The sequence below is a fragment of the Macaca mulatta genome, chromosome 6 (genome assembly GCF_049350105.2).
Source record: "Macaca mulatta isolate MMU2019108-1 chromosome 6, T2T-MMU8v2.0, whole genome shotgun sequence".
Taxonomy (NCBI): Eukaryota; Metazoa; Chordata; class Mammalia; order Primates; family Cercopithecidae; genus Macaca; species Macaca mulatta.
The window spans coordinates 153,962,833-154,034,921 of record NC_133411.1 but is presented as its reverse complement, the minus strand read 5'-3'; positions in this window follow the sequence as shown (position 1 = coordinate 154,034,921).

Genomic DNA, 72,089 nt, shown 5'->3' with positions numbered 1-72,089 from the left:
ACAAACAAGGTGATAAGATGTGAATAAATGAGTGTTTCCATTTAAGTGTGATGATTAGAAAGGCTTTCTTAAGGAGGTAAAGCACTGAAACCTAAAGCATGAGAGGAGCTAGACAGTGTGGGTGAAACACACTCCAGCCTGAGGTCAAAGAATATGCAGAAATGTTACCTGAAAAATAACGGTGTTTTTGTAGAACCAGAAAGGACAAGGCCCTGGCATCATGAGTCTATCAGTCCACCTTTCTCAAAAGGTGGTGAGTACTTTAAAGGCCAGGCTTGTACCTGTGTGCACCATCTTTCCTTCTGCAGCTAGGGCAAGTGTCGATGAGCAATGAGACGTCTATTACTTTAGTTGAAAAACTGAAGAATTGAAAGAATGCCAATCTGGATCTTTATAAACTTCACACATATGGTGGCATTACTTAAAAGCATTGATACACTACTTTCCTGTTAGCACTGACATCTCCAAGGGATTTCAGTGGGCCATGTGAAATGATCGTTTATCTAGTTTAGGGAAATGATTCCTTTCACCCTCCCTGGAATCTTTCAAATGTGTTCTTGTCTCTATGAGTTTGGGGAAAAGTTCTCTTTCTAGGAATGCCCAAAGTTCTATGCTCCTATATTTTACAAGCTTCATCCATGCACATTCGTCTTTCTTAGTTATGCCATATCTGGATTGTACCTATATTGCTATTTAACATATGTCTACTTATATGTTAGACTATTTACCTCACTTAAATAAAACTTAAATGCCTACTAGATCCATATGCTATGCAGTAACATTTATAAGATAATATTGTATTCAGTATTTCACATATATTTTTAATATACATTAAAATAAACATGTAACTTTTTCTTTTATACTGAGCATCTGTGTCTTAACCTAAAATTATATCGTCTACCACCAAGGTTACCTATGAAAGCAATATCCTAAGGACATGGGGATTTTCAGAGTGTTGCAGATTGTTTTCTTGTTATTTGTGTTAGTCTGGGGGCAGAGAGAATGCTTAAAGGGATAGGCATAATGGCAGGAGGAAGCATTTAATGCCAAGAATCAGTAATAGGCCAATTCTGGCTTCATTGTATTGGCCCCAGTGCTCAAACTGGTTAGATGAGACCTTTGAAATTGATGCCTTATAAGAGTACTTCTTTACCATTATTGGAGTCCCAGATGTCTTTTACTTTGAGCTTCTTTTAGGAAGCTCTTGAAAACTGTACTTTCTCAGTACATGTAGCACATCTATTAGCACATACTTACAAGGGGGCTTACACAAAACAACAACAAAAATTTTTTAAAAATCCTGCTAATAATTGGCATTTATTAAGGGCTTACTGTGTTCTGGATCCTTTGCCTGATAACTCATGTGCATTATGTCTTTTAATTCTTTTCACAATCTCATGTGGTATGTGCTATTGTTAACACTATTTTATAGAAAGGGAAAAAGAAGAGATAAAGCAGTAATTTGCTGAAGTTCAAACTACTAGAAAGTTACAGAGACTGATTTTGGGCTCTAGCACTTTGACCAACTCTGTTAACCATACTACTATAGTCTCCTTTTTCAGTATTCCTCATATCTAATCCTGATAAGGAGAGAATAGCACATCCATTTGGTGAAGGAATGTGTTACCAGAAACTTGGATGATTGACAATAGCACCAGATGTTAATGCTATGGATTCTTCCTCCAAGAATGGAAACTGTCTATTCTGAGATACACAGGGAATAAAGATAGATGTGAAGAGTCCAGGTGGTAATTAACACTCTCCCCACTACTTCTTTATGCTCAGTTTCTGTTTTCTTAGATGAGGTTAAAAAAATTAGAATAAATTCTCCTTCATTCCAGTTGCAACATATTCTAATTTTAAGGGATCACAGGTTAATTAAATTGATTTAAAAACAACTTTTGAGTACTACCTTAATTAACCTTCCAGGTTTCTTCTCATTCTGCTCCCATTCAGCACTGTCAGTCTTCCAGGGCAAGGGGTTAGCACTCCTCACCTCCTCAGGTAGGAGGGGAGGGTGGGAAATAGCATTTGTTCCTCAGTTTGATTAGTGGAGCTCATTAGCTGTCAGATATAAGGCACTAGCAGTCCATCAGATGAGAGCAGCAACACCAGTGACATTTATTACATGGCCATCGTTCACAGGCTGCTTAGAAACCAATTTCCATTCTTATAGATTCTGTCCCCAAAATGGGAGTTCTCCAGGATTCATAAGCAAGCCTGATCAAAATTCTGAGCAAAGAAAAGAGAGAGAGAAAATAAAAGGCCTTAAGATAACCAAAGCACAAAACTAGCCCTGAACACTTAAAGCAGAAATAAAGGAGTCAAGTCGTCAGTTGCTTTTCTTTTTGTTAGCTGAGCCTGGGTGTTATTTACACAGTTTCAGGAGACTTGCTGTTCTTGTGTTTTCCTGCGATTTCACAAAGTGAATGGGCATCAAAGCTGTTTGGTTGATGGTCCTAACACAGTGGAAACCGACATTGGTTTTCTGAATTGATCACCATATGCTTATCTGTCTGTTTACCTTGCCTGTCCTAAAATGCTTCCGGACAACTGACTTGAAAGAGGACTTGGCCAGACCACACAGTGGGCAGATGTTTCATTTGCAAAAAGATCTCAGTGCAATGAGCCAGGAAATCCTCTGAAAGCATTTCTGCCTTTTAGCAGTGTGGGAAGGCACTTATTTTTTAGAACTTATAAATAAATATCAGCAAATGGTCCTTTTTCTAAATCATATATGGTTTATACAAAGAAATGGATGCTGAATGAATTCAAATTTTTTTTTTTTTATAGAGAAAACTATAGTGGTGGAATCCTTTAAACATTGCATTGATTTCTCATTTGCCCTCAGTATAGCTGACTTAGTTTCCTTATGTACAATATGAGTGTATTGCATGGTATTTGTAGTCTTTTCTGGCTTGAAATTATTTACCTTTACGATTATGGGTAGTTTTGGAGCCCCTTTTTTCTATTATTTTGAGTAACCCTCACTCCAACCCTATGAGCTAGATATTATGATTTCTCGCATTTACAGAGGCATCCACTGAGGTACACTGATGTGAAGTCACTTACTTACCTAAGGGTACATGGTTAAATGCTGAAGGCAAGGGGTGAACTCCAGTGGGAGATGTCAGATCCTGCTGGTTTATCCATTCTGCTGCTTCCCGGATCCTCTTTACCTCTAACAATCTATGATTCAAACCTGCAAATCTTTGAGGCAGTAAATTGCCATTTTTCTTTGAGTTACTTTAACTTTTGTTTTGCCTGAGGGGTTTTTAACTAAAAACAACATTCGCAAATTACTCCCTGGTCTCCTCCACTCACTTCTGTCCACGTAGGCGGTGGCAGTGGCACAAATCCTTAGCATCTCAGGACTACCCAGTACACCTGGTTTCTTCTTATATTTCTAAAGAGCAGAGAACTGAACCAAGAAATATAGGCATTGCTGTATTACTTGTAAAGATTTCAAGGAAGTATTTTTAGCTTGGAGGAAAGGTGAGTCAAGAAGTAAAATTTCCTGATAAATATACCTTACACTAGAGGTTTTCAAACTTGGAAAGGTGTTAGACTCGCATGAGGAGTTGTTAAGTGCATGTTTACGGACCCTCTCATGGAGACTGATTCAATGTGGGGCTCAGTCACGTGAATTTTTATTATGCTTTGCAGGTGATTCTGATGCAACTAGATAAGGTTAAAGAACAGCTGACTCAGAGACTCTCTGGAAGGTTACAGCAGAAGAGACAGTTGTTCTGAAAGCATTTCCATGGTGTCAAAGTCCTCCCATAAATTCTTACATTCTTAAGTTTAAATTCAAGGCTGATGTACCCATATTCCTTCTTACCTTCTTTCTCTTCTTGGCTATCTCCTATTTATCTTATATTTAACAGCCAAATATAGAACTTTTTATTTTTTCCCCTGAATGTTGTCCTCCTTCATATGTTCCCCATTCCAATAAATAGCATTACCAACCACCTGGTTATTAAAATAGTAAATCTAGGCATCATTCTTGTCTACTCTCTTCCTGCTCATACTTTTACTTTCCATCCCTTCCTCTAACTTCTAATCTATTAGCAAAACCCTTTGTTATACCTCCAAAATATCTTTTCTTTTTCTTTTTTCTTTATTTTCTCCATTGCCACTACCATCATCTTAGTTCAAGCCAACATCAAATCTCACTTGAATTTCTGAAGTAGTCTTCTCACTGCTTCTGATTTGACCCCGCCAACTGATCTTCCACAGAGCCACCAATGATTTTTAAAATATATTCATCATGCCTCACTTGAAACACTCTAATGGCCTTTTATTGCAAATGGAATAAAATTCACACTTCTTATGCTCTGCAAGTGCACACCTGGCTACATCCTGCCTAGCTGCACACACATCAGCTTCCTGGGAGTTTGTAGGTTGAGCTTTCCCCCTGCCCAGGGCTGTTGTGCTCACAGTCATCTGCCTACAAGATTTTCCTTCTGAATCACTCCTTCTGTTCCTCTAGATCACAGTTAAATTGTTACTACATGAGAGAGGCGGCCCCTGACTTCTCTAGATACCTCCTACCTCATTTATCTCATCCACAAAGCTATTTGTATTTCCCTCATAGTATATATCACTATTAAAATTATTTATTTGTTAATTTCCTGCTTCTCGCAATGGAATGTAAGCTCCCTGGAGTCAGCAACTTCATCTGCCTTCGTTTTCTTTGTACCTCAATGCCCAGCTCCACACTTTGGCACTTAACAAAGACCTCATAAATATCTATTGCATTTAAATCAGATATTAATAAGTTGTTTGAACCTTTCCTTCTTTGCAAAATGGAATTATCGTGGATATAGGTATCATTCTTCTGGAAGGTATAATTGATCTGGAAAAAGAAAAGGGTCAATTTGTGTACGGTATATTGCCTTTGTTCCTGAAAATTCCACATAGAAGAATCTTTTAAACTAAGAGAGTCCACTCACATTGACACCATCCATGCTGATTATGTCTGATCGGAGAGTATTTCCTAACTCTCAGCTTTCTCTTCTCCAGACAAAAGACAGCTGCTTTCCTGGTTCATGGCCGAACCCACTGTGCTCATGGCAGCCCTCCCAGCATGGCTATGGAGGGTCCATTGAACATAATGAAAGACACTCAGCTCCAAACAATTACAAAAACAAATGACGATGAACTGCTTCATGCCCTCCTCTGCTGTGTAACTCCTCATCTGCTGTTAGCTTGAAAAGCATCCTGTGGTGGAAATGTGATTGCACTTTGAACAGTCAGAGAAAGAAAACACAAGTGGCTTCCTCCAAAGGCTACAAAGAGGGTAATTCTCTTTGTTTAAGTGTTAGACACAAATTAAGTTCAAATTCTCTCAAACAATAAAATACTACTATTTTTTTTCTAGAGTTCATATTTTAAGATTTTCTTAACTACAAATCTCTTTGAAGGTTTGTATTTAACCACTTTGCATTTTGAGAGACAGCTAAGTAAGCATGGTCTGCCTCTAAGCCAAAGAGGTTGAGTCAAAAAATAGCAATTAAGAATAGTCTTTATGTTTGGAATTACTTTTTGGTTGTTGTTTTCTTGACCCAATGCATTTTTTTCTTCATCTGCTAGAACATCTTGATTTTGCTTTGGCAAATAATTCTTCCAAAACTCTTAGTCCACGTGATTTAGCTGGGAAAAATCCACCCTGGGTATAAAAATGGAAACAATTCACAAGCTGCATCAATCAGATTGTCTCTCTCTGGAATTTTCATCTTGTTTGGAGTAACTCAAAGGCTGAAATAGTAATATGTGATGGTGAGTCCAAAAGAGATTGTCCATTTGTTTCTGTTACTAAAGCTCCTAGAGGCCCCAGTTTCACGTGCTTTCAGAGACCTGCTTCTTAAGCCTCTCTTTCAATTGTATGAGCTATTCTATGTTCTTAAAATTCTTTTAATTGTCTATTGCTGCATAACATACCACTTCTGAGTTTAGTGGCAATGATTTTATTAAACTTATGGTTCTCTAAGTCAGAAATTGGGACACAGCACAGAGGGGATGTCAGGTCTTACTGGATGACTTGATGAGTTTAAGTTCTGGTTGTTAGCTGGATTCCTCACTTCCTCTCCACATCACATCTATTTGGTCTAGAATATATAAGATGGTTTTTTTTTTTTTTTTTTTTTTTTTTTTGTATTCACATAACTAGGCATCTTGGCAGGGTTGGCTGGAATAGCTGGGGCTGTCTGGCCATCTATTCTGCTCCATATGCCCCCTCACATGATGAGTTTGCCTTCCCCACAGCGCATCAATTCACAGAATAGTCCAGCTTCTTACACAGTGGTTGACTTTCATTCAAGCAGGTGTACCAAGAGTCCAAGGTGCAAAATCTCTTCTAAGTATGCCTCAGCAGTCAAATAGCATTTATTTGTTGAATTGCATTAGTTACTAGTGAGTCACAGAATGAATCCAGGTTAAAGGAGAGAGAACTTCACAAGAACATGAGTAGTTGGCAGTGTGGTTCTTTCAGGTGTCTTTGGAGACTAACACATCAGCAAATTTCTTTGGAACTTGAGTTTTGGTTCTTACAACTACATAACCCCAGTTTTGCCAATCCATACCATGTATTGGGGAATCTGTGATAGTGTTCCTCAGAATTTAAATTTCACATAGCAAAACTAAAAATATTGCATCCTTACATTGGGTTATCGCTTTTGAATTTTGCAAGTAAAAATATTAAAATATATATAATCTACTATCATTTAGTAAACAAAAGGAGATTTAATACCAAAATGTAGGGGGAGACCTAAACTCATAATGAGGAATAATCTGTTCATTTCTTTCTTTTAGGAACAATGAACAATAATCACTTCATTTATTTCTTTTAGAAATAATTCATTTATTTTATTTTATTTTATTTTTTGAGACAAGGTCTTGTTCTATCACCCAGGCTGGAGTGTAGTGGTGAGATGTTAACTCTCTGTAACCTTCGCCTTGGGGATTCAAGCAATTCTTGTGCCTCAGTCACCCAAGTAGCCGGAATTACAGGCATGTGCCACTCTGCTCAGCTAATTTTTGCATTTTTAATAGAGACAGGGTTTTGTGATGTAATTCATGTATTTTAAATGTAAAAAACAAGCTTTCCGAAAAAACTCACCTTTTCTTTCTTATTTTGTTTAGAACAGTGGAAACTTTCTCCCTGATTGGCAAAGTCTGCTAAAGGACTTTGGAGAACTACTGTTCTATAAACGTGAAATGCCAAAGTGCATGATCCTTACAGCTTGCCACAAAATAAAGATACAGATAAAGGCACAAGGATGCAGATAAAGGCATTAGATACAGATAAAGACACAAGGAGAATGGTGGTGTGGGAAAGCCATAATGGAGAAGGTAGGGAGGCGGAGGAGGCAGGAACTCATTAAGGGTGGGAGAACAAAGAAGATGACGGAAAGGAAAAAGGACAGATGTTTGTTGAAATTTGCTAATTCCAGAAGTTTTAGATGTGTTTAATTTAATCTTAATCACAGTACTCTGATGTAAGAATACATGCCCCATTTAAAGATAAGGACGTAAGATCAGAAAGCTTGGGCAAAGTCCTCAAGCTTTTAAGTTGCTGAATTAGGACTTGGATCAGGTTTGGTCTGAGGCCAAGGATTATTCCACTGCATTGAAGGACCTTAGAAATGAGTTAAGCATCCAGACATACAATGAATATGTAAGATACGTGAACTGAACATCTATTGTGTTATAGGGACAGAGGCTACTATAATGAAAGAGACAGACATGTTTACCTCCAGGAAATTTATAGTTTAGCACTGGGTGATAGACAGTATAGTATTAGTTACATGGCATTGTGATGAGTGCCATTGGGGAATGTTTAATTGGAATTTAAGAAGCTTCTAGAGCTAATGAGTGGTCTCCAGTCTAATCAGGAGAGTCAAGAAAGGCTTCCCAGAGGAAAAAATCTATATAGAGGTTAGCTAAGTGAAGAAAGAGTGTGTTTGGTGGGGCTTCAGGAGTCATAGGAAGGGGTTTTTCTGGAAAAATGGAGAAATCTGGAGCTAAGAAGTGGCAAGATAACTTTGAGGAGCTCCATGCAATTCAATATGGCGAGAGTTAAGTGCCTGAGAGCCTGGGCTAGTGGAAATGGAGAGTTAGGCAGGCACTAGCTCAAGACAGGCTAGGGAACCATGATTGTTTTCCATTCTGTCTGATGCTGAAAGTGGGAGGTGTGCTGTTGTTTTGCTTTTGCTGCAAGGACTTCTTTTGACAGCCCATAAAGCAATGATGGATGTCAAAAATAATACTTCTCGGCTTTTGTCACCTTGCTATATATTTCCCATACATTCTTAAGGGAAAATTTGAATCACCAGCCATTAATAAACTTATAAGTATACTTGAGTGGTTCTGAGAAGAGCAGGTCGTCTCTATTTCTTTGTCTCAGAGAGATTTTTGATGAAATATTTTAATGTTTGCATGACCTTTAATCAAACATACTGCACATTTTTAGATCTCAGTAAATTACTGTCTTCCTGTAAGTACTGTGGGCAGTGGAAGGGGGGGAGGGGAGGAACATAAAAGTACCATTAAAAAAAAAAAAGTCATCTTTTTATTTTTTTTCTCCATGCAGTTTTTATTCCTGCCAGTGAAGAGATTTTTTTTTCCCTGTTGTGCCCATGTAAATTAGGCAGGCTTTTATTAGCAATAAAAATTTACCAAGTTATCTTCCTTCTGGGTCTAATGTATTTCCTACAACTCTTCTCAGGCTATAAAAGGATTAAGTTCCTTGAAATCTCTAATTCTTAATCATTACTAGCTCGTTAATATCACCCTTATCTGATGGGCAGTGACACTGACTCAAAAACCAGGGTATATCTTCAAGTAAGTTTCTAAGTGAAGAAAACTAAACATTTTTTACTAGATGCTGGTCAATCCAACTTTAAAGAAGAATAATTGCATTCCTCTGTTAGCCAGGACTCTTTTGGTTTCAAGTGGTAGGAATCAACTCAATCTGGCTTAAGTAAAAAATATAAATTAAAAAAAAAATAAGGACGTTCATTGGTTTTGACAATGAGAGAGTCCAGGACTGTTCTGGCTTCAGGTCTGATTGGGTCCAGGCCCTCAAATTATAACACTGGAACTTCTATCCCTATCTTCTGGATCTGCTTTGCTCTCTGTTTGGTTCAATTTTAGCATGTTCTAACCATGTGATGGCTGTATTGTGGTCTATGAACACAATATTCTTACTTGCTGCCATAGAGCTTGTGAAGGTAGAATTTGCATCCCTTGTCTTAGAAATTACATAGACTAAGAAGTACATAGTAGGAGTATCTTGGAAAATCCAGATTTTATTACCAGAGTAAAGGGGAATAGACAACAGAGAGATGGAAATGACAGATTTCCCTATACAATTACTTTTTAAAAGTAGTTTTAGGATTTATGATACATAAAATACAATAAAACCATCATTTCATCTTGCAGGCAAGACAAGGCCTCATAATTCAGCCATTGTATTTTTGAGGTCCCAGGATTACAGAATCTGTGATAGATTCATGTGCAGAGTTCTACAGGTTTCACAGGAGAATTTTCTCTACATAGAGCAAGTTTATTAAATAATGCAGTAATTACTTAGTCTCATTTTTCTCAGCCACATTGCTAATATTTTCATAAGGATGATGTAGTTCTGATTTGGGAAGGACAAAAGCCCGATAAATCCCAACTTTCCAGCCCAATTTCATTTCCTTTAGCAGCTTTTCTGTGCCTAAAAGGAATCCATTATCATTTGCCTCATTAAGCATGTCTACATATAACACAAGAGCATTTTCTGGTAAGTGTACCTAAAACTCCGCAGGATGTCCATCAGTACCCGAGGTTCTACCTGTAGAGGGATCCATAATGGTTCATTTTAGCTTTCCTGGAGTGACAGGCACTTTATTGTCGTCATCACTCATTGAAAGACTGAACACTAAAAATACTGCCATTTCTGCAGATTAAGCAATACCAAAGGGAAGTTGGATTCTTCTTATTAAAAACAACATAACGCCTTCATTATAGTCTTTGACTTAAATCCCTATCTGTATCCTATGGCATAACACAATTGATGCTTTGAGGTCTTCATTTACAGGAAGCAAATAGCTTCTCCCTATATTTCTCTAAATTTAGGATGATTTAAAATCATTTGCCTTGGCCCATTTTCTACCTTAACATTTACTTGAGTTCTTGCATCTTTGCAGCAAGCCCTTGAATGCTTGTCTCACTTTCTCCTTAATCAAACATGTTTTTGAAGATGTGATTTTAGTTTCCTGACTGAATGCCTTTGGTCCTGTTCTTTTTAGGTAAAGTGAAAATAGCTAATTAGCATCTCTTTTCTTCATAATCTTAGAGTTTTCCATATGGGTTATGGAGAGGATTCAGAATTATTATTATTTTTGAGGTAATTATCCAAGTTGATTAGAGAAGTCCTTTTTTATTTTTAATAATCTCTCCCTGTTTATTACCAATGAGTGTTCAGATGCCATCTGGAGCTGTTGAGAGAGATAAATTGAGCATGATTCGGTGCTATGATTAGGTCATATAATTGGCCACCAGGACTGATAGTCACATCATTAACAGCACATGAACAGAGGAAATTACCTGCAGTAAGAGGAGTGAATGATGAATATAGAGTATGACCCTGTTCCACTCTGACCTTTGGCATGCAACGTCTCAAGCACAAAGTGAGAAAGTACAGATGCAAAAAGAAGACCTTAGCGTTATGTCACACACTATAAATGGATTCATAGCTCCAGGGTTGACTTCTCACTGTGGCTAAACAAATACACATAATACCTTAACCATGGGGGAAAGTATAGGAACAACTACCATCTGCTGTGAATTTACTGGATCAAAGGTGTTATGCAGTATGTATGTATATTTCAAAAGTCTCACAACCACTGTTTCAGGCATTCCTATTCTGCCCATTGTATAGATGACAAACTGAGTCTAAAAGATGTTAAGTACCTTGAAATTCACACAACTGACGAGTGGCAGAACCAAGCTTCAAATCCAAGCCCACTCAATGTCCATCAGATCTGCTAATTCCAAGTTGCATCTGGTAGATGGAACCATGAGAAGGGCAGAGAGAAAGCTTGAAATTTGTAGGGTTTTGGTCTACTTATTTTTCCTTTATCAGAAACAGTGCTGGCTTTCTCAGGGGCTATCAACTGAGTAAACAAATAATAATAAAACTACCAAACTGAGTATTTATAGTTTACCTCCACATATAAGATGTCATCATTTGATCCTCCCACTTACCCTTTTAGGAAAAAAGGGTTTTATTAAGTAATTCAGGAAAGGCTACCTTTGGCCTAATACTGTCTTATCCATTGAGCATAAATCAGAATGGAAACAAGCTACAAATATGAATGGGACTGAGTCAGATGTCAATGGTGTAGCAATAATAATTAATTACTATAGCAGAAACAGTAAGGATAATATTCCTTTGATATTTCACTTGGAGCTAAGCTCAGAGCTCAGCACTTTACTTATTTTATTTTAAGTCAACTTGGCTGAAGTATAATTCACTTCAAATGTTTTGCATACATCTATAGTGTACGATTCAGTGAGTCATGACAGATATACACACCTGTGAAACCACTACCTTGATCAAAACACAACATTTCCATCACCCCCAAAGGATCCTCATACACACCTTTGCAGTCCACTCCATCCTGCATTCTTCTGCTCAGGCAACCATCAATCTGCTTTTTGTCACTGTAATTAGTTTGCATATTTAATAATTTTATGTAAATGGAATAATATACTACGTGCTCTTTTGTACATGATTTTTTTCACTCAGAATAATGATTTTGAGTTCACCCATTTCATTATGTGTATCGATAGATTTTTCTGTTTTTATACATGAGTAATATTTCATCTTATGGGTATGGCACATTTTGTCTAGCCATTTTTCACCTACTGATGAACATTTGAGGTGTTTCCAGTATTTGGCTATTCTGAATAAAGCTTCAGTGAACCTTCATGTGCATGTCCTTTTGTGCTTTTATTTTTCTTGGGATAGATACCTAGAAGTGGAATGGCTGAGACTTACAGTAGGATTATATTTAACTTTTTAAGAAACTGATAACTTTTTTTCAGGGCTGTTATATTTTATATTCCCATAAGCAGTTTATAAGAGTTTTGGTTGCTCCACATCCTCATCAACACTTTTTATTTTCTGTCTTTATTATAGACATTCTAGTGAGTGTAAAGTTGTATCTCATTGTGGTGTTAACTAGATGACTAGCGCAAACTAAAGTTTCAGACATCATGTTCACATGCGATTCTTTGATGACTAATGATGGTGAGCACTTTTTTAGGTGATTTTTGGCAATGCATATATTGTCTTTTGTGAAGTATACTCAAATCTTTTGCCAACATTTATTAGATTATTTTTATTATCATTGATCTGTAAGAGCACTTTGTATATTCTGAATAAAACTGTGTTGTTAGATCATGTATTTCAATTGTTTTTACCATTCCGTATCTTGTCTTTTCATTTTCTTTTTTTTTCATGGTTCACATTAGTGAGTAATATATTTTATTGCTACTACAATTAGCAATAAATGGTGATAACATTGGTTTTCTATACATAGTATCTCTTTAATATATCTATATATCTAGCAATTAATTATAACAAATGATAATATTTATATTATTATTTTTTCTTTTTTATTATACTTTAAGTTCTAGGGTACATGTGCACAACGTGCGGGTTTGTTACACATGTATACATGTGCCGTGTTGGTGTGCTGCACCCATTAACTAGTCATTTACATTAGGTTTATCTCCTAATGCTATCCCTCCCTGCCTGACCCTACCCCACAATAGGCCCCGGTGTGTGATGTTACCCTTCCTGTGTCCAAGTGTTCTCATTGTTCAATTCCCACCTATGAGTGAGAACATGGGGTGCTTGGTTTACTGTCCTTGTGATAGTTTGCTGAGAATGATGGTTTCCAGCTGCAACCATATCCCTACAAAGGACATGAACTCATCCTTTTTTATGGCTGCATAGTATTCCATGGTGTATATGTGCCACATTTTCTTAATCTAGTCTGTCATTTATGGACATTTGGGTTGGATCCAAGTCTTTGCTATTGTAAATAGTGCGGCAATAAACATACGTGTGCATGTGTCTTTATAGCAGCATGATTTATAATCCTTTGGATATATCCCCAGTAATGGGATGGCTGCGTCAAATGGTATTTCTAGTTCTAGATCCTTGAGGAATCGCCACCCTCTTTTCCACAATGGCTATACTAGTTTACAGTCCCACCAACAGTGTAAAAGTGTTCCTATTTCTCCACATCCTCTCCAGCACCTGTTGTTTCCTGACTTTTTAATGATCGCCATTCTAACTGGTGTGAGATGGTATCTCATTGTGGTTTTGATTTGCATTTCTCTGATGGTGAGTGATGATGAGCATTTTTTCATGTGTCTGTTGGCTGTATGAATGTTTTCTTTTGAGAAGTGTCTGTTCATATCCTTTGCCCACTTTTTGATGGGGTTGTTTTTTCTTGTAAATTTGTTTGAGTTCTTTGTAGGTTCTGGATATTAACCCTTTGTCAGATGAGTAGATTGCAAAAATTTTCTCCCATTCTGTAGGTTGTCATGAAGTCCTTGCCCATGCCTATGTCCTGAATGGTATTGCCTAGGTTTTCTTCTAGGGTTTTTATGGTTTTAGGCCTAACATTTAAGTCTTTAATCCACCTTGAATTATTTTTTGTATAAGGTATAAGGAAGGGATCCAGTTTCAGCTTTCCACTTATGGCTAGCCAGTTTTCCCGGCACCATTTATTAAACAGGGGATCCTTTCCCCATTTCTTGTATTTGTCAGGTTTGTCAGAGATCGGATGGTTGTAGATGTGTGGTTATTTCTGAGGACTCTGTTCTGTTCCATTGGTCTATATCTCTGTTTTTGTACCAGTACCATGCTGTTTTGGTTACTGTAGCCCTGTAATATAGTTTGAAGTCAGGTAGCGTGATGCCTCCCCTTTGTTCTTTTGGCTTAGGACTATCTTGGCAATGCGGGCTGTTTTTTGGTTCCATATGAACTTTAAAGTAGTTTTTTCCAATTCTGTGAAGAAAGTCATTGGTAGCTTAATGGGGATGGTATTGAATCTATAAATTACCTTGGGCAGTATGGCCATTTTCATGATACTGATTTTTCCTATCCATGAGCATGGAATGTTCTTCGATTTGTTTGTGTTCTCTTTTATGTCATTGAGCAGTGGTTTGTAGTTCTTCTTGAAGAGGTCCTTCATATCCCTTGTAAGTTGGATTCCTAGGTATTTTATTCTCTTTGAAGCAATTGTGAATGGGAGTTCACTCATGATTTGGCTCTCTGTTTGCCTGTTATTGGTATATAAGAATGCTTGTGATTTTTGCACATTAATTTTGTGTCCTGAGACTTTGCTGAAGTTGCTTATCAGCTTAAGGAGATTTTGGGCTGAGACGATGGGGTTTTCTAAGTATACAATCATGTCATCTGCAAACAGGGGCAATCTGACTTCCTCTTTTCCTAATTGAATATCCTTTATTTCTGTCTCCTGTCCGATTGCCCTGGCCAGAACTTCCAACACTATGTTGAATAGGAGTGGTGAGAGAGGGCATCCCTGTCTTGTGCTGGTTTTCAAGGCAAATGCTTCCAGTTTTTGCCCATTCAGTATGATATTGGCTGTGGGTTTGTCATAAATAGCCTTTATTATTTTGAGATATATTCCATCAATAATGAATTTATTGAGTGTTTTTATCATGAAGGGCTGTTGAATTTTGTCAAAGGCTCTTCTGCATCTATTGCAATAATCATGTGGTTTTTGTCTTTCGTTCTGTTTATATGCTGGATTATGTTTATTGATTTGCGTATGTTGAACCAGCCTTGCATCCCAGGGATGAAGCCCACTTGATCATGGTGGATAAGCGTTTTGATGTGCTGCTGGATTCGGTTTGCCAGTATTTTATTGAGGATTTTTGCATCAATGTTCATCAGGGATATTGGTCTAAAAGTCTCTTTTTTTGTTGTGTCTCTGCCTGGCTTTGGTATCAGGATGATGTTGGCCTCATAAAATGAGTTAGGGAGGATTCCCTCTTTTTCTATTGATTGGAATAGTTTCAGAAGGAATAGTACCAGCTCTTCCTTGTACCTCTGGTAGAATAGGGCTGTGAATCCATCTGGTCATGGACATTTTTTGGTTGGTAGGCTATTATTGCCTCAGTTTCAGAGCCTGTTATTGGTCTATTCAGGGATTCAACTTCTTCCTAGTTTAATCTTGGGAGAGTGTATGTGTCCAGGAATTTATCTGTTTCTTCTAGGTTTTCTAGTCTATTTGCGTAGAGGTGTTTATAGTGTTCTCTGATGGTAGTTTGTATTTCTGTGGGGTCGGTGGTGGTATCCCCTTTATCATTTTTTATTGCGTCTATTTGATTCTTCTTTCTCTTCTCATTAGTCTTGCTAGTGGTCTATCAATTTTGTTGATGTTTTCAAAAAACCAACTCCTCGATTCATTGATTTTTTGAAGGGTTTTTTGTGTCTCTATCTCCTTCAATTCTGCTCTGATCTTAGTTATTTCTTGCCTTCTGCTAGCTTTTGAATGTGTTTGCTCTTGCTTCTCTAGTTCTTTTAATTGTGATGTTAAGGTGTCAATTTTAGATCTTTCCTGCTTTCTCTTGTGGGCATTTAGTGCTATAAATTTCCCTCTACACACTGCTTTAAATGTGTCCCAGAGATTCTGGTGTGTTGTATCTTTGTTCTCATTGGTTTCAAAGAACATCTTTATTTCTGCCTTCATTTCGTCATGTACCCAGTAGTCATTCAGGAGCAGATTGTTCAGTTTTCATGTAGTTCAGCGATATTGAGTGAGTTTCTTAATCCTGAGTTCTAGTTTGATTGCACTGTGGTCTGAGAGACAGTTTTGTTATAATTTCTGTTCTTTTACATTTGCTGAGGAGTGCTTCCAACTATGTGGTCAATTTTGGAATAAGTGTGATGTGGTGCTGAGAAGAATGTATATTCTGTTGATTTGGGGTGGAGAGTTCTGTAGATGTCTATTAGGTCTGCTTTGTGCAGAGTTGAGTTCAATTCCTGGATATTCACGTTAACTTTCTGTCTCATTGATCTGTCTAATGTTGACAGTGGGGTGTTAAAGTCTCCCATTATTATTGTGTGGGAGTCTAAGTCTTTTTGTAAGTCTCTAAGGACTTGCTTTATGAACCTGGGTGCTCCTGTATTGGGTGCATATATATTTAGGATAGTTAGCTTTTCTTGTTGAATTGATCCCTTTATTATTATGTAATGGTCTTCTTTGTCTCTTTTGATCTTTGTTGGTTTAAAGTCTGTTTTATCAGAGACTAGGATTGCAATCCCTGCTATTTTTTGTTTTCCATTTGCTTGATAGATCTTCCTCCATTCCTTTATTTTCAGCCTATGTGTATCTCTGCATGTGAGATGTGTCTCCTGAATACAGCATACTGATGGGTTTTGACTCTTTATTCAATTTGGCAGTCTGTGTCTTTTAATTGGAGCATTTAGCCCATTTACATTTAAGGTTAATATTGTTATGTGTGAACTTGATCCTGTCATTATGTTGATAGCTGTTTATTTTGCTCATTAGTTGATGCAGTTTCTTCCTAGCATTGATGGTCTTTACATTTTGGCAATTTTTTTGCAGTGGCTGGTACCAGGTGTTCCTTTCCATGTTTAGTGCTTCCTTCAGGAGCTCTTGTAGGGCTGGCCTGGTGGTGACAAAATCTCTAAGGATCTGCTTGTCTTTAAAGGATTTTATTTCTCCTTCACTTATGAAACTTAGTTTGACTGGATATGAAATTCTGGGTTGAAAATTATTTTCTTTAAAAATGTTGAATATTGACCCCCACTCTCTTCTGGCTTGTAGAGTTTCTGCTGAGAGATCTGCTGTTAGTCTGATGGGCTTCCCTTTGTGGGTAACCAGACCTTTCTCTGTGGTTGTCCTTAACATTTTTTCCTTCATTTCACTCTTGGTGAATCTGACAATTATGTTTCTTGGAGTTGCTCTTCTTGAGGAGACTCTTTGTGGCATTCTCTCTATTTCCTGAATTTGAATGTTGGCCTGCCTTGCTAGGTTGTGGAATTTCTCCTCGATAATATCCTGTAGAGTGTTTTCCAACTTTCCATTCTCCCCGTCCCTTTCAGGTACACCAATCAGGTATAGATTTTGTTCTTTTCACATAATCCCATATTTCTTGGAGGCTTTTCTCATTTCTTTTTACTCTTTTTTTCTCTAAACTTCTCTTCTTGCTTCGTTTCATTCATTTGATCTTCAATCACTGATTCCCTTTCTTCCAGTTGATCGAGTTGGTTACTGAAGCTTGTGCATTTGTCATGTAGTTCTCATGCCATGGTTTTCATCTCTATCAGGTAGTTAAAGGGCTTCTCTGCCTTGGTTATTCTAGTTAGCTGTTCTTCAAATCTTTTTTCAAGGTTTTTAGTTTCTTTGCACTGGGTTTGTAATTCCTCCTTTAGCATAGAGAAATTTGATTGTTTGAAGTCTTATTCTCTCAACTCATCAAAGTCATTCTCCGTCCAGCTTTGTTCCCTTGCTGGTGAGGAGCTGCATTCCTTGGGAGGGGGAGAGGTGCTCTGATTTTTAGAATTTCCAGTTTTTCTGTACTGCTTTTTTCCCATCTTTGTGGTTTTATTTGCCTTTGATCTTTGATCATGGTGACATACAGATGGCATTTTGGTGTGGATGTCCTTTCTGTTTGTTAGTTTTCCTTCTAACAGTCAGGACCCTCAGCTACAGGTCTGTTGGAGTTTGCTGGAGGTCCACTCCAGACCCTGTTTGCCTGGGTATCAGCAGTGGAGGCTGCAGAAGAGTGAGTATTGCTGAACAGTTCCTGATCGTTCCTCTGGAAGCTTCATCTCAGAGGGGTACCTGGCCATGTGAGGTGTCAGTCTGCCCCTAGTGGGGGATGTCTCCCAGTTAGGCTACTCGGGGTGCAGGGACGCACTTGAGCAGACAGTCTGTCCATTCTCAGATCTCAGACTTCGTGCTGGGAAAACTACTACTCTCTTCAAAGCTGTCAGGGACATTTAAATGTGCAGAGGTTTCTGCTGCCATTTTTAGCTTTGCTCTTTTCCCAGAGGTGGAGTCTACAGAGGCAGGCAGGCCTCCTTGAGCTGTGGTGGGTGCCACCAAGTTTGAGCTTCCAGATTGCTTTGTTTACCTACTTAAGCCTCAGCAATGGAAGGCGACCCTCCCCCAGCCTCGCTGCCACCTTGCAGTTAGATGTCAGGCTGCTGTGCTAGCAATGAGGGAGGCTCCGTGAGCTTGGGTCCCTCCGAGCCTGGTGCGAGATACAATCTCCTGATGTGTTGTTTGCTGAGACCCTTGGTAAAGTGCAATATTAGGGTGGGAATGACCCAGTTTTCCAGGTGTTGTGTGTCATGGTTTCCCTTGGCTAGGAAAGGGAATTCCCTTCCCCCTTGTGCTCCCTGGTGAGTCGATGCCTCACCCTTCTTCAGCTCTCATTCGTTGGGCTGCACCAACTGTCCTGCACCCACTGTCTGACATGCCCCAGTAAGATGAACCTGGTACCTCAGTTGTAAATGCAGAAATCACCCATCTTCTGTGTCGCTCACACTGGCAGCTGGAGGCTGGAGCTGTTCCTATTTGGCCATCTTGGCGCAGATGCCCCCCGGGGCCATGACTTGGCATTCAATGCCTGGTATACCTTGGCTCCTGTTTACCTTCTCAGGCTCAACTTGTGTCCCCTTTGGAACCCCTCCTCCCAGCCTCATTTTCTTAATATTGTCTTTGAAAGAGAAAAATGTCAAATTTTGATAAAATCTAATTGTTTCATTTTTTTCTTTTATGGTTTGTATCATTTTATTTACTTTAGCATATTTAACTCTCATAACTTTATGTGGAACTATAATTGTCTGTATTCCTCAAAGGATTAGACCTAAATCTCCCAGCGACTATGTCCCAGGGACTAGGAATAGGAATTAGACCTATTCCTCCCAGAGGAATGCAGTCAGAGGTTAGAGCGGGGGAACTGAATTTAAGATCCATAAAAGTTTGTGTGGGCAAATGTAAAAGACAGAAAGTAGGACAATATTTTGGATTCTGTCACAGAGGTAATGATTCATTTTCTAAAAGGAGTTTTGATATTAAGATAAATTCAGCATCTTTTCTTGGGTAAAACTTTTCCAAGCTGAAGGAATCAGTGTTCTATGTCTGGTGCCTGATGCCCAATTTATAATCACAAAAACCAAGATAAAATCAGGATGATTTATTTTGAGTCCAGTGCTCTGTCTACCCCTCTGAGGCAAAATCCTTGTCACAGAAAGAAAAAGAAAAAGAAAAAACAGAATTAACATGTTTTTGAATTTTAAAACAATCTATAATTAGCTTATGTAGTAGGATAGAGGGACAAGTCTATATTCTCTTCTTAGAGAAAATACAAATAGGACACGATTTTTCTTTTGAAATATAAATGGCAAAATAGTTTTCCTGACTTCATAAGAATAAAAAAGGATTGAATAGTCACTGTTAAGCTTCATCCTCCCACAACTCTTCTCAGAGAAAAAAAAAATACAAAATCTTCTTTTCCTCTCCATTTCCTATTATGCAGGCAGGCACCATTAATTGCAATTGATTACTTCTTCAGTCTGCATCCTGCTATTTCTCCTGCCACATTTCTCTGGCCAACTCACTGCTCAGATCTATTTTGGCAGGTGTGAGTTTTATATTTCTCTTGCTCCTGGCTACCTTTGAATTACCACAGCTCTGCAGCATTGCAGGTCCATCACCTGAAGGTATGACAAAAGAATATTGTACAACTACCACTGATACCAACTTTAAATGGAAATTAGATTTCTTTCCTTCTTATTTTTATGTTCCACTTTAATTTGGGCAAACTGAAGTTCCAGACATCATGTTCACTGCAACCATCTTTCTTTTAGAGAGTGCAATAGTAGTCCTGCTTGCTTAAGTACTTTTCATTTTTTATGTGTCTCTCTCTTTCTCTCTCCTCTCTCTCTCTTTAGTAGTATACCTCTGCCATGGGGAAGGGCATAATGTGTCTACATGAATCTGGCTGTCCATTCAAGCAATAGGAAACAGGAGAGTCACTTACCAAGTGGATGAAATGTGCTGCAGTGGTCTAGGGCCCTTTAACTCTTGAGTTCTATTTCCAAAGCAAAATGCATTTTCAGGAGCAATGTCTGGGAGCCCAGGTGGATCTTTGGAAGGCTGAATTGCAATCCTTATAATATCATTTGAAAATTTGAGAGAGTAACAGTATATACAGGAACACCAAAAACGTAACCAGTAAACAACCAGTAAATCCCTTGAAATCAAGTAGCCAATTACCTTTTTGAATAAACCAAATTCTCAATTCCACTAAAATGGTACATATAACCCAGTGTAAACATCTCAGTCTGTCTTCATTTAACAGAACATTTTGTTGATTTATTGGGGGAACAAGATCTTTTGGTCAATCTAATTTTTGCAGAGCTTATAGACAAAAAGAATGGTTGGTGGCTTTGCAGGTTATTCTTGGTTTGCCTCTATCAAATATATCTTGCCCTTCCCTCCCCTGCTGTTTGGCCCAGGAAGGCTGACCTCTATGGACTGTGTGTCAAGCACTTTCTTTCTCAGATCTTTAGTTGAGTTGAACCAGTGGGAGATACTATTAGGGTCCTGGAGAGTGGGAGGAGAAAGAGGGTGGGATATTTCTTCTTCCCTGGCTAGCTTTTCTGCTTTGCTCTGCTACTGGCAGGAACTATGCTCATTGCAGCCCCTGCCTCCACGGTCAGTCACCACTCCGTGGCCCCCACTACTCCATGGCCCCAGCTCCTCTGGGCCTCATAACATTTTTTCCACTACCTTCCCTTTCTAGCTTAAGGGTGAACACATCATTGCATTGCCACTCTCAGAATGACTTACATCTCTATTTTTCTCAACCTACTCTATACTCACATAGAAGAGACGATTCATAAAATTATTTTAAATTAGACTTTTTTTTTGGCATCTGTTTCCTGAAATAATTTGACCTGATAGTTTTCTTATTAGGAATTTTTTTCTTTTTTAACAGGTTGGTTTTTATCTCATTGTGATTACTTAGCAAGCTACAAATGTTTATAGTTAATGGCATTTTAAGTATGTTTTGAGTAAATAAAAGTACATATATATTAATAATAGGCACAAATTGAATATTGAATAATCATATATATCTATATATGTATATTTTTTTCTTTTTTTTTTTGAGACTGAGTCTTGCTCTGTCGCCCAGGCTGGAGTGCAGTGGCGCCATCTCGGCTCACTGCAAGCTCTGCCTCCTGGGTTCACTCCATTCTCCTGCCTCAGCCTCCCGAGTAGCTGGGACTACAGGCACCCGCCACAACGCCCGGCTAATTTTTTTGTATTATTAGTAGAGACAAGGTTTCACTGTGTTAGCCAGGATGGTCTCAATCTCCTGACCTCGTGATCCGCCCGCCTTGGCCTCCCAAAGTGCTGGGATTACAGGCCTGAGCCACCACACCCAGCCATAAATTATTTTTATTTATACCAAACTGCTTATCTACCAAGTCTCTTTAAGTATTTGAGTTTGTAACCTGATGTGTTGCATCCCTGGCTTTGAAAGGTCCCAGAAAAGACACAGGTGAGGCAGTTAAAATGCTTGAAAGAAATTTCATTTCCCTTTAGGAAGTCTTGCGCTGCAGGTGAGCTAGTATTCAAAGAACCTCTTTCCGGTGCTTGGCAGGCATGATGCAAATTACTTCTTCCTGTCTCTCTTCCCAGAAAGTCATTCTAAGGCCTAGACAATTAAACCACCATAGAGATTGCCTCTAAAACTCACTTACTGTTTAGGGGCTAAATCTATACATTAACATATACTTTTTTCCATCCACAAGAATTAGGGCCAGCACTTCAGCCCATTGAAAAGTTTAAAAAGGCAGGCAGAGGAAGACCTTAAATTGTAATGCGCTTTTGGAAAACTGGCCCAATTTGCTGTTTTTACATTTTACTTTGTTTTAGGTAAAATAAAGCTAATCAGGTTTGCTTTTCCATTTTCCAATTCTGCTGTAACACATTTTTTCCCCAATAAATAAGATACTTGCTTGCAGTAAATTAAATACTTGGAAACTACACCAATTCCTTGAGGATAATTATTGATTGCTACCTTTGCTAATTTTTCTCTATTTTTTTTTCTTTTTTCTCTCTTGTTTCAAAGAAGTTCCCGATTCAGTGGAATCTTCTTTCCGAGTATATTTTGTATACTCTGGTAGACACACTCTCCAAACAAAAAATATCAACTACAAAAGGAGGTTTTAGAAATGCTAATACTTATAATTGCATATATATATATTATATATATATAATTATATATATAATTGCATATATATTATATATACATATATAATTGCACACATATATACACACACATATATATATAAAATTGCATGTATACATCTGAGACTGGCTTAAAGAGTAAGTTGGCTAGGATCACAGTTAAATTCATAGCACAGAGTGAGGTAAAGTAGGATGGCTGACTAGAGAAGCCTAAAGCCCATATCCTCCACAAAAAATGATCAAAACAATGAACAAACAACTATATTTAAACTGGGGTGTTTGAAAGAGAGCACTGGGGTACAGCAGGGAGAGAAGAAAAACCTGTGCAACTAAGATACCTTGAGAGGGTGACACATAGAAGAAAATAAAATAGCCTGCCTCTACCACAATGTGTTCTCAGATAAGATTAGCTCAGAACAAAAGGCACTTCACTCAGTGGGGAAAAAGTAAGCTGAAGGCCCCAGCAATTCTCATTAATGTTGTGGACATCTGCAGTCTTTGCTACTGGAGAATCCTGCAGTCCCCAGAATCCCTGAGCCCAGTTTAAAAAACTTTCCTGTGCCCACGCAACTGCACTGCCCCAGTGAAGGAAACCACATTGTCCTCCCTTTCCCCCATGACCCAAGCTGCAACTGTACAGCACTATCTTGAAACTAGAGCCACAGCTAGAATGCATCCTGCTCTGGGAGCCAGTAGCTACTGCATCTCATTCTAGATGCTATGCTGCCATTATAACATGTTCACACATGATAATGCACCGTTCTCCTGCTAAACTGCTACAGCTTCCTACACCCTCAGAGCAAACTGCCTACAAGGTCCTCTGCCTTACATATCCTAGTGAATGCATCACCCTGATTCTAGCCTCTCAGAGTCTAAGTCCAGCACCCCAGCACTGGAGCCCATAGGGCACCCTGTCCCCAAAGGAACAGATGATCCTGCTCCATAGAGAAGCTGAATCTGAACTAGCTGCAGACACAGTTGGTAGGTTCATCAGTGAAGTGCACTGCTCCCAAGGGAGCCCCAACCTGAGCCAGTGAATCAGCTGCTGTCACCACAGCATCATTCACCTGCTGGGTGAACCACTTCCAAGGAATCCCAAACTCTTTGTAGACCAGACCTAATGTACTTCCACACACTCATCAGCCAGGTATGCCAATTCCAGAGGTGCCCCATCCTGAGCCTGTGGACTGGCTCCCATGTGCCACCAGTACACCCACCAGCCAGGCATGCTGCTTCCAGGTGGTCCCTGCCCAAAGCAATGGGACCAGTCACACTAACTCTTGTAGTCTAGACCACTAAGGCACTCACAGGTCTCACTGAGTTGACTACAGCTGAAAAAACTGCATGGAAATTACACTATTACATCCAGCTGGACCCAAAGCCAACATACCCTACCAAACTGATACCTTAAGACACACTTGCAGGTAAAAGTCTTTTTTTTTTTTTGAAAGCCACTTTATATAATGAAAAAGTGACCAGTTAATCAGATGCAATGATATCAACACAGGGACACAAGAAACATTGAAAGGCAAAGAAATATGACACTGCCTAATAAGCAAAATAATTCTCCAGTAACTGATTTCAAATAAATAAAGATTGTGAATTTCCTGAAAAGGAATTCAAAAATAATTATAATTATTTTAAGAAAACTCAGAAAGATGCCAGAGAATACAGATAGACAATTCAAAAATGCCAGAAAAAGAATTAATGACCTAAAATAAATTTAAAAGTGAGATAGATCTAAAAAATTTGAATGGAAGAAATCAAATGAAATAAAATATAATAGCTTCAACAGCAGACTAGGTCAAACAGAAGAAATAATTTCTGAACCTGAAGACAGGTCTTTTAAAATAATTGACTCAAAGGAAAAGACAAAAAAATAAAGAATGAAAGAATAAATAAAGCTTAAGCAAACAAATGTTGGCAGTATAGGAGTTTCAGAGGGAGGAGACAGAAAAAGGAGAAAGGCACGGAAAGCTTATTTAACAAAGTAAGTTAAAAGCTCCCCAATTACTGAGAGAGATAGAGATATCTGAATCCACGAGTCTCAAAGGACACATTATAGATTCAACCCAAAGAGGTTCTCTTTAGGCATATTATAATAAAACTGTCAAAAGTGAGAGACAAAAAGAATTCTAAAAGTAGTAAGAGAAAAGCATCAAGTTTCGTGTAAGGGAATTCCCAGCAGACAATTAGCAGATCTCTCAGCAGAAACCTTGTAGGCTATGAGAGAGTATAATATATTCAGAGAACTGAAACAAGAAGAAGAAGAAAACTTTCAGCCAAGAATACTATGCCAAGGAAAGCCATCCTTCAGTAACTAAGGAGAAATTAAGTTTTTCCCCCAAACATAAGCTGAGGAAATTTATCACCACACAACTGCTTTTACAAGAAATGCGTAAGGGAGTATTTCAGTCTGCAGCAAAAGAATAGTAACTACTAACATGAAAACATATGACAGTATAATCCTCACTATTAGAGATAAACTCATAATCAAATTCACTAATTAATGAAATGGTGGCAAATAATCTTCTTAATCTTCAGTTTGAAGGTTAAAAGTCAAAATGATCAACAATGATTATATCTACAATAAGTTGTTAAGGGACTCACACAATATAAATCTAAATTAAGGCAACAAAATTATAAATCTGGGTAAAGGAAAAAATCTAACGTAACTGTATACAACCAAAGTTAAGTTGTTATTAGTTTAGGATACTCATTATAACTTTAAAATTTTTATGTAAGCCCCACTGTATCTGCAAAGAAAATAATCACAACACATACACAACGAAAAAAAGAAAAGAAAAATAAAATCTTATTACCATAGGAAACCACCAAACCAAAAAGAGAAATAATAAAAGAGGAAGAATGAAACAAATGATCTACAAAACCAGGAAACATATAGGAGTAAGTTGTTAATTACTAATAATAACCTTGAATGTTAATGAATTAAATTCTCCAATTAAAAGATATATAGAGAGTTGCCAAATGGATAAAAATCCAAGATCTATATACTACCTACAAAAACTCCCCTCACCTACAAAGACACACATACACTGAAAGTGAAGGAATGAAAAATAGCACTTTTTGCAACTGGAAACCAAAAGACAGCAGGAGCAGCTACACTTACATCAGCTAAGTTTTAAGTTAAAAACTATAAAAGGAGACAAAAAGTAATTCTATAAATATAAAGGGGTCAATTCAACAAGCAGTTATGATCATTGTAAACACATGCACTTAACATTGGAATACCCAAATGTATAAGCAATTATTAGATATAAAAGAGATACAATACAATACATTCTATTCTATCTAGTGATTTGCATATGTTTAACCATCCTTCATTCCTGGGATGGATCTCACTTGATCATAGTGGATGATATCGCCAATGTGCTGTTGAATTTCGTTTGCTACTATTTTGCTGAGTATTTTTGCATTTATGTTTATCAAGAATATTGGAAGGCTGGGTGCTGGGTGACTTCAATACTCCCCTCTCAGCAGTGGATGGATCATTTAGACAACAATTAAATAAACATCAGCTAATAACCACACAATAAACCAAATAAACGTGATAGACATTTACAGAACATTTAACCCAACAACTGCAGAATACACATTCTTCTCGTCACCACAAGAAACATTATCCAGGAGCGATCATAAGTAAGGCCACAAAACAAGCCTTAACAAATTTAAGAGAATCAAAATATTTTTAAGTCTGTTTCTTGACCACAATAATATAAAACTAGAAATCAACAAAAGGAGGAAATTTCAAAAGTTACAAATACATGGAAATTAAACAATGTGCTTCTGAATAATTGATAGGTCAATGACGAAATTTAAAGAGAAATTTAAAAATTTCTTGAGACAAATGAAGATAGAAATACAATGTACCAAAGCTTTTGGGATACATCAAAAGCAGTTTTAAAAAAAGGTTATAGCAATAAACACCTGCACCATAAAAGAATAAAGATCTCAAATAACCTGATATGTACCTCAAGAAACTAGAAAAATAAGAACAAACTAACCACAAGATTAAGAAAGGAGAGAAAATACTAAGGATATGAGCAAAAATGATGAGACAAAAAGAATCAATGAAACAAAGAATTGCTTTTTGAAAAAATAAAATTGACAACCCTTTAGCCAAGCCAACTAAGGAAAAAGAGAAAGACTAAAACATTCAGATGAAAAAAGAAATCACAGAACACAAAGGATTATGAGACCATTTTGAATCATCATATGCTAACAAAATGGATGACCTAGAAGAAATGGAAAATGGAAATGGAAAAAATCCTGAACATGTATAACCCTTCTAAATTGGAGAATGAATGAACAGAAAACTGAATAGACCAATAACAAGTAAGGACATTGAATCAGTAACAAAATGTCTTCTGCTGGTGGAAAGTTTAGTGCTTGATGGCTTTACTGCTGAATTCTATCGTACATTTAAGGAAGAACCCATACCAGTTCTTCTCAAACTGCTTAAGAAAATTAATGAGGAAGGAATACTTCCAGACTCATTCTAAGAGGCCCTCATTATCCTGATAACAACCCAGAAAAGGACAGAAAAACCGTTAAAAAAATAAGAAAACTGGCTGGGCTCGGTGTCTCATGCCTGTAATTCCAGCACTTTGGGAGGCCGAGGCGGGCAGATCACGAGGTCAGGAGATCGAGACCATCCTGGCTAACACGGTGAAACTCCGTCTCTACTAAAAATACAAAAATTAGCCGGGCGTGGTGGCGGGTGCCTGTAGTCCCAGTTATTCGGGAGGCTGAGGCAGGAGAATGGCATGAACCCGGGAGGTGGAGGTTGCAGTGAGCCGAGATCTCCCCACTGCACTCCAGCCTTTGAGACAGAGTGAGACTTTGTCTCAAAACAAAACAAAACAAAAAACTACATGCCAATACTATTTTTTGTTTGTTTTTTAATTTAATTTTATTTTTTGTAGAAGTAGGGGCCTTCCTATAAAATCATACTGGTCTTGAACTTCTGGGCTTAAGCAATCCTCATGCCTCAGCCTCCTGGAGTGCTGACATTACATGTGTGAGCCACAGCACCCCGCCGTTCAATATTCTTGACGCACATAGATGCAAAAATACTCAACAAAATAATAGCAAACTAAATTCAACAGCACACTGAAAAGATCATCTACTGTGATCAAGTAAGATTCATCTCAGGAATGCAGATGGTTAAACATATGCAAATCAGCAAACATGACACATCACATTAACAGAATGAAAGAAAAAATCATATGAACATTTCAATAAAGGCAGAAAATGCATCTGATAAAATGCAACTTCTTTTTATGATAAAGATTCTCAACAAGTATAGAAAGTATAGCTCAACACAATAAAGGCCCTATATGACAAACCTACATCTAATACTATACTAAACAGAAAAAAATTGAAAGCTTTTTTTTCTAAGGTCCAGAATAAGACAAAGAAGGTTCCTTTCACCACTTCTATTGAACACACTACTCGAAATCCAAGTCTGAGCAATCAGGCTAAAAATTGAAAGAAATCAAAGCCATCCAAATTGAAAGGAGAAAGTTAAACCATACTTGTTTGCAAATGGCATGATCATATATATATATATATAAAAAACCCTAAAGACTCTACAAAAACAAAACAACCAAAAAAAAAAAAAAAAAAAAAAAGCTTGTCAGAACTAATAAACTAAGTAAAGTTACAGGATAAAAACCAACACACAAATATTCATTGCATTTTTATATGCAAATAGTGAACTATCTGAAAAAGTAATTGAGAAAACAATTCCATCTATAATTGCTGCGAAGTAATAAGACATCTAATGAGAAATTTAACCAAGGATGTGAAAGATCTCTACAATAAAACCCATACAATAAGAAAAAAGCTGAGAACACAAATGGAAAGATCTCTGTTTTCATTAATTGGAAGAATTGATACTGTTAAAATGTCCTTAATATCCAAAGAATTCTTGAGATTCTATGCAATGTCCATCAAAATATCAAATATCAATGACATTCTTCACAGAAAGAAAAAAATCCTGAAATTGGTGAGGAACTACAAAAGATCCAGAATAGCTAAAGCAATCTTGAGCAAAACAAAACAAAACAAAAAACCAAAGCTGGAAGCATTGCGATACCTGACTTCTAAGTATACAACAAAGCAAGAATAAACAAAATAACATGGTATCGGCATAAAAACAGACTCATCGATGAATGGAACAGAATAGATATCCCAGAAATAAAGCTAGGTATTTACAGCCAACTGATTTTCTACGAAAGTGACAAGAACATGCATTGGCAAAAGAACAGTCTCTTCAATAAATGGTGCTGGAAAAATTCACATGTAGGAGAATAAAGCTGAACCCCTATCTTTCACCATATACAAAAATCAACTTGGAATGAATTTGAGACTTAAATGTAAGTCCACAATACTATAAAACTACTAGAAGAAAACACGGAGGAAAGGCTTCATGACATTGGACTGGGGAAAGATTTTTTTTTTTTTTTTTTTTGAGATGGAGTCTCGCTCTGTCGCCCAGGCTGGAGTGCAGTGGTGCGATCTCGGCTCACTGCAATCTCCGCCTCCCGGGTTCACTCCATTCTCCTTCCTCAGCCTCTGGAGTAGCTGGGACTACAGGTGCCTGCCACCACGTCTGGCTAATTTTTTGTATTTTTAGTAGAGACGGGGTTTCACCATGTTAGCCAGGATGGTCTCGATCTCCTGACCTCGTGATCTGCCCGCCTGAGCCTCCCAAAGTGCTGGAATTACAGGCATGAGTCACTGTGCCCGGCCGGGCAAAGATTTTTAAATTAACACTTTGAAAATGCAGGCAACAAAACTAAAAATAGACAAATGGGATTACATTAAACTAGAAAGCTTTTGCACAGCAAAAAGAAACAATAAAGTGAAGAGACAACCTAGCAAATAGAAGAAAATATCTGCAAATGATACATCTGACAAGGGGTTAATATGTAAAATATATAAGAAACTCAAGTCAATAGCCAAAAAAAGGAAAAGAAAAATAATACAATTACAAGATGTGCAAAGGAACTTAATGGACATTTCTCTAAGATATACAAATGGCCAACAGGTATATGAAAAAATGCTCAACATCACTTATCACTAGGGAAATGCAAATCAAAACCACAACGAGACATAATCTTACTCCAGTTAGAATGTCTGTTACCAAAAAGACAACAGATAACAAGTGTTGGCTAGGATGTGGAGAGAAGAGAACTCTTAAACACCATTGGTGGGAATGTAAATTAGTAAGTCATTACAAAAAATAGTGTAGTGATTCCTCAAAAAATTAAAAGTAGAACTACCATATGAACCAGCAATCTCACTATGGGGTATACATCCAAAGGAAGTTAAATCAGTAAGTCAACGAGATATCTGCTCCCACATGCTTATTGCAGCACTATGTACAATAGCCGAGATATATAATCAACCTAAATGTCTGCTAACAGATGAATAAAGAAAATATGATATAATGGAATTCTAAGCAGTCTTACAATTCCATTATGCCATAATGGAATGTTAAGCATTGTAAAAATGCTTAGTATTACAATGCAACAGATGAATGAATAAAGAAAATATGGTAAAATGGAATACTAAACAGTCTTCAGAATGAAATCAAACAACATGGATGAACTTGGAAGACATTATGTTAAGTGAAGCCAAACATAGAAAGACAAATACTGCATAATCTCACTCAAAAGTGGAAACTAAAAAGTTGATCACATAGAAGTAGAGAATAGAACAATATATACCAGAGACTGGAGAGGGTAGAGGGAAGGAGGAAAAGAAGAGAGACTGATTAACAAGTACAAAGTTACAATTTGATAGAAGGAATAATTTATAGTGTTCTATTGCACAGTAGGGAACTGTAGTTAACAATAATGTGTTGAATAATTCAAAATACCTAAAAGAGAGGAATTCAAATGTTCTCACTGCAAAGAAATAGTGATAGATGTGCTAATCATCCTGATTTCATCACTACAGTGTATACACATATTGAAACATTGCACAGTATCCCACAAATATATACAACTATTTTATATCAATTAAGATGTTTAAAAACTCAAACACAGCAATAATAGTAATTATAATAAAATAATAGCTACCTATATGACACAGTTACTATATGCCAGCAAACATGCTACACAACTTGCATGATGTATTTGATTTTATCCTTGCAAGTACCCTTTGATGTAGTTGCAGTACTTATTTCAATTACAGAGGTCACACAATTGAAAGTACAGAACTCGGCAGAAACCAAGCCCAGGTTTGTCTGAGTACACAGCTCTAGTTCTCAATAACCGCACTGTGCCTCTAAGTCTAAGGCACAGCAATGCCTTAAAACGTGGCAGCTAACTTGTCTTAAGACTGCCTTTCCTTCTCCCCCTAAGTGTAGTATGTTCTCTGAAGTTTCTGATGTGTAGTGCTAAGACACCATTTTACTGAAGAAAATGTTTCAGAGGCCATTTTTCCTTATTTTGCCAAGATTAAAGGACTTGGGGAAAAAAAGGATTTGATTGATGGCAAAGGAATTATACAGATAATGGATGATAGGAAGATGTATTCTGATTTTAGCTTTTTCAAGTTAGTTTCATAATATTTTAGGTATTGCCAATCAAGAGATTAGTAATGGTAATTAAAAATATTTAAACAATGATGGTTACTAAATTATTGGGCTGAAAAGCACAAGAAGTATATTTCTAATCCCTTTTGTTTTTAATTTGGATCCCTCCCAAGTGGAAGTTGTTCAATAAGCACTAAGCACTCACTTTGAGCCAGTGATGATCATGACTAGGTATGTAAACATAAAACATGCATGTTCTTTTGCCCCGAATAGGTTCATTTGCAGCCCATGTGACTACATTATGAGAATAATTTGACAAGATCTGCAAGACATCTTGACAAATTTAATATTTGTGGTTGCAACCATTCTGAAGCACTGAAATTCACAGACCAGGATAATTTATTATTTTGCATAAGCATGGATCGAATTGCTCAGGCTTCGGGGTTGATGTGAAAAAAGAAACAGATCATTAATCAGCAAAGCTGATATCTTAGTATCTATATCTCATCATGGCCCTAATGCCACATGAAGTGACAAAAACTTTATATATGAAAAAAAAAGTCTAACTGTAGTGCTTATAATGAGTGTGAGGAGCAAGTGAAGCAGTCTAAAAAAAATGCTGGTTCTTTATAGAATATAGAAATGTTGGATAATTTAAGAAGTAGCATGTCAAATCCCTTTATGAATTGTGATATATGACAGGATTGTGCCACAAGCTTTATATAAGTGGCTTTCAGTGTTTTTAAAAATCCATGACCCATCTAAAAATAATTGCTCCTTTTTACAATCTTATGCACACACACACACACACACACACGCACGCACACGCACACATATCCACCACTGAAACAAAACTTCCATAATCCAATACTTTATGTCATATACTCTGATATTTTATTAATTTTTTTCTCTTTTTCTATTTCATTTTAAAATGCTGTTTGTGACCTACTAAACTGACTTTATGATTCATTAATGGTTTGTAACTCCTAGCATGAAAAGCACTGCTCTATATTAATAATATGAATGAATAACTGAGTGAGTAAGTCAGTTGATGAAGCTGCTTCAGATGGTGGTCCAGCTAGAATTTATTTTAATAGTACTGTAAATTACTTTAATCCTGTGTTTATAGAATCATTAAAAGTCTTATAGGGTAACTTAATTTTTTTCATTTATTCTTCAGTGTACTTAATGGGAAAAATTATATAATGCAATAATATTTGTGAATACAGGGGTTTGCAGAGCTCTTGGGTGGAAGTAAAGTATAAGCTCTATAAGTAAAATGCCTGAGGAGTAAAGATGAGTGAAGAACTGTTTGAGTGAGTGTTCTAGAAAAGTACATTTGATATGACTTTGAAAGATCAGTAGTGTTTGACAGGTAGAGTTCAGAAAAGGGCAGTTCACTCTGGAAGGGTGTGGTTTGCTTGGGAGATAAGTGAGAAAGAAGTCGTATCTAAGAGTCGTACAGGAAGGTAGAGTGGGGACTGGTTAGATGAGATTAAAGTATACCAAACAGCAGCATCAGATCCTAGTCACTTATTTTACATGATGAAACTTGAAAGTCTCTTCCATTGAGTTAATGGACCATTTTCAAAGAAATTGATTATTTTATCACAACTTCAACAGAACAGGATTCCAGAATATCTTTGGGTTTTTTAGTGGAACTCAGGAAATAAATGGTAGAAGAAAATTTGTAAGATTATTTGTTCTAGGCAGCAAGCTCCATAAAGGTAGGGTCCTCAGTTTGATTTGTTCATATTTTCTAGCAACTAGAACACTGCTTGGAGCATAGTAGGTGTTTGAGATATTTTCTAAATGAATGAATCGAGTGAATAGGTAAAGAAGGGCACAGGTTACCTTGGTGATGCCTCTTGAACTCTTCTTTCCTAAGGTCTTTTGTCCAATGATGTAGTTCTTTAGAGAGCTTGCGTTGATTATAACCCTAATACTATTCAAATTCGGTGCTCTCTTTCTGTCTTCTTCCCCTGCTGATCTGTTCTTAGTCTCATAAACACTTATTATAATATTCTGTCTTTGTCATTCCTGTTCTCTTAGAATGTCGCCTTTCTCTACAGTCTTTTATGTATCTTAGCTAGCATTCCTGGTGCTCCAAATGAAATTGGCTTTTCCATGAAGCCTTACTTGGGATACTTTAGCTTTTATAGTACCCTTGATTCTTTTCTCACTACTTATTAAATAATTAAATAAAATTAATTTAGTGAGTGTTGAATTGATAATTTAATAAATATATAGTTAAGATCTAAAAGATGAATAAAAGTAGACGACATTAACAAAACAATTATATAGAATCTTATTTCTTAAACACTGTTGACATTTTGTTGCTTGAAGTTCAAGACATTTAATATGTTTATATCGATGAATTTATACTACATACATATATATGGGTATATATATGAATATATAAATATATATGGATATAAATTGGAATCAGAAGATATATCCATCTTATATAATGTTTTTTATTTAATAAAATGTTTCTCCTTATTTTCCTGAATATTTCTTAAGAACATCACTTTAATGTCTATAGAGTATTTCATTATATTTGAACATATGTTTAATTAACTTTTTAATTTCAAGTGGGACATTTGGGTTGTTTCCAATTTTTTGCTCTTAAAAAAATTCTTTAGTAGACATCCTTATAGTCAAAACTTTATATATATAGTTTTTTACATAAGTAAATAGAAGTGAAATTAGTTGGAAAAAGGGTATAATCATTTTGAATAGTACTGCTACATATAACTAAAGGCAAGTTGCCCCCATCATCCCCACACATTATTGCAGTTTACATTCTAAGCAGATTATGAATGCTTAGTACTCTCAGTGTTAGCATGCTTTGGGGCTTAGTAATGTGAGCGCTGAAAAAATGTCATTAACATTGAGTATGAATTGTTTTTTAACAGGTGGGCTCTAACATGATTGCATATATCTATTGTCCATTTTTCTTTCTTTTGAAACTGTTTGTTCATAGCCTTTGTTTATTTTTCAACTCAGATGTTAATCATTTGCTTTTAAAGAGACGTTAGTTTTTATGTGTCCTCTAATCTTCCATGGCACTTGTCTGCATGCTCATATAATGTGGACTGTATTGTTTATATATTGTGTGTATATATATACACACACACACGTACACACACACACATGCACACACACACACCCCAACTACACCAACTGTGTATTGATACAACAACTGTGGGATTCTGGGCAAAAATAGTCTTATTTTTCTTTAACTCTTATTCTTTAAGGAGCTCTGTGGGTAAATGAAAAAGTCATGCACTGTGGAATTCACTAGAGCTAAGATAAAAAAAAACCAAAAACACAACAACAGCATTTTACTTGAACAGGTTCCTAAGTCTTAAACCTTAGTTTCTTCCTCCTGAATAAAGAGGGTAAATAATATTTTTTCTTCAGAAGGTGGTAAAGAGTAGATAAAACAATTTATGTAAGGCCCTAGCAGAGCGAGCAGCACATGATGGAAAGTCACAAATATGAACAACCATTATTCTTCTTATTTGGTTTTTGCTTAGCTTTTATCACAATATTTTGGAAACACACTAGGTGCTTAATAAACATAATATGTAAGAATAACAACAAGAACCAATTCTATTGGCTGTTGTTAACAGAGCCAACAGTGAAATAGTGAAAACAGTGTTTATTAATTTGTTTTCCAATATAATACTTAGCAAACTTTAGATCAAACTTTTGTTTCTCCCCTTTTAAATACATTTCATTTCCATTTCATTTAAGGTGTAAATAGTGGTAGACATAACAAATTTTCAATTCTCATGCCCAGGCTGCACGTGGGCATTTTACAAGTCACTTCTTCCCACTCTTAGTAAACCAAGAATAACTAAAAAAAAAAAAAAAAAAAAAAAGAAAAAAAAGTACTTCTGCGTCTGAGTCCTTTCCCACTCGAAATTCATGGCATCTGCACTGGTGGATACTTGAATGGCTTTTCTAAGATAAGGTTGTGGAATGACCTAGTCCAAGCAATTCCATACCTCAATTTGGAATTCTGTTTCAAGGACTGAGTTAGTCAATAGATGTTTGTGACACTGTCTCTTTAATGAAAGCTGCTATTTTGCTCTAACTTTCATCAAGCACGTAATGCTTAGAATCACTTTGATTGGGCTCTTTTTGCCACATCTTGTTTTGTAGCACCATCACTTAAAGAGCCAGGGAAATTTGGAGACTGCTTTCCCGGGAAGCTAAACCATTTCTTAAAACTGCAGGGAAAGTTTTCTCCTTGGATTGATAATGGCTTTGAAGACATAAAATCAAACATTTTGCTTTTATTTATTCCTTTATTTATCCTGCTGGGCCTGCACGACAAAAAGACCTTATGAAATCTATTTTTAATTATTTCCCAATCCCTGTTTACATTAGAGGGAATCACTCCCGTTCAGCTGACATTCTTTCTCTTGATTCTTCTGCCTTCTCATTCTGTGTCACCTATTCTGGCCAGAAGCTACTATAAATCCATAAATAATGCCACTTTTTCTAGATTCTTATTGATCTAGACATAGTTAAACTTCACTGTGTGTCCACTGGTCCCCAATCATTTTCTCATCAATAAGATCTTCTTCTGAATCCTCTACCGCTTCCTTCATGTGTGAAGATAAAGTGGAAGATAAATGACCCTTGCCTAGCTATTTCTCTCTTCAATTTTCTGACAGTTTTCAGAGACAGACAGCTTTCTATTTTCTTTACCATTTTTCCTTCTTAGGAGGAAAATCAGAAATAAATTCTGTCATCTGAGACGTTGCTGACCATTTTCTTGCCCTTCTTTTCATCCATATTTCACTTTCATTAGGTTTTTTAGACTTTAATCTTCTAACATAAAGTTCTCTCATGGTGTCTTTTCTCACATCACTTTTATTGGGGTATCATTTACCTACTGCAGAACTTCTTTTCTAGTAATTTTGAGACAAAGTTAAATGGAGGAATAAGAGAAAAAATATCTTTTTCTTCATATATTTTCTATTCCCACTTGTTATTTGCTTCTTTGTTGAAAATAAAACTTAACTCTGATATTTGTGGGTTTTTTTAAGATTTTTTTTTTACATTGTTTCTTACCAACTTTTTGTTTTCTTTCACACTGGATCAATCCTTTTTTGGTCTAGGATATGCCTTGCTCTCTGGTAAACATATATTTATTTATATTTTATTATTGTACCTCAGATTATTATTATTAATTATTAAAGCTCAGATTTTGGAAGCACAATAAATTTATAAACATCTAAGAATTTGTCATGGAAATATTTGATACAGTATTAGCCAATACCTAGGAAACTGAGAATCTAAGACAATGAGCATAGCACAATAATAGACAAAGGGTGAAATTAAATTATTGTACAATATGCATTATAGTCTAATTAAAATACATACTAGGAATTGTTCTTATAGATAGAAGAAGGATGGTAACTAGAAAACATTGATTTTACAGGATACTAAATTAAAAATATTTCTAGGCTTAGTGAATAACTGGCTCCATATGTATGCCTACAAAACCATAGGAGGAAAGTTGAATATATGTAGTAGGATTCATTATTTCATTAAATAAGAAACTGTGTATAGAATACCTGCTAGTGCTGGAGTCTGATTTTAGGGACTAGCATTACAATTAATTAAGACTGACAAATTTTGCATACTAGAATTGTACTGTCAAATATAAAAGACATTACTCACTTGTAGCTATTAAAATTAATTAGAATTAAATAAAATTAAAAATTGAATCCCTTAGCTGCATTAGCCAAATTTCAAGTGCTCAGTAGTCACGTGTGACTAGTGTCTATTTTGTTGGACAAAAAAGATACAGGGCATTTTCAACATAAGAAATGTTCTATTGAAAGAGGCTGTGTTTAGACCATGTTTTTTATTTTTGATTATAAATAATCTTAAACATATAGAAAAGAATATTATAAACATCCATGTTAATTACTATGGAGATAAAATACATGTTGCTATTTGCCATATGTTTTAGTGGACTCTTTAAAAAATAAGAAATAAAATGTTACAGATATGAAAATCCATATACCTCCCCTCTCTCCCCCTTCACTCCCTAAAGGTAACCATTATCCTGAAGATGATGTGAATCACTCATAAGCATGTTTTTGAACTTTTATGACATAGAGATATATTGATAAACAATTATTTTGTACTTTGTAATGTTTATATAAATGGCATCAGCTATTCGCAACTTGCTGTTCTCTGGTTGTGGTTTCCATTTAACATTTTATTTTGAGATATAATTCTATATCTTCATTTATTTGCTCTATAGTATTTTCTGTAAAAGACATCCACCGTGGTGTATCCATCTTTTTTTTTTTTTTTTTTTTTTGAGGCAGAGTTTCACTCTTGTTGCCCAGGCTGGAGTGCAATGGCATGATCTTGGCTCACTGCAACCTCCACCTCCTGGGCTCAAGTGATTCTCCTGCCTCAGCCTCCCAAGTAGCTGGGATTACAGGCGCCCACCACCATGCCCGGATAATTTTTTTTTTTTTTTTTTTTTTGTATTTTTAGTAGAGACGGGGTTTCACAATGTTAGCCAGGCTGGTCTTGAACTCCTGACCTCAGGTGATCTGCCCACCTCAGCCTCCCAAAGTGCTGGGATTACAGGCGTGAGCCACCACGCCTGGCCCCATACCCATCCATTTTCTCAATGAGAAACTATTTTAGGAGCTTTGCAAGTGAAGTCTACAATCTAAACGTTTTCTGGGTTCTGTTGGACAGTCTAACCTCTGTCCCAGCCTTGATAAGAGTTAAATAGCCCACGGACTGTTAACATTTTTAAGAAAGTGTACTGCCGAGGGTGGAAAGGCAGCCTCCCTGCATGGTGCTATTTGATGTTCCACCTGGCCTTGCTTCAGTTGGGGACCTTTTGAGAGGTCTTCTATTTACACTCTGAAAACAGCACAGGGACAAATACCCAACGACATTGCAGACCCAGATATCTGACTCAGTTGATGTTCTTCTCTGGTATTCTGTTTATTGACCTTTTCCTAAATACATGGGTCTGTATGTAAATCAAGTCCTAAAAAATAGCTTGCAAAACACATGCACTCATTTCTTGAGGGGGAAAAATAAGTCACTAAATTTATGTCAAAATTTCCACTGTACTTGAATATATTTAGCTGCTATGTTTTGATGTTCTGATCTCATAAATTTAAAAGCTCCACTTAGATCCTAGTTAGGAAACAGGCATCAGACATTAGTTCTATTTCTCCTTCCTTTTACCTCCTTCTCTCAAAAGATTCTGTCCTTAATGGAATGTAAAATCAGCCTGGAATTTTTTAAGAATTTCAATGTAATGCTGAATCTATGTTCTCCATCCTGGATATTTAAAGAGTTCCTTTCTTATACTTTTTTCAGGTTACAAACCAAACCTGTTTTTCACCTACAAGACAACACTGCTTTTGTACCATTTCAAAGACATGAAACTAGAAACACTGGTGTATTTCATTGTCACATTTCAGGTATTTTCACATTTTAGATTATTGGTTTAGAAAAGAACTTTAGCAAATAGGATATTTCAAAAATGAGGAATCAAAGGGGTTTCTATAATTTATTTTTCCAAACAGGCCTGAAGGTCATTTTCACTAATTATAAACTAAAGGAAGCCCACAAAAAACATATAATGAAAGTAACTGCTCAATCTGACTCAGTTTAACAAGTGAGTATATACCATCTCAGGTTCCTTCATACGGCTGGGGCACTTTTTCCTTTTTCTTTTCTGGTACAACACTTCTTGTCCCCAAGTAATGTCTACTGTAAAAGTGTAATGCAAGTAGTGGCATGAAGTATCTCTTACTCAGCTACTCCTTTCTTTCCACATATTTGCAGAAAGCAAGAATTGTGAGGATACAACGTTGGTAAGTATTTGGAATACAAATGAAACACCTAGAGGACTACTTTTTTCTTTCCCTCTGATAGATTGGTTACCCTTACTTTACAACTGAAAATAGCTAAAAATTCTGGTGAAAATCACCACCATTGACATGGAAGGAATACAAAGTATCTGCAATCTGCAGACACACACACACACACACACACACACGCACATGCACACACACATACACACACACACACACCAAAAAAGGGAATTCTGGGAGGTAAGCTAATATTGAAAACGAATTTCACCTTGAGAGTACACAATGAAAATTATTGACTTTAGGATTTGGCTTTAATGTTATGCAGGGCGTAAGAGAATGGAAATAAAGACTAGGGCCAGCATAAGGTGAGAATATATTAGGCAATCTCGATATCAAACTTGGAACCTAAAGGACTACTCCTTCAAAGTATGGGTGAATGATAAATTAACTCCACCTAGAAGAAGATAACATACCCCTGTCATTGTCCTGGCACTGGTTGGTGGATAAATGAAACTTCCCTTGAGAATTAATAAACAACCAGCTGCCTTTACTTGACTTCCAGCCCCAATTACTATTATCTTATGCAACTTAAATCATTGTAAGCAGATAATTTTAAGTAGGTAATAATTTGAGGTAACTAAAAGAATAAAATGCAATGTTCTCTGAGGAAATCCAACTTTAGCCTATGCTTCAAAAAATTCCCGCAAAGGCTTTTCCATGAAATATGATCTTACAACATAAAATTCTATATCATATAAGAAAACAAGGCACTGTTAGAGCCAGAAAAATACAACAGAGAGCAGAATCCCACCAAAGTCTCCATTAATGAAATTATCAAATATAGCGTATAAAATGAGTATGTTTTATATATTTTGAGAAGCAACAGAAAGGATTGATAGCACTAGTAAGGAAAAAAAGACTATAAAGCAACAAAGCAGATGGGAAAAAGAACCAAACAGAGTTTCATATCTGGGAAATATAATAATCAAAAATTTAAAAGTAACTGGAGGGTTACAAGAACAGATTAGATTCTGCTGAAAATATAAATAGTGATCTGGAGGAAAGCTTTGAAGAAATACAGCCTAAATTTCTGAGAGAAAAAGAGATCAATTTTTTTAAATCCAACAAACAAGTACCACCAGACTTTTGAAAAACTGGTCTCATTCAGACCATTTTGAACATAGGTCAATATAGTTAGAAAGCAAAAACAATATATTTATAAAAATTATAAGTAATATCTAGGGCAAAGAGAAAAATAAAGATGAACTGAAATAAAACATTATGGAGATAGTAAATTAGAAGATCACGTTTAATCTTCTAATTGTCATGCAAAAAAAAAAAATCCTTGTAATCTCCAAAGATGACCCTCCAATGAGCCGTACCTCTTGGTGCTCACACCCTGTGTAAACCTACCTGCAACGACAATGGGAAAACTCTGCCTAACCAATAAGACAGGATGCTATGTGACTTCCAAGGCTAGATTATAAGTTTTGCAGTTTCCACCTTAGTTAAGAGGAATGTTCTAGGGTAAGCCAGCTTTCATGTAAGAAGCCCAGTTATCTAAATACCACCATTGTGTGCGGAAGCCAAGTTCGTTAAGTAGGGTGGACACTGGGGGAAAGACAGATGTCCAAACATCCCAAGATGTTTCAGTTATTCCAGATAAGTTATTCCATATATTCAGAAATATGATTGCAAATGCTTTCTTGGATGTTTCCCTTTCTGAAGCCTTTAGTACCAGCCCCTATCTCACTGAAAATGCATGTGACACTCCAATCTTTGGTCTAAGTCAATCTGTAAAATTGTTAGCATAAACATAAATTATTGATTTAGCCACTACATTTTAGGACACCTTGTTATTCAGTAGGAGATAACTGAAATGACGCTACAATTATAGGTGAATTAATCTTTACTGACAGCCCAAACAGCAAGTATCACCTCACTTTACAAGATTAGTATCATTCAGACCATGTTTTGTGAACATGTGTATCAGCATAATTAGAAAATAATAACAAAAATGATACAATTAGGGAAAAATGGTTCAAAACAATGTCTGGAGCAAAGAGGAAATCAAGATGAAACTTGAAAAATATTTGTAACTTAGCTTATAAATAAATTACCATATATCAAACTTACGGGTAAATACAAGTGAAAGCAATTTCATTGCTTTAAATTTTCACAAAAAAAATAACTAATGAATTAAATGAATCTGGGTTTAATTAGGAGACAGAAACCATACCAGTAATTTGAAGAGAGAACATTTAACATAAAGAATTGTTACCTAAGAAAAGGTGGTAAACTAGTTGGAAGGGCAAAAGACTCCAAGACACAACCGAGAGAGTAACCACAGAGAGCAGCTGCTGCCCTTAGTGTTGACTTGAAAATGAACAAGGGAAAAACAGAAGCTTCGAAGAGAGGCTCTGTAAAGATAAGATTTAGCCCTCTGGGAGATGGCGAAGATTTTCCACAACCACATCAGCAGCCAGAGAAGTTGCTGGGAGTCACTCACCGGAACCACAAGAACAGTGTGCTCCTATGTTGAAGAACACTGATGAAGAAATCAGCTTCACATCAAACTGACCCGTCATTCCTGGGCCTGGGATTAGCCATGAACCCCACATCTTGCTACTGCAGAAAAGCAAACAGAAAGAAGCAGGTAGCTTCTGCCTCCAGTCTTGCAGTCTTCTTGGAGAGACCCTTATTGTCAAAGCATAACAGGGTCAGCTAGAAAAGAAGAAATTTGATTTGTAGAGTCTAGCTTCAGCATCCCAAAATAGAACAAAAGAAGGGTGATTTGGGACTGAGAAACCAGAAATTAATAATGAAGATACTAAGGATTTAACATGGTATAACTACGGGCATAGAACAAACTAAAAAATATATACCAAACAATTTTATGCAAATAAATTTTAAAATGTTGATGAAAGTTTCAAAAACACAACTGACCAGTAACTGATATAAGAAGAAATAGAAAACATAAGTTGTCCTACAATTAATAAATAATTCATACTTGAAAATCTCCCTGTGAAGAAAACACCTGGACAAGTAAGTTTAATCAACATTTAAGAAACAAAAAACTCAAATCCTACACAATTTTTTTCAGGTAATAATAGTAATAGATTCATTGCAAGAATGTTTATATTTTCAAATTAGTTGGAAAATGACAGAAACTGAAAATGAGATGAAGATAGTATGAGAAATAAAAATTACCATTTTTCTCTCTTGAAAACATATAAGCAAATGTTCTAAACAAACTACAGTAGTCTTCCCCTTACCTCTAGTTTCAATTTTCTGCAGATTCAGCTACGTGCAGCATGCAGCACTGTAAAATAAGATGTTGAGAAACAATGTATATATACAATGGAATATTACTCAGCCATAAAAAGGAATGAATTAATGGCATTCACAGTGACCTGAATGAGATTGGAGACTATTATTGTAAGTGAAATAACTTAGGAATGGAAAACCACACATCATATGTTCTCATTCATAAGCTAAGTGAGATCTAAGCTATGAGGATGCAAAGGCATAAGAATGACACAGTGGACTTTGGGGACTCAGGGGGAAAGGGTAGGAAGGGGGTGAGGGATAAAATAATACAAATTGGGTACGGTGTATACTGCTTAGATGATGGGTGCACCAAAATTTCACAAATCATGACTAAAGAACTTATGTAACCAAACACCACCTGTTCCCCAATAACCTATGGAAATAAAAAAAATTAACAAAAAATGTAAAAAACAATAATGTTACAGTAATCAAAAAATTATAATTATTCTGTTTTATTATTTGTTATTAATATCTTGCTATGCTTACTTTATAAATTAAACTTTATCATAGGTACATATGTATAGAAAAAACATAGTATATATAAGGTTAGGTACTATCTGTAGTTTCAGGCATCCACTAGGGTTTTGGAATATATTCCCCATGGATAAGGGAAGACTACTGTGTCAGAAAACTAAATCCATAATAGAGAACATCTAGAATGAATCAAAGTATACATCAGAAATAGAATTTAATAATTAAATGTCGTATATTTATTTTATGAGCAATTTACTGTGCAGTAACTAAAATAAAGAAATTATAGCTACAACCTACACTATGAATAAATCTGAAAAAGAATGGTGAGTAAAATATGTACTATAAAAACATATACACTTTGATTTCTCTTACATAATGTTGAAAACTAGGCAGAAATAAATAATACATTGTTTAAGGATTTTTACATACACAATGAAGCTATTAAAAAGTACAAGAAAATGATTGACATAAATATTTAGAATAAAAGAGGTAACTGTGATAAGTGGAATACATGGTTATGTCAGAGCCATTGATCTTGGGTGGGGCAGGATCATGGGTGTGTATTTCATCAATGCTGTCTAAACTTGTACAAGTATGTTACATAAACTCTTTTGTGTGTATAAGGTATTTTGAAAGAAAGAAAAAGAGAATGAGAGAGAAACAGAGAAGAGATTTATAAACTGTGAGAGGGAGAGAAGGAGGGACGGAGGGAAGCAGGGTACGAAGGAGAGAGGAACCATGCAGTATAGCTATTATAATAAGGAAAAGACTAGATTTGGGGTTATCTAAACCTCCTAGCTGTGAGACTAGGAGGTTTACTTAACCTTTCTGAGTTTAGGTTGCCTCGTACATAAAATTAATGTCGACTTTGGAGCGCTCTTAGAAGATTAAATGAGATGTTTTTAAGTGCTTAGCAGATAGTAAGTGCTCAATAAATGATAACTATGCTTTCTATATGTTATAGTCTTTAATCTTTTCCTTTATGAACATTGATGTAACACCATTATTTATCACACTATGTACTAAGCTATACAAATAAATAAAACAGATACAATACTTGTCCTCGTGGTTTTATACTCCAGCAATGGAGGAGATGCTAAGCAATCACAGAGATGGATATGAATAAATAAATTATAATAAATAAGTAAAATGAAAGGTAGAGGAGAAATTTATTTAGTTTGAGGGAATCAAGGGAAATCTTCTCTGAACAAGTGACAGTGAAGAAAGTCCTGAAAGATGCTTTTATATCTCCCTGTGTTAAAGTGTCTTATAGGCTGGGAACAGTGGCTCACACCTTTAATCCCAGCACTTTGGTAGGCTGAGGCAGGAGGAATCATTTGAACCCAGGAGTTTGAAACTAGACTGGGCAACATAGTGAGACACTGGTGGCTTGTGCCTGTAGCTCAGCTACTCAGGAGGCTGAAGTGGGATAATCATTTGACCTCAGGATGTTGAGGCTATAGTGAGCCATGATTGTGCCACTGCACTCCAGCCTGGGTGAAACAACAAGATCCTATCTTTGATAAAATTTAAAAATATATATTTTAATAAATAAATAAAGTGTCCTACTCAGCTAGATCCCTTTCAGCCTTTAAGTCTCAGCTTAAATGATGTTTCTGTAGCTTGGAATTCAATATCTACTCAAAAAATGTATGTTTAATATTGCCATGTGACTATTAAGCTCTATAAATACTTATTAAAAATTTCGATTTCTATGGCCTATTACTGCGTTTTGCACATAGTAGGTGATTGACATAACCTTCTCAACATTAGATAACAGCATTTAGAAATCATATGCTAGGTTTCCTACCAATGTATTCCGCAGCACTTATAGGTTTACTTTAAAAAAGAAAAAGAAAAAAAGAAAAGCCAGTTATGGACACTTAGAAAAGCACATTCAGAAAATAGTAATTAAGATATTAAAAAATTAATGAAAGCTGCAAATAAGGTCTTCCTCCATAAATTGCCAATTATGATCATTCAGTCCTTGGTTATATAATCCTGGCTAGAATTACTTTTGCTTTTCGACCCAAATCCCTAGTCTTATGTTCTTGGCTGGAGCAGACAGAGTAAAATTATTGTGTGTGAACCTCCTAAATTCTACATACAGCGTTTTCTCACTTACTACTCTCACAGGTCTGCAAGGTAAAGGGAAAGAAAGAAAAAGAAGGCAGTTTGAACACTGGGTTCATTAAAAAGCAAAACATAAAGTTGCATCTTGAACTTAATCAGGTATAATAGTATTTTCCTTGAGCTATATAAAAGAAATTTCTCTAGATTTAGGCACTAGTATAAGCAGAGATGAAAAAGTGAAGCATTTACTTATAAACTTCTATTTGCCTTGCCATAATAACCACACTGATAAGGAACCTAAAGCAAAGGGAGGCGTTTTAATACCTGCTTAATAAAAATCTCCTACTTAGAACATTGGATTGTACATCAAAAAACTAGTGCTCCCCAAGAGACTTCTACCATCTTGAGGATGTAGCTCCATACTGCTGCACTTTTTTTCATGCTAACACAATGCAGTGCTTTACTATAGGATAGATGAGTGGGAAAAAAAATACGAAAGTAAGACATTAGAATTGGGCCAAAGATGTAAAACTTAGATAAAAGACAGCAACATTCTGGACCTTGTAGCTGCTTTCTGCCCCCTACCAAAAAATGAAAACCAAAGCAAACAAACAAGCAACATATTCCCAGACAAGTGAAAATAATATGCATTTGGGCTCATTAGTTATATGCATGGAGGATTTGCTTATTAATTTAGATATGCTCTGAAGATTAAAGTTCTATCTCTTTGCATCAGTGGTTAGTTCTGTCTCTACTTGTGTGTATACTGGGTCTGAAATAGAGTTTAGGAGAGCATTCCATGTCAATTCCTGATTCTAGAACTCCTCAGATTCTACCATTTTCTTTAACTTCCTAATCATTATTGACCCTTAGAAAGCACAATACAGATTTCGATGATTTCAAGAAATGATATACTTCTTGTTATGATGGTCACTGAATAGACTTCAAGCTCCCATCAAGGGAGGAGTACATATGTAAGTGTGTGCTTGTACGTGTGCATACATGTACATGTGTGCAAATGTGTGTGTGAATCCAAACTTGTACTTTGGCTTAGGAAGAAAAACTTCTAAATTTCCATGAAAAAATAGGCACTTTTTTGCATATGCATACATACAAGCACACACATTTAACTTTCAACTTTGTCATTCTGGGGAAAGGAGAGACTTGTGAGCTAATGGTAGTGATGACAGCTCCAACCACCATCGCTATTGCCCACCTTCAACCCTTTGCCAACAACATCATCATCATTATTCATAGTCACAACAGAAAATAATTAGCATGTCTAAAATCTCATCCCACAAAAGCAGAGGCATTTTAATTAGGACTTGTAATTGATATACATGAACTAACATACAGTGAGGTCCATGCTAAGGCAAGGAATCAGTGAGATACAACTGGAGCTTTATGATTACTGCCAACACACAAGACAACAGATTTTGTGGTAAAACATGCAGCTTCATGCATTCTATCATCACTGCTGCCCTTTGTCTTGGCACCCCCACCTCTTGCCGTCCTCCCTATCCCTCACCCACAACCCTGAAATCAACCTTAAGCTGGCAGGTTCCTCTGTGGTTGATCTTTCATTCCCCATCTGCAGTTGAGAGACCTGCAAGGGTCCCAGTCCCACTGTGAACTGTGTGTTTCAGAAAGCCACTGGAGCTCTGACTGCTCACAAAAGTCACACAGATGATTGAGGTAATACACATTTAAAAGGCTAGTTTCATGATCTTGTGTATCTTTTCAAGCTGCATATAGAAAAAGACCTAGGAGTTTATGTATTCATTCAACAAATATTTATTGTGTTTCTACTATGATCAAGGCAGTGGACTAGTTCCTGGAGACATAACCTGTATTCAGTCTTCTTGGTTAAACATTCAGCTAGAGTCAATTACTGACATTAAAATCATGTCATTCATTGTCATTTTTTCTGTTTTTCTCTGCACTGTATTTCATGACTCTTACACATGAATGTCCTCCTTTTGTTCTTCCTCTGCCTAAGTACCAGCCATTCTTTTTCTCCTCAGCTTTACTGAGGTATAATTGACAAATAGAAATTGCCCATATTTAAGGTATGCAATTTGGCATTTTGGTATACATATGCATTATAAAATGAATTACCACAATCAAGCTAATTATTGTATTAATCATGTCACATAATTATAATATTTTGGGGTATGATGAGAACACTTAAGATCAACTCTCATAGCAAATACAATTTAGTATTATTAACCATAGACATCATGCTATATGTTAGATCTCCAGAACCTATTCATCTTGTATAAATGGACCTTTGTACTCTTTGACCAACATGTTCCTAATTTCCCAGACCCCAAGTCCCTGGCAGCCATTCTACTTTCTGCTTTTATGAGCTCAACAAAAGATAACAAGTGTTAGCAAGGATATGAGAAAAAGGAACACGCTGTTGGCGGGAATGTAAATTGGTATAGACATTTATGGAAAACAGTATGGAGATTCCTCAAAAATTAAAAATAGAGCCACCATATGATCCAGCAATCTCACTTCTGAGTACATATCCAAAAAGTCAGAATCTCAAAGAGATATTTGTGCCCCCCATGTTTATAACAATATTATTCACAATAGCCAAGATATGGAAACAACCTTAGTGTCTGTCAAGAGATGAATGAATAAACTGTGGAAACTATGTGTATATATACATACACACACAATGGAATATTATTCAGCCTTAAAAAAAGAAGAATATCCTGCCATCTGTGACAACATGGATGAACCTGGAGGACATTATGCTAACCGAAATAAGCCAGACACAGAAAGATAAGAACTGCATGATCTCACTTATATGTGGAATCTAAAAAAGTCAAACTCATAAATGCAAGCCATTCTTAAAATCTCAGTTTCAATGCCAAGTCCATGAAGTCTTCTCAGATCACCCCAATGAGAAATAATCTTGCTTTGATAAAAAAAAATATATATAATGCCTTTATTGTTTGTTTCACTCATAATGAACATTACGTAATCCTTTACTTCTAAGGAACAAAATTTGGCAAAAGTGATACAATATCACTTCTGAGATTAGATTATAAAAAGGGTGGCTTGTATACCCCTCTCTCTCTTTTTCCCTTACTCTTACAGACGCGAGCTGCCATATTGCGAACTGCCTTATGAAGACATATCCATGTGGTAAGAAACAGAAGCCAGCCTCAGGCCATAACTAGGGAGGCACTGAGTCGAGCCATCAACATTATGAGTCAGCTCAGAAGTAGATTTATCTCACTTGAGTCTTAATATAACTACAGCCCCAACTAACACCTTTTTTCCATTTATTATTTTATTTATATATTTTTTAATTTTTTTATTATTATATACTTTAAGTTCTAGGGTACATGTGCACAACATGCAGGTTTGTCACATATGTATACTTGTGCCATGTTGGTGTGCTGCACACATCAACTCGTCAGCACCCATCAACTCATCATTTACATCAGGTATAACTCCCCAGTGCCATCCCTCCCCGCTCCCCCCTCCCCATCATAGGCCCCAGTGTGTGATGTTCTCCTTCCCGAGTCCAAGTGATCTCATTGTTCAATTCCCACCTATGAGTGAGAACATGCGGTGTTCGGTTTTCTGTTCTTGCGAAAGTTTGCTGAGAATGATGGTTTCCAGCTGCATCCATGTCCCTACAAAGGACACGAACTCATCCTTTTTTATGGCTGCAGAGTATTTCATGGTGTATGTGTGCAACATTTTCTGAATCCAGTCTGTCACTGATGGACATTTGGGTTGATTCCAAGTCTTTGCTATTGTGAATAGTGCCGCAATAAACATACGTGTGCATGTATCTTTATAGCAGCATGACTTATGATCCTTTGGGTATATACCCAGTAATGGGATGGCTGGGTCATATGGTACTTCTAGTTCTAGATCCTTGAGGAATCACCATACTGTTTTCCACAATGGTTGAACTAGTTTACAGTCCCACCAACAGTGTGAAAGTGTTCCTATTTCTCCACATCCTCTCCAGCACCTGTTGTTTCCTGACTTTTTAATGATTGCCATTCTAACTGGTGTGAGATGGTATCTCATTGTGGTTTTGATTTGCATTTCTCTGATGGCCAGTGATGACGAGCAGTTTTTCATGTGTCTGTTGGCTGTATGCATGTCTTCTTTTGAGAAATGTCTGTTCATATGCTTTGCCCACCTTTTGATGGGGTTGTTTGTTTTTTTCTTGTAAATTTGTTTGAGTTCTTTGTAGGTTCTGGATATTAGCCCTTTGTCAGATGAGTAGATTGCAAAAATTTTCTCCCATTCTATGGGTTGCCTGTTCACTCTGATGGTAGTTTCTTTTGCTGTGCAGAAGCTCTTTAGTTTAATTAGATCCCATTTGCCAATTTTGGCTTTTGTTGCTGTTGCTTTTGGTGTTTTAGACATGAAGTCCTTTCCCATGCCTGTGTCCTGAATGATATTACCTAGGTTTTCTTCTAGGGTTTTTACGGTATTAGGTCTAACATTTAAGTCTCTAATCCATCTTGAATTGATTTTCGTATAAGGAGTAAGGAAAGGATCCAGTTTCAGCTTTCTACTTATGGCTAGCCAATTTTCCCAGCACCATTTATTAAATAGGGAATCCTTTCCCCATTTCGTGTTTTTCTCAGGTTTGTCAAAGATCAGATGGCTGTAGATGTGTGGTATTATTTCTGAGGACTCTGTTCTGTTCCATTGGTCTATATCTCTGTTTTGGTACCAGTACCAAGCTGTTTTGGTTACTGTAGCCTTGTAGTACAGTTTGAAGTCAGGTAGCATGATGCCTCCAGCTTTGTTCTTTTGACTTAGGATTGTCTTGCTTAATTGCAGCCACGTGAAAGAGACCACTGGCCAAAGGACCTAGCACATTCATGCTTGGATTTCTGACCCACAGCAATTTTGAGATAATTGTTCTTTTATACCACTAAGTTTATAGATAGTTTGTTGCACAGCAATAGGGAATTGACTCAATCCTGCAACTGTAACACTTTGTATAATATAGTATTTCGTTCATTCATTAGTTCATCAAATATTTAGTGCATACCTACTATTCTTTCTTCCAGGCACTGGGTTAGGCAAGGTGAGTCAGAAAGGAAAAGAGGAGGGAGAGCAAATATAATGGTGTTATTATTAAGAAGCAGGGTAGAAGTCAGACAGATCAGGGTCTGAATCTTCAATTTGCCACTTCATAGCTGTGTGTCAGTTGAATAAATTATTCACCTCCCTAAATCTGTTTCCTAATCTGTAAAATGGGGATAATGATACTATATTTCTCCGAAAGTTTTTGTAAGGATTCTATGACATCAGTCACCTGAGGCATTAAGCGTGGTGGTTGGCAAATGATTTTGAAAATGGAAACAGTCATTATTTTTTAAAAGTATGTTCTTAATTTGTCTTTAAAACCAAGTTCAAGTCAAACAACATTGGCAGACATTAAAATATAACGCCCTAAGGGGCAGACCAGCTATTTTGTAGGAAACACTTCCACTGGGAAATTATTCTTCCCACTGCCTGTGTTTTGCTGTTCCTGTGACACACTTCTTCTCAGAGTCCTCCCTAGCAGGAAACCAAAGGGGCATGAGCTGAAGTTCTAATTTCCAACCATGATCAAGACCTTGGTCTGAAAGGCTGAGATGAGACTTACTAGGAGATGTACCTGCAGACAACTGGATCTTCTCTCATTTAATGGTGGTAAGGGAGGTCTTAGGGTTGGACTTCAATGAAAAATTCAGAGAAACTTCTGTTTCACTTGATGGGAAATGTACTTGCCCAGAATAGAAGATGTTTACATTGCAGCCCTAGCTAGATTGTTAGGACTGTACAAACTTGAGCAAGTCATTTCAATTTTTTCATGATACTCTTCTCATATCAAATAATTCTCTTCCTACACATCTTGCAGAAGCTTTCTTGTTATATGAATTAACTTCTCATTGTAAACAAGTAGGAAATTTCACAGAAGTATAAAGAAGAATTATAACCACCCCAAACCCATCTCCCATTTTGTTGTAGATAATTTATTTGTTCTACAGTTAATTTTTTGGATTCCTATCATGTACCCAACATTGTTATTTCAACTTTATTATATAAGTTGTTATACTTACATATATAATTAAAAAATATAAAATGGATATGAATGTGCATAGTTGCATGTCTTCTCTGCTTCATTTAAGCCCAAGCCTTGTAGGATTGGCCTTTGAAAATATCTTTTTTAATGAGTTGCATATCAATGCATCAATTAAGAGGTTATACAATAATTAAATCTTTAAATTTATTATTCTACTGATGATATTTTGGTTTCTGGTTACATTTCTCTTCACACATATAATGTTAGTCTCTGGATATTTCCATTTCCAGGAGTGATCTTATTGGAAATGGACTTGGAGACATTTTAAAGCTTTTAATAACTTTTTAAGTAGGATGTACCAGTTTATGTTTTCTGCAGTAATATATGAGTAATCATTCTCCCAAGTCTATTTTTAACATTTACACGTGGAATCTTAGGTCAAAATTAGAAATGACCATGCAGAGCAACCTAGAGTAGCAACTTTTAAGCTTTTCATTCTTGCAGTGTGTTTGGAAACACTGTGGGCTATTGCAGACAAATGAGCTTGTAGAGCTCGAAGGGTTTTTCCTCAGGTGTTCTGAGATACTCTCATTGAACAGACATTGGGTTTTGAAGGCTGTTGCTCAAAGTAGACACTTTTACAAATGTTGCTGATGGATGAGTGACTGCACCAAACTGATGATGATAAAGGGGAACACTAAGAAAAGACACACACACACACCACACACACACACACACACACACACACACACACAGAGAGAGAGAGAGAGAGAGAGAGAGAGAGAGAGAGAGAGAGAGAGAAACAGGGTTTTCATTTACTTTAGCCAAATCTTCTCTGTGGTTGAATACATCTGCTGTATTTTCATTGAAAATAAAACATTTTTGGTTGAATGTGAAAATCTATGTCATGAAATGCCCCCAAGAGAACAAAACATGTATCAGATGATAATGGATGTTATTACTAGAAGCAACATTTTTTCCTTTCTTTTTTTTTTTTTCCTGGCTCTCACTCAACCATCTCAACCGTAGTAAATTTTAATATGTGTGTCAGGTTTCCTGCAATTTATATAAAATGAAACTCTTTGGGGAAGACAGCATCCGAATGTCCATATGATTTCATGCTGCTGTCTCAACTTAGATCTAAAGCTAATGTCAGTTCCTTGTACTTTCTCCTGGGGAGATGTCAACAGAATATGCTGGTTCAAAATAAATGTGTCCTTGTGACTGGTATTTTTGATGGACCTGGCTGCGTTTCTGCTCTCAGCAATCACCCCCTTCTATGATCACAAGAAAAATAGGCCCATCTTTTAAGACAGGAATAATTTTTGCTTCACTGAATACTGTTTCTAAAGTTGTTTTTAGTCTCAAAGTCTATTGGTCAATCTTTGTGTAATACCTTATCATGCAAAGAAGTTTAGTGCGTACTGGTTCCCAAAACAAGCCTTGAGCTCTAATGGAATATGATTGGTTCTTGAAGATTTCAAATAACCAAATAGTTCTTGAAGAACCAAATAATTCTTTCTTTTATTTTTCTAGTCTTCTGAATTTGCTTCTACCAGCTATCATTCTTTTGCTCTTTTTACCACGTGAGGGTTGATATATATACTTGGAGGCATCATGAGATATACCACCAATACATATTGAGAGTGTATATTTGGACTAAAATAACCAGAAGGGTAGAGGATGTCAGTCCACAGTCAATAGACGACCATTGGAATATCCATGACTTTGCTACTTGCATAAGTCCAAGTTAGGAAAGCAGATAAGAATGATATCGTTTGACTTGAAAAAAAAGCTGAAGTGTGATCAGGTGGACATGTGAACCTACTTACGTTGTATAATACAGCAGAGGGAACTAGTATCAACAAGTAGGTTCTACCTCCCAAATATCTCTTAAATCTATTTCTCTTCATCTCAACCCTCCACCGCTCTAGTGTATGCCATTTGCATCAGTTGCCTGGACTACTACCACAGCTTCATAAGTGGTCTCCCCAGTTCACATTTGCTTCCCTCCAATTTGTGTCTTTCCCCGGCATATAACACTTCAGTAACTTCACATCACTTTAAACAAAGAGTTCAGAGTCTTAGATGGCTTACCTATTCCTGAATAATTCTGTTCTTTCCCCTCTTCCAGTCCTATTGCCTTGCCCTTTAGTCTTTGCTTCTCCTGTAGTGGGGTCACTGAGGAAGTGAACATGCATGCATCCATGTAATTTCATGCTGCAGTCTTGGCAGCGTACTCAGTTCCCTCTAGTTTTGGAAACTTCAAATATATTTCTCCTTTGGTTGGAACTGCCCTTTCTTCTTCTAGCACTTCCTTCATGCTCCTACTTGTACTATCTAACCCATACTTACTCTTTAGGCTTCATGTATGCTCCTCCCTTCCTGTCCAGGCTATGTCCCTCAGATACCAGTTCTAGTGGCATTCTGTACCCCTTTTTCAGTGCTTTTCCTGTAATTATGTACACAGTGTCTATTTTCTCAGTTGCCTCAACATTCTATAAGGGAAGAGGCTGCTTTTTTTTTTTTTTTTTTTTTTTTTTTTTTTTTTTTTTTTTTTTTTTACACATTGCTGTATTGTAGCAACTACAATATAGTATTCATTTGCCAGGAGATGCTTACATAATAAATAAATAAATATGTGTTGAGAAACTAAATACATAAAATGAATAAAATGAAATTCATTTGTTTTCTATTTGCACCAACTCTAACACTGAAAGTTTTCAGCTGATAAATTGGACAAGTTTTCAGTGAGGGTGTTGTCGTTTACTAGAAGTATTCTCATAGACGCTAGAAAACCTCTTGGTAGAAACAATGCCATGGCATATAGAAGACGGAGTAGGATAACTGCACTATAAACTTTAGTTGTTCTTCCAAGTCCAGTGATTCTATGATTTGTAAATTACTTTAAAGCTGTGTTTCGGGGATGGAGGAGACATAATATGTATAAGATTAGTAAGGAAGAGATTAAACTTTTAGCTAACGATGAATGATTTGAATATCTGGTTCTCCAATTTGCATGAGAAGGTTTGTGCTTGTATGGATGCTATGTCCTTGAGCATGGACAAAGGTGATATTCATTCATTCATTCGTTCATTGAACAAAGGTTTCCCTCCTGGGAACATAGCAGAGAATAAGAAAATAATGTGTTTCTCCTCAAGAAGCGTCTATTCCAATGGATAATAAACACAAAATTCATGAATAAATAAATGAGAGAAAAGTAGTAAATAATAATGAATAAGGATGAGATGGGAGAGTGGCTTCTTTAATCATAGAAGACTTACCTAAGAAGATAATATTTGAGTTGAGATTTGAATGACACGAAGAAGCTGTGCACAGATCTGAAGGAAGAGAAAGAAGGGTAGGGTGGACCCCTAGATGAAGGCGCTAAGGCAGAAGTAAGCTTGGCATGTTGAAAGGGGAGAAGGAAGGTCACTGTAGAAGGTGCAGTGCAAAGAACAAAAGGGTGGCACAGAGACAGATCAGGTGGGGGTTTGTAGGCTGTGATGAGGAGACTGAATTGCTTGCTAATGAAATGAGCAGTCATGGAAGTAGAGGACTTACCTACTCACAGTTTGAGTTTGCCTTCCTATCCTTACTGTAAACAACTTTTAGACCCATTTACCCTGTGGCTCAAGGTGGGACTTTGTGACTTTGGTCACACGTGTTCTACTCTGTTCCTAGTTAGAGGAGAGCTCTGCTTATACTACCCAAAACAATTCCAAATGAATATCTTCTGAAAGTATTGGCTTAAGTAAAAAGCACTTTTGGAAGCTGGAAACATTGTGCAAAAGCTCAAAGTTGAAAGTAAAGACAACAACAAAATGCTATTTAACTGATGTGTCAATTTCTACAATTTTAAATCTTCCACCCTCTTTTATGTATTTCTAGAGAAATCACAGTTTCTCCCTCAGGACCTTTTAAATAGCAGGTAAGCTTCATACAAAATGAAAGAAGTCGACCTCATTCTGCATGACTACAAAAAATCCAAACTCTCAGAATATATCTAAATATTTCCAAAAAGTGCTTGCCTGTCCTGGTTGATTTTTGTCATTCTTGCTCTGAATTGTAACTTCTAATTCCTCACCCTACCATTTTTGGATGTTTATCTCTACCTCTCCTTGTCATTTAACTTTCTTCTCTTTGTTTTGCTTAAAATGTTGACATAGCACCTTCCTTTATTTTCAAGACAGTGCTAACGAGAGACTGAAATCAAGTTGTAGCAGGATAGTAAATTTTGCTTGAAAATTGAATATATTATAAAGTCATGTTAATTGAGATGAGAACAATTTGACTCAAAACTAGACATGACGTTCCCCTGAACTAGTCATCTTTCCTCTGTCACGGGAAACTCCTTCCAGACAGTGCTCACTGTGGCTCCAGATTGGCATCCTGTTGATGAGGCCTTCTAGTTAGTTCTCTCATTTTGTCTCTTCAACCAAAAAATGGAACCCCAATTTTTGTTTCTTGACCTGTATAGAAATCTGCAATATTTGTTAGTGTCCTTGCTATGAGTTGAATTGTATATTCCACAAATTCTTGTGTTGAAGTCCCAATCCCTAGTACTTCAATAAGTGACCGTATTTGGATATAGGATCTTTAAAGAGGTAATCATGTTGAAATGAGGTCATTAATGTGGGCCAGAAACCAATATTATGGGTGTTCTTGTAAGAAGAGGATTTTGGACCCAGACATACATGGAAGAATGCCATGTGAACATGAAGACAGCCATCTACAAGCCAAGGAAAGATACTTCAGAGGAAACCAAGCCTCACATCTAGATGTTAGACTTCTAGCACCAAGAACTGTGAGAAAATAAATTTCTGTTGTTTAAGCCATCCACTCTGTGGTATTTTTGTTATGTCAGCCCAGCAGTCTAACACAACCCTCCAGTCTCTTTCCATACCTCTTCAGTTTTTTTTTTCCCCAGAGTTGTACTCTTCCTCAATAAAACACGTTTATGTTACTAAACCATGCACTTACCATTATTGTCTGTAGTGTTTCTATTCTATTACCTCTATCCGTGGTAAAATTAACTAATATCAAATAGATATTTGAACTGCACTAGTATGAACAAGAAGCCTTTTTAAGTGATCACTTGCAGGAAAACAAAGAATCTGTCCTAGAGGTTTGTTCATGTCTCTGGGAAAACTTTTGCCATTCTCAGAGGAACCAGATTACCACTTGTTTCTAGCCATCACTTCCTCGGAAGTATTGATGTTTGGTTTCAGAGCACTCCATTATTTTCCTTTATAAATCCAGGCTTGAGCTTTTCCTAAGCTCTAAAAGCACTCATTTACAAATATTGATGCCTTCCTTTGGCATGACAATCAGCCCAGAGCTTTTCACACCTCTCTGTTAGTGTCCTCCTGGACTGCCAAAGTCAGCTCAAGCAAACTGTAGCTGGCCGAGCAGCATGCCAAAGCCAGGCACAGAGGTACACAGCTGTGTTTTCTGCTTCATTAGCGCATGTGCCAAGTGGAAGCTGCCCCTAGTGTCTTCCCCTTCCAGCCACGTCAGTCTAAATTCCACATGCTGAATAAGATCTTATAGAAATATTTTGTGTGTCATGCCTTATGCTAAGGACTCGATATTTTATCCCATTCGGTCCTTACCACAACCCTCAGATATAGTAGTTACCACATTTTACAGATGAAGAAATGGAAGTTTGGAGGATTTAAATGGCTTACCAAAGTCACAGGCTGGTAGTACTGGGTTCCTGTGCTAAGGTGTACGTGCTATAGAAGTCCTCGATTTTTATCGTTCTGTTAGAATCATTGTGAGCCTGTCCCGGTTTCTTTAGGCTTAATCATCACTCCCTTCTATCACTTTTTATATCAAATGTTGCCATAACCACTCAGCACTTAGCTGTGGCCAACTTTGAATTGTTCTCTGTTTATTTAATGTGTGCTTGTCTGGTGACCCCAGCTATATTATCCTTCTTCTGTGACAGAAACAGTGCTAACAGCTATTCTATGTTTACTCCCATGCAGTTTTGCACTCAGTGCTGCTGATTTCCTAGGAACTCAATGAAATCTTATGAAATTCTCCTTTGGAATGTCTTATAATAACAAACACCAAACAAGGGGTAATTTGGTGAATTTTTTTGAGAGCCAATGCAATATCAAGGTAAGAGCTGCAGCCTAATATTCAGAGTATCACAATTCCAGTCTCAACTCAATTCTTGCTGTCTCTTTTGTTCTAGAGAAGTTACTTTAACCCCTCTAAACCTCAGTTTTCTTATCTGTAAAGTGGGAATAAGCCACATTTCAAGGACTTGCTATGAGAACTGGAGGTCAGACTGGGAATGAAGGTGCTTCCTAGATAAAGTGCTATCATATACAAGGGACTATATACTTCAGCATTTGTACTTTTGTCAGAAATCTTCACCTACAATAAATGACATCTCTCAATGATTTCATTTTCTTCATGAAAAAAAAAAAAAAAACCATGGGTGGTCTACAAAGTTTCTTCTTATTTTAACACTCTATGAATTTCTCCTTCTGGTGATCGTGAGAATGTGTGGGATTGGCTGGGGTGGCTGTGTAAGCCAGACCTTCCAAAGTGAGAACTGATGCCTTATATTCAAAGGGCTTCTCACTCACATCCCACTTGCAGCCAAAAGGATCACATCTCATGTGGGGGCTGTTTGTGTCTTCAGGGAAGGGGTGGTGTGGTTATATGAAACGCGTTATCACCAGTGCAGATTGAGAAATGCCATTCTCCATGAATATATGATTCCAATGACTTTCTTTCCTTCATGGCGTATATTAGCTCACATCTGTATGCTGATGTCTTTGAACTCTTACCCCAAAAAGAGAAAAACAAAATCTGAAGATAAACATTTTCTCACTTTCTTTCAAAGTGCAGTTATTTTTAAGATTACTTCCCCATACCCCCAAACACAAATTCCTTACATTTTTCTCTTCTCTCGACAAAGAAAGTGGGAATGAGGGCATGCTTAACAGAGGTGGAAATGGAACAAACATATATTCACAAACTAACTGTTAAAATGCAGTTTTATTTTCTATCGAACAAAAGCTCCAAGAGTGCTAAAAGGGTCTAGAAATGGCACTAGGTATGAACGTGAATGTGTTTGTGACATTACATTTCATGACCTTGCTGCAACTTCCTGTCTTGAGTACATTGAAGCAAAGTAGGCCATGCAATTGTAGAGGTTTAGCTTCTTCTGTAGGAAAGGTGGCAGTTGGAATTTTTACTACTAAAGTGCTCAACTACTGAAGACCTCTTTTCTTCAGGGAAAGTGGTTTTTAAATATTTAAAAATAACTGATTTCTTTCCAGATTTCCAAACATGTAAAAGCTAAATGGAGAGGTCAGAAGAGTTAAATTGACTTTGGGGAGCACAGCACCCATGAGTATAAGTCATTTTTCTCTGAGTTATCTTTTGAAACACAGATTATTTCACAGATTATTCAACTTCTTACCAGCAAACTGTACTGGCTCCAAAATATCTGTAAAAAATAGTGGACCTTCTGTGCTCTGGATTTCAGGATCCTCCATAGTTTTTCTCCAAGCAACTATCTTTCTGGTCATATTCCTTTCTCTAATCTTCTAGACATTCTGCATTTGGCCATACAAATCTCTTATTTTCTTCAACTACTAAGCAAGTTCGCACATCCTAGACTTCTGTTCCTAGTGTTCCCTCAGTTTGGAACAGTCTTGTAGTTATTAAAATCTTTATTTGTTCTTTAATTCCCCATTGAAATGTCATTTCCTCCACAACATTACTCTTGAGCTTCCAAATGGAATATTTATCCCATATTTCATGTTTTGAAAGTTTGTTATTTATACCATTATTCAGTATTTTATTTGGGCTTGCCTAGAAGTTATGAAGCATCTGTTTTCCCTCTTTGATCATAAGCAAGTTGAAGACAAAAATGTTTTGAGTGTTGATTTCTTTGGCCCCTTTTAAATGCCTAGTGCTTCATAAACATGTTGTGAATGGATGAATAGAAGAATGGATGAATGGATGAATTAGGAAATAGCATAAACCGATGTAATAAATTATGAATTCATTATCTTACCTTTACCCTGTCTTAAAAGGATAGCTTGACACCATTGCAATGTATGTCCGTTAGTTGAATATCTGTTAGTTTTATTTTTATGCATTTCACAGCCTTTCATCTGAGGAAGAGTCTTTTACCAATTTCTTAGTAATCTGCTTGGTACACAAAGCTCAGATGAAGCTTACTCATGCTCAAATTTAGGCACACGATCCAGGCCTAATAGAGTATTCCTTTCACTGCAGTGCAGGGGTTGGCTTGGGGATGGAAAGAAGATCCAAGTTGGAACAATTCGATTTTTCTCCAAGACACTGAACAAAGTTAGTGGGGGAGACTTTCTTCTGGGAGATTTTGAGTATAAAGTTGATGTGAGCTGGAGCTACTGCAACCTTTATTCCCATCAGCAGGGGAAAAAAGTAGAGTTAAAGGAAAGAAAGAAAAATAATTATGATGATGGTGTTTGAATCATTTAGACTTAGCCAAACCTATATCTCACTTCCCAGGATGAGAGTAGACACATCCCATTATTTATTTTTTTTTTACATTATTTTAAATTCAATTACAACTACTTGAAAGCAAAATAATTCTAACACAGGAATATTCAAATAAATTGTCCCAGTAGTGCCACTTTTTTTTTTCTAATAAACAATTGTATCTCTGAAGAAAATCATTGTAGTAAATGGGAAATCTAACCAGCTATTAAGACAAAGAAGAACAATTGTCAAAAATAAGTTGTATAACAATCTATAACTCTATGCCTTTGCCTTAACTTCTGCAAGTCCTCATTGCTGAAATCTTTTTTCCCCCCTAGCCTGCTACTTCTTTCTCCCTCCACTGCCACTCCTATGACTCAATTCATCACCTTCCCTCACTCCACACCAACAGCAACCTCCAACTGGACTCTTGTCCTCTAATCCCCTCACACTTGGTCCCCTGCCCAAGAGCAGGAGGATCTTGCTTAAAGAGTCTCATATCAATCCTTTACTTGAATCACATGTCATTGTCTCCTATTATTCTCAGAAGAAAGTCCAAATTCCTCAGCTTAATTGACAAGGCTCTCCTTTCTGTCCATTGTTGTCTCTTTCAACTCCCGCTTGCCTTCCTTCCTTCAGCCATATTGACTTTAAAAATCAATTTTCTCAGTGCATCATACTCTTTCTTCATTCTAGGATTTCGCATAGTCTGTCTCAATTACTCTTTAAAGTGGCTCCTTCTCCTTTGGGGTGAGTTGAATAATGCCTCCCCAAAATTCATGTCCATCTGGAACCTCAGAGTATAGCCTTATTTGGAAATAAGGTCTTCGCAGAAGTAATTAAAGTAGAGATAGAGATTATATTGGATGAAGATGGGCATTAAATCCAATGACAGTGTCCTTATAGGAGACAGAAAGGGTCGTAGAGAGACACAGAGAAAAAGGTAATGTGAAGATGGAGTCAGAGACTAGAGTGATGCATCTGCAAGCCAAGCAACCCCAAGCAAGGAGTGCCCACAACCCACAGAAGCTGGGAAAAAGGCATGGAACAGCCTTTCCTCAGAGGCTCCAGAAGAAACAATCTGTGTACACACTGATTTTGGATTTCTGGCATCCTGAACTCTCAGCATACTGTTGTTTTAAGCCACCCTATTTGTGTGACTTTGTTATGGCAACCATAGCAAACTAAAACAACTTTCATCAGGTATCACTATCTATGGTGATACGTTCAATACCACTAGATTAAATCAAGGGTCCCTTGATGTGTTGCCATAGAATCCTCTACTTTTTCCACCTCAGTACAAGTTTTCTGTTTGCTTATCCTCTGGTAGGCTGTACCACGTGGGGCTCTCTCTTCCCCTGTTTTGTGCCTAGGACCCATCAAGGTGCCCAGTAATGAATATGTTTCCATAGCATGCTTTCATTGATTTTGTATATCATAGAAAATATTTCATTCTTTGTCACCTAGTAGAGTGGCTGAGATGTAACAAATGCTCCTTTACTCAGTAATGGTTTCTGTCCGTTGATTTGTGTTGTTAGCTGTAGTACAACCTATTGACTGTGCTTCCCACAAATCCTGGTCCTTACTAAGCAGTGGAGAGCTCACGCAGAGGGGGTTCTATTTGTAGAGCCCTTAAAAATTCCATAATTCTCTCTTATGCATAGCCACAGGTGACTGTGCAAAAACCCTCTGAAGAATGTTTAGGTAAGCAGGTGTATTTATCTCCAATTTACAGGGGCAGGGGATGGGAGCCAAATCTTATACCTAGGAAATGACCGTAGAACTGAGAAGTTCTAATTCTGAATCCATCATTCCTGCGACTGAATCCTGAGACCCTTGTTAATATTGGGACAAAAACATTCTAACAATTTTTTTTGATAGGGAGTTTCGTTCTTGTTGCCCAAGCTGGAGTGCAGTGGCGCCATCTCGGTTCATTGCAACCTCTGCCTCCTGGGTTCAAGAGAGTCTCCTGCCTCAGCCTCCCAAGTAGCTGGGGTTATAGGCATGCACCATCATGCCCAGCTAGTTTTTTTTTTTCTGGTATTTTTAGTAGAGATGGGGTTTCACCATGTTGGCTGGGGTGATCTCGAGCTCCTAACCTCAGGTGATCCACCTGCCTTGGCCTCTCAAAGTGTTGGGATTACAGGCATGAGCCACTGCACCTGGCTACAAAATTCTGTTAGTGATCCTTGTGATAGGTAAAGAGAAGGCTGTTGGGAGAATTTAAGCAAGATGACAGGGGGTGTAGGGCAGTAGGATTCTAAAGGCATAAATCCCAAGGAAATGTCAAGTAGCAGCACACAGCTATGGATTTTGAATGAGCTCTTATTAGTCTTCTTGGCCCTTTCTGAATGTGTTCTACCTCATTAGAAATATATTATGGAGCCAGCAAACTGGTAGGTGATACGAAAACTAAATGGACAAAGAGGTGGAGGAAAGACTGGAGAGTGCATACTTGTGCTAAATAAAGCAAGAGGGAATGCAATTGTGCATTATGATGAATAAGTAGTCTACAAAAGCCATGGGGTTGGTAGACGCTGAGGGCAAGAGCAATTGAGAGTGAAAAGCAGAGCACTCTGGGAATGGAGAGGCAGTCAAAAATAGCAACATGTTCTTGCTTTCAAAATTTCCACTTGAGAGGCATTTGGAGGGGCTAGTCAGGCCTTGGATTACCAGATTTCTTTGGGATAAATAAATAATGTTTGCTCTCTTTGTGTGTGAATGCTGATAGAAGAAAAACTTTTTTTTTGTATTACTAAGAAAAAATACATAGAATGTGTTGAAACAGTATCTGCTCTTTGGAGATGGAAAAACACAAGACAGTGTGTATGTTAAGTAGTTTGAAGCAGGAGGCGCAGAGGAGTCTCCACACATTTTTACACTGGGTGGCACACTGTCTGACTAAATGCATCGGCTTTGCAGTTAGACTGACTTAGCACAAATCTTGAATCTATTACTATTTCACTTGTATAGTCTTGGACAAGTTACTCTACTTCTCTGGGTCTCAGAATTCTCATCTATAAAATGAGTACAAATGATATACATAATTCTAGGTAAGAGTAAAGGGAATTATGATGTAAATGATGTAGAATAGCGCACAGCACACAATAAGCACTCAATACATATACACCCTTAGTTTTAATATCTGTTTTATGTGGACTCAGCCATAAAAGTAGAAAGGTGAGAGAGTAATACACATTAAGAGTTAAATGCTCAGACTGTTGGGACAGGTAGACCCTTCCCCTCATTGACAGCTCACTACTGGGGAGTGATTTAACTTCTATAAGCTTGATTTCCGCTTTGGCAAGATAGGATAAGATGACAATAGAACCTTTCTCATAGGTTGTTGTGTCATATGAAGCACTTGCTTGATTTTCTGGCACATAGTACAAGGTCTACAAATAGCAGCTGTTATTATTACAGAGTTGGAATTAGGCATTGGCTGTGAAACCAGAATGCTTTAGTAAAATATAATGTGTTAAGCAGTGAAGCTTTTTATTCCATGGGCCTCCAAAAGAATAAGCTGATTTAATTCAGCCATTTAAAGAAAAACAAACAAAAAACAAAACCAACCAACCAAACAGCGGCAGCAACAATAAAGCAAAGAAACAATCTTGCTGAAAGAAGGCATTGCATTTTTTATTACAAGGTTAAATGTACTTTCTTTCTCTCTCTCTCTCTCTGTGTGTGTGTGTGTGTGTGTGTGTGTGTGTGTCTGTGTGTGTGTGTCTGTGTACCAAAATGATAGCAAGTGTTTATTTTTTTTTTTAATCAGACTTTATTTGGGGATGGCACCAAAAATTAGATAGCATAAACTCCTTTATGTAGCTTCAAGGTATTATCTTTGACCAAGAGGACTTTTGATCTGTGGAGTCAGTTTGATAAATATAATTAATTGTTAGTGTAGTCATTGGAAGTCTATATAATTTTGGAAAACTTTAAAAGTATGAGGGTAAGAAGATTACTAAAATATTTCACACATTTCGGCTTTCAGTTGTATCTAAAATCATGAATTCAATTTAGAACATCTAATGGCTGAGGTACAATCACTAAGGCAAAAAGTTGTTGACAAAGACACCCTTTGAGGTGGCTTAAAATCTATGCTAAGAGGCAGGGATGAGGAAAGATAACTAGTGCTTCAATACACATGAGTGTGTGTGGGAAGGGGGGTTGAGAAGCTAAAGATTTTTCTCTGTTTAATTCTTACCACAAGCCTCTGAGGTATGTAATATGGTTGTGATTTAAGTCCAGATACTTTTGTTAAAGTAGGCTATGACTTAAATCCCAGCACTACCACCTTCTAGTTGCATAAACCTGAGCATCATAAGCCTCCATATTATCACTTACAAATTGGGGCTAATAAATCAGTTTTCCTGGTTTCTTGCCAGAATTATGTAAAACAATAAATGTAAAGATGCTTGCACAATACCTGGCACAGAGTAGTTGGCCCACAAAAGAAAGTTATTATTGTTGTTATTATCAATTTTTACAGAATAGAAAATTATGGCTTTAAGAGAAGGCAAAAGCTGTCTAAAACTTGAAATCTTAACTGATGGAGAATTTGGCAAGATGATATAAAATCCATGTTATTCATAGGCGCTACCAAGTTTCTCAATTCTCCCTCCACAAACCACACTTTGGAATCTCAAGAGCTCACTCACCCACCTCCTCATGCTGTCACACTTAACATTCTCCTTCCCAACAAGAACTGCAAGAATTACTGCCACATGTGTAATATTTACCATGTGGAAGCTTTTGTGTAAAAAAAAAAAAAAAAAAAAAAAAATCCTCCAGTGGCTTAACACACAATTATAGACCGAAGCAGGTTGGCAGAAGGGTCAGGATTGATAGTGGAGAAAGGCTGTGCTTTATGCAATCACTCCAAATCCCATGTTACCCTGTACTCAGCAGGCAGATGGGAAAATAAAAGAGATTAGAGATTTTGGGGAAGATTCTAATGGGCCAGGTCTCAAAATGATATCCACTTTCTCTTCCTTCTACTGTCTAGATCTCAGTCCCATGACAAAACTTAACTGCAAGGAAGTATGGGTGATGTGGTGTTTAGCTGGGTACCCCAGCAAAAGGCTGGGGTGAACAAGTTACTAGAGTCTGCAACAACAGCTGACCTCCTCCTACCCATCACTATTCACACACGGAGACACACACTCTTATAGAGAACTGGCCTGCAGGAGGGGACATGAAAATCTTGGCCATAACATTAATGAAGAAAACAAACAACAAAATCAATCTAATATATATTTTTCATGTGAGCATCAGCTACTGATGCAGTAGCTGAGACGCAGTAGATGAAATATGTACATCAATTACAAACAGGAATGGCTTGTATCCATCAATTATGTTTCTAGGTACTTATCTGAAGTAAATAAGTGAAAAACATACAAAGATATATGTAAAAGATGCTCATTACAGCATTATTGGAATACGGAAACCATAGATTAAAATGTACACCAATAGAGGATTGATTATGTAAATTGTGCATTTCTACAGTGCAGCACTCTGTAGCCTTTAAATGTAAAAAAGCGTTTTCACATACACTTATATGATAAATTGCCAAATACCAAATATATTACATCCTATGCAATTATCTGAGTCACTGTGTGCTGCCTGCACTATGTGAAGCCTATGCTGTGAAGCTGAACAGCACAGCAACCCTGCAAATATGTATAGCTATCTTTATATTTATGTCTCTATATGGAGACTCCTCCTGTTCCTATCCAGTAGATACTTCTTACAAACTTAGGGAGTGAATAGAATCACATCTTTTTAATTTTACCAGATTAATTGCTGAAGTTCCCATATACCTTAATTGCAGAAAATTCAGAATCTCCTCCATGATGCCCTTCTAACCCTCTGAGAAGTTCAAGAAAATGGAAGGTGTGAGGAGAAGCAATGGATCAGTTTGGCTTCCACTCTCGGTGGGGCGAGGGGAGTAAACCACAGTACGCTGTCTCCCAGTAGAGTCACTGGCACCTAGTGTGAGAGATGGTGTTGGTCTTCTACCACTCTGGCATCCTGCATAGCCCACCACCACGAAGCCGTGGAACTGTACCATCTTTCTTCACAGGGGGTCCCCCTGAATAATGGCCAGCTTTCCTCTAAATTCTCAAAGCAGAAATTGTTGGATTACATTAACTGTCACTTAATAAAGGTATCACTCACTAATTCCTCTGAGGGAACATTCTCTCAATGACTCTCAGGCAGTTTTCCTTTTTAAGAAAGACTCTTTAAGAGATTTCAAGGTGTACTCACATGAGTCCTTCCAGAAGGATGAGAAAGAAGAAGTTCCATCAATAATTGTGGATTACTGTACCTCTGACACTAGAAAATAAGTGATACAAATTTTATAAATGTAGAACGAATATATATGAACTTATAGAAAATATTTCTTTTTCTTCATATAAATGTGTCTATGTGCATATAAAGTTTTATATGTGACCTACGTATAATTTATAAAATCTACATAGATATGTATGAAAAGAGAGAGGGATATCTGGAAGGAAGGTCCCAAAATAGTATCAGTTGTCTGTAATAGAGATGTTGTTTTGCTCATTTAACTTATTTATTTATAAGTATATTATTTATTTTGGATATATAACTCATAAAATCCCATTCCTTGCATTTCTATGTGCTATATAATGCCTTAATTTAGCATGATGTGTAGGTATGATTGCATGTGTATGTATTCATATTTTAGTAAATCCTTGTTTAAATTTGTTTTTGCTGTCCTAGGTGAAAAGTCTTAGGAAACAAATTATTAAGAATTGTTTGTTAGTGCTTAAAGTTCATGCAAATTGGGCCTCTGGAAGGATCTGGGTGAAATGTAATTAGTTACATTCTTTTCTAAGCAATTTTAATTCCAAGATACCTTCTTTTCCTCAGTGACAGCCTGGTATCTGTTCATTAGGCATCTTTCTATTCCTCTCTCCTTCATTAGAAAGTGTTGGCAGTCAGTGTTGGTGGCATTACCATTATGTCTTTGGGAATGATTTCACTTGTTCCTAATTCTATAAACAGTGTCTAATCATAATGGCTAAAGGCTTGCAGGTGATGTATTTGCAAGTACATGGCCCCAGAGAAATAGAAGCTCTGGGTTAGAGGTAGAGGTTAGGTTAGAACCTCTAGAGACAAGTGTATTATAGTTCCACTGTCCCTTATAGAACCTTCACATAGTAGGTTCTCTATGAGTATTTGTCAAACTGAAATGACCTAAATTAGTTTACTGATTATAAATTAACCTGTTTCTTTTAGGGCCTGGGGTATCTCACAGTTTTCTCTTTCCAAGTAAATTTTCAAAATATTTCAAACAGAAAATTAAGGCCAACACTAAGAATATTTGTCACTGTTTAATGTACCTGAAGCAACAAAAATAAAAGGTTTCCTGTTGGTTCTAGGTTAAAAAAGAAAATCCTTCCTTAGCAAGCAGTCCACAGCGAGCTGTGAAGGAATGAGAATGCTATTTGGCGGAAGGCTCCAGTGACGTGGAAGGATGTTTAGGTGGCTGTGTTCAATACATTTTGCTTGACTACCTCTCCCACATGGGAGAGTTGCCCTTAAAGTGCATTATTTTGCTATCAAAGCTAGAAGCAGTGTGGCTGAAGTGAGACTCAGGTTTCAAACCCCTCTACTTTGAACACGAAGGGTCCCTGGGTGACCTGGCTTCTGACCGAAGGTTTAGGGTATCCTAAGCCTTCCTTTGAGTCCAGGCTGAGGCAGATAGGGCTGATTTGCAGAGATCCTCACCTCATTTCCTGAAGTTTTGATTCAGCTCAATGTGGGCTGGGACAAAAGTTCCCTTTCCACCATCCCCTGACTGTGAGCTGATGCTGACTTGAGTCCTCTACTGGCTTAAGCACATTTTTAAAAATTAAAAACAAGCTTTGATCCCTAATACAAAATTGCACAGTAAGTCCTCACTTAACAGTAGCAATAGGTTCTTGGAAACAGTAACTTTAAGTGAAATGACATGTAACAAACCATTTTTTTTTTCGTCAATGTTATAATGCTAAACAAAATGATGTTATTTTGAAGACCTGCTGTATATAACTTCATTTCATCACTTAACTGCTGACATTGAAAACTTACATTAAGTAACTTCTTTGTCAAAAAGTTAAAAGATAATATAATTAAAAGATTGAAAATAAAAACTACTCACACTCTCATCACACACACACACACACACACACACTCATGCTTGTTTTTGTGTGCATGCTGTATGGTAGAATTTGATGTACAGGTGCTCCGAAACTTATGATGGGGTTATATCCTGACAAACTCAGAGTGTGTTAAAAATATTACAGCTGGAAAGTGCTTTTAATACATCTAGCCTACAGAGCATCATAGCTTAGCCTAGCCTACCTTCAGTGTGCTCAGAATACCTACTTTAGCCTACAGTTGGGCAAAACCATCTGGTAACACAGTAGTAAAGAGTATGGGTTGCTTATCCTCCCGATCATGTGGCTGATTAGGAGCTGTGTCTCCCTGCCTCTGCCTAGAACTGTGAGAGAGTAACATTCTGCATATCCCTAGCCTGGAAAAAGACCAAAATTTAAAATTTGAAATGTGGCTTCTGTGGAATGCGTATTTCTTTCACACTTTCATAAAGTCAAAAAATTTTAAGTTGAGCCATTATAAATTGAGGATCATCCATATTACTATGTTGTTAATATGTTAATATTTTAGATACATAAATATAAATATATTATTTATCTTCAATATTTATTATCAGCTATTGACGCTAAAATAATGTACTGCAACCATTTCTGCTCATCCTTCATTTTGTTGGTATTTAGTTTGCTTTAAAACTAATCAGAATTCGTGGCTGAAAAGGAGGCAAGGAAGAATTTCAGCTGAAGAAATTTGAGGGTGGCCAGACAGATATTTGGGTGTGAAGGGAAGGTATAGCCTAGTAATCTTCAAATCTCATTTATTCTTGTAGGCACCAGCTCTTTTCAAGATACCATTTTTTATCTCCACCTAAGTAGTTAGCACAAGTTTCAGGAAGATTCTATAAAGATATTCTCAACTTCTTAAAACTCTGTTTTGAAGGACATATTCTTATCTCTGTATCTCTAACATTTAAAAATAATAAGTGACACACATGTACACACTATTTGGGATCAAAAGCCCAACTTAAATCACTGTTTTAGGTAAATTCCTCCTCCACTTATAAGGAAAAATATCTCATTTGTAAGAATTCGTGTGGCTTTGGAAAAATTTCACCATGTCTTATGGGAAACAATTTTTCTATTGGCCTAAGATTTCAAAACCTCGAAAGTTTTAATCCTTGTTTCCTAAAAAATATCTTAGGAAAACAACTGTAATGGTGTCTGGAAGTCAAAAGATTCGGTTAAGTCCTCTCAGAGAACTCAGAAAGCATTATTAATTTGATTTTTGGGAGGAGTACAGTAGAGGAAGGCACATATCACAGATTTTTGACAAGGCTTTGTCAGTTTTCATCTGTGTACATATATTATAAAAAGCACCTTCCCCCATTGCTTGTTTTTGTCAGGTTTGTAAAAGATCAGATGGTTGTAGATGTGTGGTGTTATTTCTGAGGCCTCTGTTCTGTTCCATTGGTCTATATATCTGTTTTGGTAACAGTACTATCCTGTTTTGGTTACTGGAGCCTTGTAGTATAGTTTGAAGTCAGGTAGCGTGATGCCTCCAGCTTTGTTCTTTTTGCTTAGGATTGCCTTGGCTATATAGGCTCTTTTATGGTTCCGTATGAAATTTAAAGTAGTTCTTTCTAATTTTGTGAAGAAAGTCAATGGTAGCTTGATGGGGATAGCATTGAATGTATTTGGAGAGTATGGCCATTTTCACAACATTGTTTCTTCCTATCCTTGAGCATGGAATGTTGTTCCATTTGTTTGTGTCCTCTCTTATTTCTTTGAGAAGTGGTTTGTAGTTCTCCTTGAAGAGGTCCTTCACAATCCTTGTAAGTTGTATTCCTAAGTATTTTATTCTCTTTGTAGCAATTGTGAATGGGAGCTCACTCATGATTTGGCTCTCTGTTTGTCTGTTACTGGTGTGTAGGAATGCTTATGATTTTTGCACATGAATTTTGTATCCTGAGACTTTGCCGAAGTTGTTGATCAGCTCAAGGGGATTTTGGGCTGAGACTATGGGGTTTTCTAAATATACAATCATGATATCTGCAAACAGAGACAATTTGACTTCCTCTCTTCCTATTTGAATACACTTTATTTCTTTCTCTTGCCTGATTGCCCTGGCTAGAACTTCCCGCACTATGTTGAATAAGAGTGGTGAGAGAGGGCATTCTTGTCTTATGCTGGTTTTCAAAGGGAATGCTTCCAGCTTTTTCCCATTCAGTATGATATTGAGGGTGGGTTTGTCATAAACAGCTCTAATTATTTTGAGATACATTCCCTCAATACCTAGTTTATTGAGAGTTTTTAGCATGAAGGGGTGTTGAATTTTACCAAAGGCCTTTTCTGCATTTATTGAGATAATCTTGTGGTTTTTGTCATTGATTCTGTTTATGTGATGGGTTGCATTTATTGTTTTGCATATGTTGAATGAGCCTTGCATCCCAAGGATGAAGCCAACTTGATCGTGGTGGATAAGCTTTTTGATGTTCTGCTGGATTCCCTATTTAATAAATGGTTTTGGGAAAACTGGCTAGCCATATGCAGAAAACTGAAACTGGACCCCTTCCTTATACACTATGCAAAAATTAACTCAAGATGGATTAAAGACTTAAACGTAAGTCCTAAAACCATGAAAATCCTAGAAGAAAACCTAGGCAATACCATTCAGGACATAGGCATGGGCAAAGACTTTATGACTAAAACACCACAAGCTATGGCAATAAAAGCCAAAATTGACAAATGAGATCTAATTAACTAAAGAACTTCTGCACAGCAAAAGAAACTATCATCAGAGTGAACAGGCCACCTACAGAATAGGAGAATTTTTTTTTTTTTTGAGACAGAGTCTTGCTCTGTTGCCCAGGCTGGACTGCAGTGGTGCAATCTCGCTCACTGAAAGCTCTACCTCCCGGGTTCACATCATTATCCTGCCTCAGCCTCCTGAGTAGCTGGTACTATAGGGGCCTGCCACCACGCCCGGCTAATTTTTTTGTATTTTTTTTAGTAGAGATGGGGTTTCACCATGTTAGCCAGGATGGTCTCAATTTCCTGACCTTGTGATCCAGCCGCCTCGGCCTCCAAAAGTGCTGGGATTATAGGCATGAACCACTGCACCTGGCCAAAAATTTTTGCAGTCTATCCATCTGACAAAGGGCTGATATCCAGGACCTACAAGGAACTTAAACAAATTTACAAGAAAGAAACAACCCCAGCAAAAAGTGGGTGAAGGATATGAACAGACAATTTTCAAAAGAAGATATTTATGCAGCCAACAAACATATGAAAAAAAGCTCATCATCACTGATCATTAGAGAAATCCAATTCAAAACCATAATGGGATGCCATCTCACACCAGTTAGAATGGCGATCATTAAAAAGTCAGGAAACAACAGTTGCTGGAGAGGATGTGAGAAATAGGAATGTTTTTATACTGTTGGTGGGAGTGTAAATTTGTTAAACCATTGTGGAATACAGTGTGGCAATTCCTCAAGGATTGAGAACTAGAAATACCATTTGACTCAGCAACCCCATTACTGGGTATATACCCAAAGGATTATAAATCATTCTACTATAAAGACACATGCACATGTATGCTTGTTGGACACTATTCACAATAGCAAAGATTTGGAAGCAACCCAAATGCCCATCAATGATAGACTGGGTAAAGAAAATATGGCACATATACACTATAGACTACTATGCAGCCATAAAAATAGAATGAGTTCGTGTCCTTTGCAGGGACATGGATGAGGCTGCAATCAACATAGGAACAGAAAACCAAACACCACATGTTTTCACTCATAAGTGGGAGCTGAACAATGAGAACACATGGACACAGGGAGGGGAACATCACACACTGGACCCTGTCAGGGATGGGGCAAGGGGAGGGATAGCATTAGGAGAAATACCTAATGTAGATGATGGGTTGATGGGTACAGCAAACCACAGTGACACGTGTATACCTGTGTAACAACCCTGCACGTTCTGCACATGTATCCCAGAACTTAAGGTATAATAATACAAAAAAAAATTTAAAAAGCACCTTATTTGCCTTTTTATGCTTCTGATTTAGGATGTTAATGATACTTAGTGTGACTATACTAGTTGTGTTTTCTGTATTATTTTCTTTTGAATTTTGTGAAATAAATTCTCTAACTGAATGAGAACAAGAAAAGCGACAGCCCTCTCTCTGATTTTTCTCCAGAGAGACACCTAGTTTCAAATTCAAGCAGGACAGATGGTTCAGAGCCCTTGATGGTCACTGCCTATGCACTTTCTTTTAATGACTACTGTAAGTAAATGTCAAAATGTCTTGTTCATTCAGAGATTAAAATGGTTCTGCATAGTCAGGAGGCAGCCTGACTTCATAACTAAAACACCAAAAGCCTTATTCTTCTTGGTAGAAGGATGTTTGTTCTCCAAAGGCCTGGGCTTAACTCTTGGGTATGTGAATTCATAGTTACGGGATCTTAGGCTAGTCCTTCCACCCCTCTTAAATTGGATTTCCTTATCTGTAAAGAACCCAGCACAGTACTTCTCTGAATGTGTGGAAAGCGATAAGAATCAGATAATATAATGAATTAAAATAAAAACATAGTGTATCAAATGTATGGGTTTATGTTAAAGCAGAAATCACTATTAGAAAAAGCTGACAAAATTAATGATCTAAGCATTTATCTTAAGGATATTGAAAAAGATAAGAAAATTAAAAACAAATTAATAGAAGAA